Source organism: Passer domesticus, chromosome W (genome assembly GCF_036417665.1).
Source record: "Passer domesticus isolate bPasDom1 chromosome W, bPasDom1.hap1, whole genome shotgun sequence".
Classification (NCBI taxonomy): Eukaryota; Metazoa; Chordata; class Aves; order Passeriformes; family Passeridae; genus Passer; species Passer domesticus.
The window spans coordinates 42,977,427-43,049,515 of record NC_087511.1 but is presented as its reverse complement, the minus strand read 5'-3'; the positions used below and the strand labels follow the sequence as shown (position 1 = coordinate 43,049,515).

The window sequence follows — 72,089 nt, the reverse complement described above, 5'->3', positions numbered from 1 at the left end:
AGGAAGAAATTGGTTCTGTCCTGTGGCCATGTAAGAGAAAAGTCCAGCCAAAGCCACTCCAATAATGTCCTCCATCTAGGGTGCTTCTCATCTGCTGACATTTCTTCACCTACTCAAGCCTTCTTCTCATTTGCCCATCCTCCGTCCCCTCTCAATTCTCAGCTGGGGAGGATCAGTGGTTTTTACAGCTTCCATTGTCTCAGCACCAAAGGGGTTAAAACCTCAGCCGCCGTCTGCTGTTGGCTGGGCACTTTGCCTCCCCCCCCTTCTTCTCCTGGCCATGGTGCCAGCATGAGATATCAAATTTCAAGCCAGCACAGAGTCTCTATCACTCTCTCCCGGGGAAGGCTGCCCAGACATCCCAGGTCTCCTCCACCCCTGCACTTTGCAGGGGCTCGGCCCTCCCTTCCCACAGGCCGCATGGCCTGCCCCTCCCCCACCCAGACGCAGCTGGGCAGGGGACAGGTCAGATTCGACTCACCGACTGGACTCAAAAGAGAAAGTCCCTCTGGGAATCCTCTGCTTTTAACCCCTGTGTGTTCTCAGAGGCATATCCAGGTCCTCAGTGGCCACACCAGGTGCCAATTTTCAAATCTGGCCACTGATTGGTTTGACCACAACTTTCCCAGAAACTCACTTCCTGGTCTAACCATGACACACTGTTTTGATTTTCTTCTTAAATATGTCATCACAGAGGTGTTACCAGACTCTCTAATTGGGCCAGCAGCATGTCTATTTTCAGAGACATCAGAGATTGGCTCTGTCAGACATGGTGGAAGCTTCTAGCAGCTTCTTATAGAAGCCACATTTGTGGACCTGCCCTGCTACAAAAAAACATGCCATGCAAAATCAACACAAAACTGCTCACTTGAAGACTCTAATCAGAAATCGAGGTTGGATGCAAGAGCTGTAATGAGAGATGCAGGACTCCAGACGGCTCTTCAAAATGCAGTTTATTGTATCCAAGATGTTACAGCAGTCCAGGGTCATGGGTGACTGTTTCTCTTTACCAACAACTAGAAAGTCTTGTCTTTTTTGTGAGGTTCTAGTAACTCCTGTTGAAATATAATCATAGCCATTATCTTTTAAAAAGGTTGTTGGTTTGGAGGTTGTCGAGGTGCACCAGGACCCAGGGGGTAATAAGTCTGGGTTGCTCCTTGGGATTTGGCTGGAAATGAAGTGTAGTGCTTCAGAGTCGGGGTATTCATAAATCTTACCCCGGGTGGTGTGTTCTCGGGTATGTGTGATGCCACTACTTGTGTTGCCGCATGGTGGCACTGTGTGCTCATTTTGAATTTTTTTTGGAATCTGGTTTCCATCAACATCATATTTTGAGCTGCACTGTTTAACAAAGTACCTTCCTTTTCTACATTGCAGTCAAAGGTCTGATGTCTGTGCAGCTCTTTTTGCCTCTGGACAATTTCTCATTATGTGGCCAGTTTTTTACAGAAATAGCATGGCCCTGGGACCACAGAAGCTTGCATAACAGCACCAGTATTGCTCTGTTGTTGAGAATGTAAATGAAGACCAGCCACAATTTCCGTAAGTTTTTGGTCTCATGCTTCTATTTGTGCTGCCTGGGCTGTAAGAACTCTTTCAACGTTTTCTCCTATGTTGCTGTTCAATTGGGGGGGCTCCCCAGGGAGTCCCCAGAGGGGCCCCTAAGCTGAGTGTTCGCTGGTAACAGCCAGCAGGCAAGGAGACTCCATACGGCTTCTGAGGGTGCTAATTAAATGAGGGTTTATTTGGGGTCCCACCCCCAGGAGCAGCATGGTTTCTGAGGGAGAAGGGGGCAAGGGGGAGGGAGGGGGAGAGAGGGAGAGCTTAGGGAGAAAAGGGGCCAAGACCGCCTCGTCTCCCTCGCACAGCTTAATAGGGAGATTCAAAGTGGGCACGGAATAAGACTTGGGCCAATGGGATTACAGATACATGATACTTCAGGGGAGGATCGCAGGCTTGGAATAAACCGCACATTTTCGAGGGGTGAAACAGAGCATACCATTTAACTAAAATGTAACACCACACTCCTAGAGTCTTTTCAAGCTCATTTGCCTGGATAGCTGCCACCTGCTGAGGGCTCCCAATCTTATTACAGGCATCTATAATTTCAGGCACCATGGGTTTATCTTTTCCAAGGGCTTTGATAGCTCATTTGCATTATTCAGTGGCATTATTTTCAATAATATAATGTACCATAACTGGATGAGCAATATCATCACTGCATTGCCTCTCGGCTGCCTGAAGCACTTGATCTACAAACGTGGTAAAAGGCTCAGATGGGACTTGGCTAATTAGATTATAAACTTTTTCAAAATTCCCTGTGGGCTGTATTTGTAAAAAGGCTCTGAGAGCCATTTTCTTAATGTCATCAAATACTACTCTGGGTAGAGTCAATTGATCTTCGTTCCTGTCATCAGGGTGTTCCCCAGTGAGCTTGGATATAGTAAGGGTACAAAGATCTGCATCAGTGCTCTGCCTGTAAGTTGACAATATGTCTGCAAGCATTCTTTTCCATTTGAGTTCCCAGAGCATATACTGTGAGTCTGTGAGAATCATGCTAGCAAAATTTTTACAGTCATTTGGTGTAAGGGTATGCCCCTCCAGGGTGCTTTCCAGTAATTGTTTAAAGTATGGTGAGCATATCCCACTATCTCTCACGGCTCTTCTGATTTATTTTATTTCGTGAGAGGGGATGCGAACCCACGTTCTAGGACTGCCAGGCTGCTGTCCAAAAATCACAATCATAGCTAAAAGACCAAGATTTACATCTTTGCAGATCTGACGTCTTATCTCCTGCCAGTCTGTTAATTGAAAATGATCCACCCCCCTCGGGGAATTTTCCAAGCTAGGAAGCAGTGCCGGACGATATCCAGGGCTTGGCTTTTCTTTCAGGGTTAAAAGATCTCCATTCCCGGGGCAGTCCCTGGGGTTATTTGGAAACAATTCTTGTTGGCTTTTGGGGTTTCCTGGTTTTGGATTAAAGGAATTCCCCTCTGTCTCCAAGGTATCGATAGTTTTGTCAGCCTCTCCTACTGCATTGACAGTTGCTGTAATCTTCTCCCCCTCCCCCCCTTTCCTTGCGGCTTGAGAGGCTGGCCAGGACTGCTCTGAGGGACATGGCTTCGAGGGTTCCGGTGGAATGGGGGTGGGGGAGGGGCATGGCAGCAGGGGATTCGCGCCAAAGATTTCCAGAAGGACTTGGCAAGCAGGGAGAAGTTCCGCTACTGTTTTGTCATGCTGAGAAATAGCATTATACAATTAAACCCCTACAGAGTCCCAAAAGTCTCTGGTATAGACAGCTTTAGAGTCAGCATTTGGGACATGAGTCCATTTTAAAAGCTTTTTGAGCTCTTGCTTAGGCAAGGTTTTTGGACTTGATTCAATTAAAGATTTTAAATGCTGATACACATTCCTCTGATTTGCAGATATATTCTGCCCCTTGATTACCCGGCACACACCTGCTGTCCTCCACAGCAGCAGATGCTGAAGTTGAGCTCCAGTCCACATACTGTCCAGCAGCAAGGATGTCCAGGCTCCGATCACCATTCTTTCAAAGTGCTAAATCTGCTTCCCTTTTAAGTTCACAGGGAGGTCTCATAGTGCCAAAAGTCCGAGTTTGCCAACTAAAATGTTGGGTGCCAAATGTAAGAGCCATAATGAGGGATGTGAGACTCCAGGTGGCTCTTCATAATGCAGTTTATTGTATCCAAGATGTTACCGCAGTCCAGGGTCATGGGTGACAGAGCCTGTGCCTACAGCTATCAGCTCCAGCTGCAGACAAGCCTGAAGACCCTTTAATTTAGGTTACAATGCATTATATACTTTGCTGAGCATCTTAATACGTAAGAAGCAATTTATACCTTTACTTTTACCTATAGCCTATCATAACTACTATAATTACTGTTATAGGTAAAAATTGATCCAGCCAATTCAATCAAAAATAAAAATTAAATTTATTTGCAACAGATATACAGTCCCAACCGCCAATAATCACAAAGTAGTGCTGACCCCGGGATCGGAGCTAGGTGAACTATGATCTGGCCTCTATCACACCGAATCCCCCTGTTCACCACCGAGGCCTGTCAGAGTTCTATTTTTATACTCTTTTTCTTGCCCATGGTGGAGTCCCTTTGTCCCCTCCTGGAGTTCTTCATATTCATGTAGTGTCTGTTCTCTGTCCTGTGCTGGACAAAGCCTCGTCCAGGAATTGATGTGTATCTGTCTCCAGTTCCCGGAATCCTTCATTCAGATGTATGTCCTTGATGGTCCTGTCTATCTGAGGTGGACATCTACATGGGCCATCATTGCTGGGGTTTTCTAGTTCATGCCATCAGGAGTGCACATCTCTTGTGGGGGATAGGTTTTCTTTGTATGTTAATGATGCACCTCCTCCTCGGCTGAGAGTTGTGGCTTTTGTCATCCTGTGTGGCAATCTCCCTCTCCCCTGTGCTGGCATGATCTTAAGGCTTTATTTTATATTACATTAATAATCTTACATTTCCAGCACAAATTACCACCTTATTCATAACAACCCCCCTCTCTTTTTCTTAATCCATTAATTTGTGCTGTTTTTCTAAAAATGTTTATGCATACTTATTTTTAGCCCTTTTCCCTTTTTATTTCCCATGTGCGTGACTCTACCTATTTTGTTCTCAAAAAAAAACACAAGGCATAAGTAAAACATTATTCAGTCTCACTTTCATTTTCCTATGCCTCCCTGGGTACCTCCTGATACATTTTATATTCAATCTCGTTTCCTTTTACTTGTTTTTCAAATTTGTCCAAGGCGTCTGCTGCCCACTTGTGTGGATCTCCTTCTTCTAGTTTCATGATTTTAGGGACCGGGTTAGCCCTCCCTGTGGCACATTCAGTGTCCATGGGCATGGCTGCTATTTTCATGCCTTGTACAACTGAATGTATTAGTCTAATAAAATATGGTAAGAGGCAGGGTAAGAATATGATTCCTGCTACTGAACAGAGGACGAAGAAGATTAATTTTTTTCCACCATGCTCCATCAAACAATTATCCCACCAAGATGCATTTAAGATAGAATTCCATTTCTGGACTGGGACATGAGCTACCCTCTTTATTTCCGCTGCCAAATCCCTAATGGTCTCTCTGTAGTCATCTATTTCAATACAGCATTCCGACTCGTTAAATTTCCTGCAGACTCCCCCTTCCTCTGCTAATAAGTAGTCTAGAGCTATCCTGTTTTGGTACACAAATGCCCTCATTTGGGAGTGCTGTTTAGATAGTAACTCCAGTGTGTCTGAAGTATGATTTGAAACTATTTCCACTACTGATTGGAGTCTTATTAACCGGTTTAGTAAGTATATTGGGGTTCTGTAACCCCAACTTTCATCTTGGGCCCAGGTTGCTGGTTCATAATATTCTATAATTCATTCCATGGGCCACTCTTCCCCTCCCCATGTTTGGCTTCCCTCAAAAATAGGAAATTTCTTCTTTACCTCCCTCTTTTGTCTGTTCAGAGTTTCATTCAAAGGAGCTCCTAGTGAGCTGCTTTCTGACCAAGGTAAAGTAAAGAACACAGGTCTTATTATTCCTAAAGTACAGGAACCTCTCCATTTTGAGGCAATTCACTATAAGACTTTTTCCCACAGATCCAGTATAAACCGTTAGGAGCCTTCCATTTACTGGCAGTACTCCCTGGTTCGTTCCAGTAACCTTTCAATCCTTCCAGAGATTGGTAAGCATTAGCTCCAGAGTCTTTATTCCAGCATAGTCCAATTTTATGACTCCACTCACAATCATTTCCCTTTCCCAGGCTCCAATACCCCGCTGGGGGCTCTGATTGCCAGGTTTTACTTTTAGCATTTGAATTTACCGCTAGAGTGGAGATACAAGGGGTATATCCAACTACTTCGGTATAGTGCCTCCCCGGCTAATACAGATTGTTCCAATTACTTGTTGGTCCAAAACCCAACCCTCCGGTCGTTGTATTAGTCCGGATATTTTAGTGTTATCCCATTTAAGAAGCTGCTCTAGAGCTAAACTCTCACCTTTCCAAGGCCATTTCTCCGCCAATTTCAGTCCTCCACAAATGCAACAATTAGGCAATCTTAATTCCATCGTGATTTCCTGCATGAAATCTATAAAAATATTTTTGTCTGAAGCAGGCAACCCCAGATCGTTGTACTGTTTCTCCAATTGATCATATTGCTTACTTGGGGTCCACAACCTTTCTTGCTCCACCCTCTTTTTCCTCATCTCTGCCTCCTATCTTTTTAACTCTTCGGCCACTTGTTGTATTTTACTCTCTGAGTCCAATCCCTCTTTGTTCCAGGAGAAACAAAAGGTCATGTCATACTGTACACATGTTCGGTCATCATGATCTTCAAGAAGGTCGATGATAACTGGTTCCTTTTTAAGTGGCGACTTATTCCCGTATTTTAAGTTCTTCCCCACCCACTATGTTTTTCCCCCCATTATACACATTTACAGTAAGTTATTACCATAAAACAGTTTGTTCACCTGGAAATACCCGAAAAACACCGATTCCATCCTTCCCCCCAGTCCATACAGTACGATTGCATCTGTTACAAATAGGGATAGGTGCTTGTCTCATCTCTCTTTTGCATCGGGCGTGCTCTGACTCTCCAATCCTAGAGGCTGCCTCTTTCAAGTAGCAAATCTCCTTTCCATTTACTTTGCATATCCCATATTGGATGCCGTTGAAGAGACAGTACCTACCTTTTCCACCTCCATTGCAGTTTCCCAAGGCTGGGTGGGTCGAAGCCTCCGCTTCGCCCCATCCATCCGGGATGGTTTGCATGCACGGTCCACACTTGTTACTGGAGACTCATTCTCCCAAGCTGAGTGGGTGTGCGCTAATCCTGAGGCACATGACTAGACTCATGCATGTCAGGACTTCCCCTAGTTTCATTCCTCTGACTCTGCCTATGCCCACTGGGGTGCCTCCAGCGGCGGGGAAAACCATCTTGGCAGCAGGAATATCCTTCACAGGTATCGTACCTGGCTCAAGCCGCGTATCTCCTTTTAAAAGTGCCCCACCTGGATAACTTGACTGCGATGGCACTGCAAGGTATTTTGTTTAGTCTCTGGCACTCGACTGCTAAGATTTTTGCTCTGGATCTCAGTTTTCCCCTTACCCCCTTTTGAAATAACCGAAACCACACTAGTGAATCCGTCTCAATTACCTCTGAATCTGTGAGGAGAGTTAAGATTATGTTAGTCAGACGTACTTCTCGGTCCAAGCACTTATCGCATAGACCCCTTGGCCATGCTACTCCTTCGCAGTGTACCACCCACACCTCGTGTCATGGTTTGACCCTGGCACAATGCCAGGGCCCCCATGAAGGGTATATTTCTAAAATGGTTGCTGTGAGATGTGACCCGAGAACAGAACAAAACAGGCTCCCATTCGGGGATGGAGGGAAAAACACAACACTTTATTCATACAAATCTAGAAAGGAACACATACAAAGCTAAGAATGAAAACCTTCCAAATACATTCCTCCTCCCTCCTCCCTTTTCTCCACAGATCTACCACTCAAATCAACTCTCAAATCCATCAGGGAAAGAGAGGAGTCCTCCCTTGCCTCATAGGCTTCCCCCGGAAGCACAATTAAAACCTCCTGTGCTTCCGTGTCACTCATGGCCCCACCCAGAGAACATCGGCCCTCGTGACTTCTCCCCCCCCATGTCCAGTGCTCTCACCACTGGACATGGGCCAGGACTGCTTCTAGGGCTCCCAGTTTAAAGATGCTCCACCCACTTCCAGAAACAGCAGTCTCTCAACTTCGGGACACCAGTCCCCCCCAAATTTCACCCCCTGGGGCCGAGGGGCCTCGTGAACAGAGATCTTCCTCCCCACGGAGACAGAGGGCCTCCCACACCCTCTTCAGCCGTCTCTGTTCACGCTGCTGCTTCACTCTTGACTCCTGGGTGTTGCCTCCCCCTAAAATACAGTCTCTGGGTCACAGGGAAAAACACGTGTCTGTCCATGGCTATACAAGAAAGAGTCCAGCCCAAGGCCACTCCATCATCTCTTCTACCCAGGATTCTTCTCTCCTCTTCCAGCTTTCCTCACGCTTGCCCATTTCATCTCCCATCTCTCTCTCACCTCATTCTGATTCAGGAGGATTCAGTATTTGTAAGGTTTCTATTAGTCTACAAAGGGGTTAAAATCTTCACTTCTGCCTGTCCAGGACTCCCACAGCTGCCAGGCACCTCTCTCGCTGCATCCCCCGCTTCTGGCCAGCTGAGCTGCCAGCACAATTTCTGTCTCTCTCTCCGGGGGGGGGGGGCTGTCCAGACATCTCAAGTCTCATCAACCCCTGCATGTTCTCCTCCACCTCTGCACCTTTTGGGGCCCTGGCCTCCTCCCTGTCATGGCCTCCCCCTCCCCCACCCAGACGCAGCTGGGCAGGGGAGAGGTCAGACTTCACTCACCAATGCTGGATTCCCAAAGAGGAAGTTCTCTGGGAATTTCCTGCTTTTAACCCCTGTGTGTTCTCAGAGGCGTATCCAAACCTCAGTGGCCAGCATTAGATGCCAATTTTGAATTTGGCCACTGATTGGCCCGACTTAGACCTTTCCAGAAACACATTTCCAGGCCAAACCACGACACCTCGTTACAATATTCACACTTGAATTGAGCAAATGGGTAGCAATTACAGCCTGGCTCTGAGCATTTAATTCGGTCGTTCTCGGTCACTTACTTGTCTGATGCAGAGTTAATTTCAGGTCCCTGGGTGGAGAAGTGACTTTCTACTCAGGCTCCTCTTCTCACGGTTTGACCCTCTTTACTCACGAAGCTTGGGGCCAGCCTTTTTCTGCCATTTGCGCTGCTGTATCTGTGGTTAGAAGAACAAGAAATGGCCCTTCCCAGTGTGGAGAGAGGGGAACATCTCTCCAAGCCTTTATGAGTACTTTATCCCTGGGTTGAATTTGGTGTACCGCAAACCCCAGGCGAGTGTTTTGCATTAAAATTCCCTGCTTCCTCAGTTCCTGTAGGTTTTTACCTATGGTTATCAGGTAAGGTCGTATTTGACCATCATCTACTCTCGGGTGTCCTATAGGCATTCCGTGTTCATAGGGCATCCCGTATGATATTCCAAAAGGTGATAGTCCTGTTTCAGAATGAGGCCGTGTCCTGATATTTAATAGAGCCAAGGGAAGGCACTTTATCTAGGACATCTTGGTTTCCAAAATTAATTTGGATAGTTGGGATTTCAAAGTCTGGTTCATTCTTTCCACCTGCCCTGAACTCTGGGGATGCCATGGGGTGTTATATTCCCAGAGGATTCCTAAAGCCTCAGCTAATTGTTTGATAATTCTCAAGGTAAAATGTGTGCCATGGTCTGAATCTGTATACTTTACCAAACTGTACTGAGGTATGATTTCTTCTAGTAGGTGCCTTGACACTACTTGCTCTGTGTCCCTGGAGCTTGGGAAAGCTTCCACCCAGTGTGTCAGATTATCTACCATTACTACAAGTCATCTCTATCTTCCTATCTTTGGCATATCGGTGAAATCCACCTGAGTCCTTTCAAATGGTCGGTATGCCACTGGGTGGCTACCTGATGCCACTTGTCTCACCCTTGCCAGATTAACCCTTTGACATATCATACATCCTTGTACTTCTTCTTTAGCTAGTTCGTAAATTCCTTTGCAACCAAAAAACTTTAAAAACTGCTCAGCTAGTGCTTGTGCTCCCCAGTGGGTTTTCGAGTGAAGCCTCTTTAAAATTTTTCTAGTATACTCTTTAGATAGCAATTCCCTCCCATCTGGCAATTTCCACTTACGTTCCTCTAGTTTTCCCCCGATCTTCTCGTACCCCTCAATTTCTTTCTGAGAGGGTCGTGGGGGAAATTCTCATACCTCCCCCCTTTTGACTTCTGGGGTGCTTACCTGCAGCAATGCCGCATTGCTAGCCTCCTTATCAGCTAAGTTGTTTCCTCGGGTCTGAAACTGTACTCCCGCCTGGTGCCCTTTTACATGAACGACCGCAATTGCTTTGGGTTCCATTATAGCCCCCAAAATTTGTTTTATTATCCCTTCATACATCAACCCTTTCCCTTTGGTGTTAATCAGCCCCTTTTCTTCCCATATCTTCCCGAATGTGTGAACTACTCCAAAGGCATACTTCGAGTCCGTGAAAATGGTTCCCTTTTTCTCTTTTAGCATCTGCAAAGCCCTCAGTACTGCACGTAGTTCACAGGCCTGGGCTGACCAACTAGTGTTCAAGGGCCCCGATTCCACGGTTTCCCCCGTCTTTCCATCTACCAGTGCATATCCCGATTTCCTTTTCCCCTCTATGATTCAGGCTGACCCGTCTACAAACCATTTTCCCCCCTTCTTCCAGTTCCTTCTCTTCCAGGTCTGGTCTAATTTTGGTTTGTAATTCCACTATCTCAGCACAGTCATGGGCAGGTTCCCCCAGAATTTCCCCAAACAGGAACTGTGCTGGATTTTGTGCTGTGATCATTTTTAGTTCTAAATTGTGAGTGGATCAAGATAGCTTCATATTTAAGAAGCCAGGCGTCTGTGAGCCACTTTTCAGCCTTTTGCTGCAAAATGCTCCTCATGTTATAAGGAGAAAAAACAACCAAGGGTGCTCCAAAGGTTATTTTCTTAGCCTCTTCTACCAAAACAGCCACACCCACGATAGCTTGCAGACATGTAGGCCACCCTCTGCTGACAGGTTCTAATAACTTTGATACATACCCCACAGGTTTCTTTGACCCGGCCCACTCCTGAGTCAATACTCTGTGGGCTGTATGGTTACTCACGTCCATGAATAGCTGAAATGGTCCGTTCACATCTGGGAGACTCAACACTGGAGCTGTCATAAGCATTTCTTTCAGCTCTTTGAATCTCTCCTCATCTTTCCTGGTCCACTTTGGTTTATTCATGGTGAGCTTTCCATAAAGAAATTTTACCTTTTCACTATATCCCTCAATCCACTGTCTACAAAACCCAAAAAGCCCTAGTACCTGCCTTACTTCCCTCTTTGATTGGGGAGGGGGTAAGGCGACAATTCCGGCTACTCTATCTGGGTTTAATTTCTTCTTAGCTTTGGTGAGCCAGTGCCCCAAGTACTTGACTTCAGGTTCAGTGAATTGTAATTTAGATTTTGAGACTTTCAAACCCTTGTCTCCCAAAAAGTTGAGGAGGGTTATAGTGCTTACCCTTACCAGTTCTTCTTGGGGACCCGCCACCAGCAAATCATCAACATATTGTAGTAGTTTGGTCCCTTTAACGAGAACAAACTCACTCAATACCTGCTCGAGAGCCTGGCCGAAGAGGTTTGGTGAATCTATAAACCCCTGAGGCAGGGAAGTCCACCTTAGTTGTTGTTTATGATTAGTGTTGGGGTCCTCCCATTGAAATGCAAAATAATCCCGACTTTCCCTTGCCAGTGGGCAAGTCCAAAAGGCGTCTTTTAAATCTATTACGCTGTACCAGGTATCCTCTGGAGAACTGTTATTTAATAACATATAGGGGTTTGAAACTGTGGGAAACAGTGTTTTAGTCCTTTGATTAACCGCCCTTAAATCTTGTACCAACCTGTAACTCCCATCTGGTTTTCATACAGCTAGGACAGGAGTGTTGTGCCTGGACATACAAGGTTCCAGTGTGCCCTTTTGAATTAAATCCTCAATTATTGGTTTCAGCCCTCTCCTTCCTTCCATCAGTATGGGGTACTGTTCGATCCGGAGGGGATCTTCGCGTCTCTCAATTTCAATATGGATTGGTTCCATTTCTAATTTCCTTGCTTCTCCCTTTGAATGCCAGACCTTAGGATTGATTTTTCCCTCATCCTCCATGGTTAATTGGTACAAACTTACCATAAGCTGTGAATCCTGAGCGATCAGGCTAATTCCTAGATCCACCATCAAATCCTGTCCCAGCAAATTGGAATCTGCTTCTTCCACTAATAGGATATTTCCCACACAAAACTTAGTTTCTGATTCAATTTCCACACGCTGTATAACTGGTACCTTAAAGGGTTCTCCTTTTGCTCCAATGACCATCATGGAATCTTTGCTTTTAGAACATCCACTAGGTAATTGTTGCACCGTGCTCCACTTGGCTCCTGAATCCACCAAGAATACCAATTCTTGCTTATGGGGTCCTATTTTTAATTTTATCAAGGGCTCTCTAGGTGTTATGGACCCCAAATTAAAAAGCTCCTGACACCTCTAGTGTTCCTGAAAGATCTTTTCATCCCTCAGCCTTTTCTTACATTCCCTCTTAAAATGACCTCTTTGCTTGCAGTAATAGCATTCCAGTCCCTCCCCCTGCCTATTTGTGGGTTTCCTTTGGGGTTGCTTAGGTTTCCCTTGAGGCTTGTGTTCCTGACTAGTCTTACCTGTGTTTGCATCCTTCTCTTGCTTCTGGGCGTCCCTTACTGCCATCACCAAGACCTTTGCCTGTGCCTTTTGCTTTTCATCCTCCCTTCTCATATAAACCCTCTGTGCTTCCCTTAGCAATTCCTGCAGAGTTCTTTCCTGACAATTTTCCATCTTTTCTAGCTTCCGCCATATATCCTCCCATGATTTGGCTACAAACTGGGTTTTTAGCAAGATTGCCCCCACCGGGGAGTCCGGATCTGTCCCAGAGTACATCTGGAGACTTTTCCTTAACCTCTCCAGCCACTTGGTGGGAGTTTCATTCCTCCCTTGGCATTCTCCTAATGCCTTGCTCAGATTTTGTCCTTTTGGAACCGTCCCCCTGATACCCTGTATAACCATATTCCTTAATTTTATCATTTTATGTCTATCTTCCACCGTCTGCGCATTACAAGAAGGTGTTTGGTTAGGCCATTTATCCTCCCCACTCCCCCCTTGAGGGTTTTTATGCTCCCAGTCCTTTATTGCCGCTGACCTAATCATCTCCCTTTCCTCTGCATTAAACAGTGACCTTAGGATGGCACTGATATCATCATAGGAGTATATGCTGTTCCCCAGAAATTCATCCAGCCTCTCTGCCACCCCCAGCTGATCTTCCTTTATCTTCCCCATTTCCTTCTTGAATGCTCGTACATCCCCGGAGTTTATCGGCACGTTAACATATCCAATGACTCCCGGAGCTGTTGGAACCTCCCTTAATGGAAAAAGACTTTGTTGACCATCCTCGTCCTCACTATCCTCAAAGTTTACCTTCCGAGTCTGCTGTCTTTTTCTACTAGCAGGCGGGGATCCCGTGGGAACAGCGTGCCTTGTGTTTTCTACTTGTTGTGAGGGAGGAGGGGACAGGGACGGTTCTTGCAAATGTTGCACTGCCAAAGCCAATCCTTGTACAGGTAAGGCTTCCGCTGGCGGTGCTTGGGGTACTGCAGGTTGGTGTGCAGGATTTATTGGTGTGGGGAGAGGGAGAAGGTTTTGTGGCGTCGGGTAAGGCAGTGGGAGATTGTCTAAAGGTTCCCACTCTTCCCCAGGGTTTGTCTGATTTCTGTAGGTCCTAACTGGGAATAGTCCCCTACTGGCATATTCCCATAGTCGGGCATATTCTCTTTCCTCACTGGCTGTCCATGTCTCCTCAGAAACTAACTCATCCAAGGCTCGGCATATTTCCTTTTCGAAGGTGCCGAACATAGGCCAGAATAAATATTTCTTAACCTCCGCATTCGCCCATTTCTCCATGCAATAGTAAATCATTCTTTCCCTCGACCTCCTCCACCTTGTCGGGCACTTGTCCCAGTGTTCTAATATCCACCCCAATGGACTGTTCCTAGGTATGTTCGGCAAATAGTACTTTTCTCCTTTTTCTGTCTTACCCTGGGTTTTCCCTAAGATTTTACTCTTTCTTTTTCCCATCCCGCTAGGTTTAGCAAATTCCTTTTACGTACCTTTTCGTTGTAATGGAGGAATCAAAAAAATTTCGCTAATTCCCCTGGTCTTCCAAGGGGACCTTTCAATCACACAGTGAACCGGTCTGTGGATTTTTGCCTGTAAATGAGCTCTCATACTTACCTTTTCCTGGATCCAAGGGAGTTACCAATTCCCTAATGTCAGAGGTCTTTCCTACCCATTTCTGATCCTGCCCCTGATCGATGCCCTCCCCTTTCCTGATTTTCCTGGGTTTTCAGGGTTTTGGTGTGTGTGCAAAAACAAGTTTCTCAACCGTTTCCCCCTTGACCAACCACTTTCGTCATGGAAGAGTGGAACTGCGATCTTGGGGTCCACACTCGCTTCGTGACAGTGTCACGTCTCACACACACGCTCAATCACACCCCACTCAACCACGCGATACTTACGGTCCTTTTTCCCACGTGGATTCTTGGTGCATGTCATTTTTATGAGTGAAAAAATTTCGTGTTGTGGTTTGGCACGGAAGTGTGTTGCTGGAAAGGTCTAGGTCAGGCCAATCAGTGGCCAGATCTGAAAATGGCAGCTGTGCTGGCCACTGAGATTTGTATACGCCTCTGAGAACACACAGGGGTTAAAAGCAGAGCATTCCCAGAGGAACTTCCTCTTTGATCCGGCAGCAGGTAAGCTGGTCTGACCTCCTCCCCCTGCCCAGCTGTGTCTGGGTGGGGGAGGGGGAGGCCATGCGGCCTGAGGGAAGGGAGGCCAGAGGCTCCTGCAAGAGGAGGGGTGGAGGAGAACATGAGACGGTTTGGGCATCCCCCCTGGAAGAGAATGGCAGAGACTGTGCTGGCTTGGAATGTGATATCTCATGCCGGCACCGGCACCGGGCCAGGAGGAGAAGCGGGGGGGAGGGGGGCAAGGTGCCCAGCCACTGGGAGACCGGGCTGAGCTTTTAACCCTTTTAGTGTTGAAACAATGGAAGCTGTAAAAACACTGATCTTCCCCAGCTGATAGTTTAGAGGGGACAGAGGATGGGAAAGAAGAAAAGGTTCAAGTAGGTGAAGAAAATACCAGCAGATGAAAGTGCCCCAGATGGAAGAGATGATTGGAGTGGCATTGGCTGGACTTTTCTCTTACATAGCCATGGGCAAAACCAATTTCTTCTGATAATGCAGAGACTACAGCCTTGGGGGAGGCAGTTGGCTGTGGGCCAGGAATGATAAGGCCTCGAGGAGAAGTAGAGAGAACAGAGACTGAGGGGGAGGGTGTAGTAGAGCTCTCTGCCTTCAGCGAAAAATCTCTGTTCCCGAGACCCAGGCCCCAGGGGAGTAAAAATATGGGGGGGACAGACGTCCCAAATGGTATGAGGCGGCCATTTCTTGGAACTGGGTGACAAAACATTCTTAAAAAGACCCAAGGAGCAGTCTAGATCCGTGGACTGTGGTGAGAGCACAAAACATGGAAGGAAGATGGTCACCACAGCAGATTTTCTTTGGGTGGCTGCCGCGTGTGACGCAGAAGCACAGGAGGTTCCACTGTGTTTCCAGAGGAAGCCCATGGTGTAAGAGGGAGACTTCTCTCTCTTGATGAACTGGGGGGGGAAGCTTGTGTGAAAGAGGGTATTAGACTGAAAATCAATGTGTTAGAGGGGATTTGAATGTTAGAGAACTGGGGGGAGGAGGAGTGTTTTGGGAGTTCTATTGTGGATTGTTGTGTGTGGTTTTTTTCTTTTTCCCTTATGTTTCTGTGTTGTAGATTACTAAAGTGTTGTGTTTTCCCTCCATCCCCAATTAGGAACCTGCTTTGTTCTGTTTCCGGGTCACATCTCACAGCAACCATTTTAGAAATATACCCTTCATGGAGGCCCTGGCATTGTGCCAGGGTCAAACCATGACAGAGGTCTCGGAGGTTCCACTCTGATTTTGAGAGCTCTGGGCCCGTTTTTATACTTTTGATTGTGGCTTTGGCTTTCTAGTTTGTGGCTCTGATTGGTTCCGTCGGGTTTCCCAATCCCGCCCAGCCTCTGAAATCAGCGGGGCACCGCCCGGGCTGAGAGAAGGGTCCCTGGAATCCGGGATCAGATCACGTTGGGAAAGGTCACCAAGATTGCTACAGGCAAAAATTGATCCAGCCAATTCAATCAAAAATAAAAATTAAATTTATTTGCAACAGATATACAGTCCCAACCGCCAATAATCACAAAGTAGTGCTGACCCCGGGATCGGAGCTAGGTGAACTATGATCTGGCCTCTATCACACCGAATCCCCCTGTTCACCACCGAGGCCTGTCAGAGTTCTATTTTTATACTTTTTTTCTTGCCCATGGTGGAGTCCCTTTGTCCCCTCCTGGAGTTCTTCATATTCATGTAGTGTCTGTTCTCTGTCCTGTGCTGGACAAAGCCTCGTCCAGGAATTGATGTGTATCTGTCTCCAGTTCCCGGAATCCTTCATTCAGATGTATGTCCTTGATGGTCCTGTCTATCTGAGGTGGACATCTACATGGGCCATCATCGCTGGGCATTCTTTAGTTCATGCCATCAGGAGTGCCCATCTCCTGTGGGGGATAGGTTTTCTTTGTATATTAATGATGCACCTGCTCCTCGGCTGCGAGTTGTGGCTTTCATCATCCTATGTGGCAATCTCCCTCTCTCTCTTGCTGGCGTGATTTTGAAGGCTTTATTTTATATTACATTAATAATCTTACATTTCCAGCACGAATTACCACCTTATTCATAATATTACCATATTCATGTTACTATTCTCCAATCACAAAAAGTTATTATGTTACAGTTTAAGCTAGAAGCTGTTTTTCAGTTTTCTTGCAATGGAATATTCTGAGATCTTTTTTCTACTTGTAACATTGGCAGACTTGTTTGCCTGTGGAATCTTTTTGCTTGGTAAAAACATCTTTTTGAGGTGGGTTTACCCTTTGTTCTAAGCCATAAAACCCCCTTCTAACTAACGTACCCTTTGCCTTCTTAGTTATCCAGTAAGATGGGCTCAGCAATTCTTTGCTTCTATATCAAAACTTGCTTTCATTTCTATTCCTTCTTCAGATTCTACATTCAGAAATCTTTCTGCCAAGCATACATATCTGTGAGACTTTCTTGTCAAACTTTCATCCATCCCAACAAAAGGGGAGGCAGAATGAGACATCCAGTAGTTAAATGAAGAGTGCCTGAAGGATGGATTCTGCTTTGAGTACTACTTGCAGAGTAGAGTGCTGCTCGTCATGGAAATGATACAGTCCCATCTCCTCAGCTGCAAGGGCTGCATGCCAGAATAAAGCTGTTAAGAGGAGTAATCAACTCTGCAGGTGTGGAGTTGCAGAGCTCTGGCTAGGCAGGTGTAATTAGGTAGTGTAAACAACTTATCTGTTCTTTGACCATTATTCTTCAGTTGCTAGTGTATGAGATGTATCCTGCTCATGGGTCTACCCACCTTTGCCAAAGCTGAGGACTGAAAATCATGAGTTTGGCATTCAAATTGTATCCTACTATGTAGTGGGTTGACCTTGGCTAGATGACAGGTGCCCACCAAACCACTCTTTCTTTTTCCCACTGGGAAAGGGGAGAGAAAAATAAGATGGAAAAGAACTGGCAGGTTGAGATAAGTCAGTTTACTAAAGTAAGCAAAATCAAAAGTTTGTGCACACATAGGCAAAGGGGAAAACAAAAAAATCTCCACATAGGCAAGCAATGTTCACCACCTCCCAGGAAGCAGGGCTTCAGCACGTAGAGCAGTTGGTCCAGAAAGCAAACACTGTAAATAACAAATGCTCCCCCCCCTTCCTCCTTCTTCCCTTAGCTTTTATATCTGAGCTGGTGTCATACGGTATGGAATATCCCTTTGGTTAATTTGGGTCAGCTGGCCTGGTTGTGTCCCCTCCCAGGGGACCCACTCCCAGCCCCTTGATGGGGGGGAAAAAATGTTGAGAGAGAACACTGATGCTGTTCTAGCACTGCTCAGCAGTAGCCAAAACACTGGTGTGTTTTCAACACCTTTCCTGCTACCAATGCAAAGCACAGCACTGTGGAGACTGCTAAGGAAAAATGAACTCTATTTCAGTCAGACCCAATACAATCTCCACCCCTTATTCCATACCATTTGTGTCATACTCAAATCCTACATACTTTATATATTTTCTAATTGTTCAATTTTATTTATTTCTCATTACTGGAATCCCTTCTTACCCACACCTATAACTTAAACTACATCCTCAAACCATCTCTATACCAAATATACATTTTCATTAATGACTATCCCCCCATCCTTTCACAGAGAGTGGCCTCAGTACAGGGTGAGAAACTGCTGGTTTTCATTGGGATAGGCAAGGCACCCTTCTATCAGATGACACATCAGTTTGGCAGAGTTGATTGCTGTGGCAGCAGCTCTCTGGTCACAGAGAGCAACAGATGACTTTCTCAGGCATTGTCCTGGGAAAGGCTGTCAGAAGATCAGAGAAAAGAATGAGAAACAAGTCTTATCTTAACTTGCTGCACCTAGTATTGTGAACATGTGGAATGTGTTATGGAGATTTGTTTACCAAAGGGTGGCTTCCTAATTAGCCAATGGCGATGTTGTTTTAATTAAAGGCCCACTCAAGTACACCTGTATTACAACTGTCTATAAAAGAACAATGGGTTTCTTAATAAAGATTATTATTAATCAACCTTCTGTAAATCATGAAGTCTATACTAATTATTACCTGGCTGGTGGCCCCTTACAACGACAGATTGCCTGTTCAGGTATGAAGTCCAAGGTAATGGGAGGTGATAACCACCCTAGGAACTTGCCCAATTCCTTCTACACACCCTGCCACCCAGGAACTGGATGCCTCAGGGCATATTTCAATATCTCCTCACCTAAAGTTTGTTTTCTCTTATATCAGGATGACACCAGATGCCACATGCCCCATACTGTGCCAACAGTATTAGCTAATATTATTAACAGTATGTCTTGGTTTGAGACAAATTAGGAGGAAACATCTGGAAAGGATGTCCTCTCTGCTGCAAAGGCAGGTTTTGGCATTCCCTTCCCCCAGGGATTCAAAATTAATTTCTTGGAGGAAAGTGAAAAAACATGTTTATTTAACAATCAGACTGCATGCAGGCACAGGAAAAAGAATGAATAAAGTTAGATAATAAAACCTTCTCGTTGTGGAGAAAGCTGGTGGATTTTAAAGTCCTGCTCAGCTTTTTCCAAGGTCTGGAGCTGGGATGCGGTGTCCCTTCAGCCTCCCCCGCCAGGCTGTGGTGTGGGGCTCCCAGTGATGTTCAGGTGTTTTGGACCAGAGCAAAGCTGAACAGCTCCAGAATAAGAAGCCACAGTCCCAGGAAAAACTTCTTGCCTCAGCTAACAGAAAAGAAGCTAGCTAAAAGCAAAGAATGCAACTCTCCATGTCTCTCCTGAGAAAGATCCAGGGGAATACCTGTGCTTGAATACAGACTGCTGAAAGAATTCCACAAGCTCCCTCCTTCTCTTGGACCCAGGTTAAAGTTACAGGACCCATGTCTGGGAATAAAGCAGATGATAGGGGATACAGTATAATGCAGTCACCCCAAGACACTGTATTAAACAGCTTACATAAGGATGAGCTAAGACCATGAGAGACTGCATTATTCAATGGATTAATATACGCTCAGGCCAGGTGGGAATGCCCATGTACCTCCCCTGAGGGGAGGTGGCAGTTTGACACAGTCACTTACAGCAGACTCTGGGTCTGTTGCATCACTTTGCATCACATGCAGTCCTGTGGTACAATGATGGAGAAGGAAGACTTGCTCACCATATGATGATCGACAAGTCTCGTCTTTATTCCCGAATCGCCAATTATTATACACCTTTTAATTAGCTCATGCATAGTGCAAAATCCCAGCTCACCATTGGCTAACTAGCTATCAGCTAACTACGTGCTGTTTTTAGTATAACTATTCCACTTTCCCAGGCTATTTGCTCCACCACCTGTGTCTGTGCATTACTTCATCCGTGGGCCAAGGACACAGTTTAATTGGGATAGCAACTCCCTTCATCCCTTATCTTGGTCAAATTAATCTCACTGTGAGCTTTAGCTCGGAGCTAGCTTGTTACAAAGCTCTCAACATTTCCCCCGTTTTCTTTTTGGGCCAGAAGTGTTGTTTTCTAAGCCCTTTCTATCATCTGACTCACTATTCTTTGTATGCAATTAAGCAAGCATGGTAATACAAGCATTAGCAATACTATTACACAATATCTCTATAGCATATTGATACAGAATGATCTGATAAATTCATACAACACATACTCTCAAATTCTTCACAACCATGGCCTTGAGCTAATAATAAGAAACCGATTGCTGCTCTATTCTGCAATACTGCATGATTTACACTTTGTACATCTTGAGACAGCATGTCCAATACCTGGGAGGTGGCGTTCAGTTCGTCTTTGGCCCAGCAGCCTAATTGCTTGGCCAAATTCATGGCCTTATTCACTGCCCCTCCAGGTAAAAGTGTGGCTACTACTACCTGTTTCAGCTCGCTCCAGAATGTGGGTTGCCCTATTTGGCAGTCCCTCTGGAGCGAAGAGAACAGGACTTAAGTTGCTTGATGCAGTCGTCTAGTGCCTCCTCAACCCCACAGTCTTTTTTAATCGGTCCAACAATGGATGTCTGTGTGAGGGGCACAAGCTTTCGACAGCGCGAAGCTATTATGTGAGTACGCACTTGCTTTTCTACTTGCTCACACAAGGTCTTAAGTTGCCAAGTAACATATGCCAAGATAATTTGCTACGGGGCTTCATATAAGCCTAACGATCCTCCCAAATCAAGCTCTGTAAAATCCCTTAGTGCTCGCTGCCATGAGTTCTGCAAGTTCCAGGAGAATCGGCAGCTTGGGCACCAGTTTTGCCGAACGGTCGATTGCTCCAACCAAAACACCTTATTACAGCCTCCACAGTCTAGCGCGATCTATGCAGCGCATTTATTGTCCCCACAGTCCAGGCATGGCTGTGATTGAGGAGCTTTTACTTCTACCGTAAGGTCCTGACACCACTCTATCCAATCGTCAGGAAGATGAACGCAGACACGTCGCGCGTCATTAGAGTAGGGCTGGAGGCGTTGCAAATAGGGTCGCAATATCAGCGTCAGTTTGTTGTGCACCCTCTCTTTGTCCTCCGGTGACAAGGCCGCGACGGTCCTGAACATCTGGTACAGCTCGAGTCCACTTCGCGGGGATCCACAAGGGTCCTGTTGGAGAGGAAACACAAAGATATCCCCTCCCCCAGTATAGTACCCTGGCAGCTACTCCTGCTACATAAAGGGAGTCAGTCACAATATTCAAAGGACCTTTTAAATTCATCATTGCCTATACTACAGCTAAAAGTTCCAATGTCTGTAGACTGTCCCTGGCATCTGCATCTAACAAATGTTGTCGCCACTGTCCTTGCTGTTTCCATGTCACGGCTGCTCTCCTGGACTTTTTACCAGCGTCCGTAAAGGCTGTGATAGCCCCCCTTAATGGTGACAGACTCCGAATGGGCTTTGTTATCCAGTCCCATTCTGTCATCCACTGGAGGGGACTAGGATGCAGTTTCCCAGTCTCCACGACAGCTCCAGCTCCTAAAAGGGCTTCCTGGAGCTCCCCAGAGTTCACTAAATACTAGTCAAGTGTGTCCTTTTTGATGGGCAATCGTATCGTGGAAGGCTCCTCTCCTGTAACTTGGATTGCCCTAAAACGTCCTTTCTTTATGAGGGATGCAATCATTTCAATTTTCAGTCTCACAGTTCTCTGTTGCTGTAGCGGTGGAGAGAGCCACTCCAATACCCTGAGCTCCCCCGTTTTTTTTCAAGCTGAGACAGGGCACCTGTTAAAACACAAACAAATCCCACATCCCTGCAGGACTGAAGAATCTTTTCAAAATCCTGGAGGTGAAAAGTGGGTCCTGGCTTCATCTTGCAATGTTACATAAAGAAATGTTAAGATAAGAGTAATGATAAGAGTAATTAGGAATTAATTTAGATAATACACACAATTAACAACACATATAAGATCAGAAAATTACTAAACACTACAACACTGAACTCTTATCCCAGAGTCTGCGACGGCTGATAAACCTTAAAATGACAGAGAATTGGAGAAATCATGTCCGGATTCATGTTTCTCCAAATCACCTCTGAAAATGGCTCAGCTGTCATAGATGGTCAAATCGCCAAGTCAAAAGGACTTGAATACTATTTGATGCAGAAAACATCTGGGTTGGTTGTCAGTCACTCCATCCAAATAGAGTTAGAACTTGGCCAGAGCTCAAACTCTAATTGGTGAGTGTCACTTAAAATACTTTTTAAACAGGACTTTTAAAAACAACTGTTGTAAACAAGAAACCTTAGGGTTACAAACCAATCAAACCAGCAAATAATTTAATCCTTCTGAAGTTTCTGTCAAAACAGAGATTTTCCAAACACAGCAAACTTCTTGAATTCTCTGCTGGAGTATTCCTGTAATAATAATTAAAAGAACTACAAAACTGGTAATTTGGCTAAAAACCTTCAGAAACATCTAAATAGTTAGGAAATAAAAAGACAGGATCCTGAAGAGACATGTGTCTTGCAGGTGATCACACAAAAAAAAATAGAAAAACACATGAAAGCTGGCTGTAAATACTACAACAATACCTTAATAATAATTCTTATCACAAAAATCTGAAAACTCCTTAACAAGAAGTGCTTGAAGGGGTTAAGACAACTTTCCCAAAGTATTCATCTAGTATTAACAACAATCACTATCTATCAGCATTACTTACAAAAACTAAAAATAACAAAGATTATAAACTTAATATAAATAATTCTTAAAACTTTGAATCTTGGATAGATATTTTAAAACAAACTGAGAAAGATGACAGATAATCTTAAACACAAATAATTTCACTTAAAATAAGGACAGTACAAAAACAATTAGCACATTTATATCCATTTATCTAATGCCATCTCTTAATGAATAGAAGAGAGCAAAGACCATAAAAACCATAGTATACAGAAACATCAGTTTAAATCTTCTTACACGTAGCCCAAACAGAAACTAGGAAGTTTACTTAGACTCTGCCCCCCTAAAAGGTTGTTCTCGCCTCAGGCAAGGGAAAGGTAATAAAGGCATCAAACATAAAGCCATCAAACCTAAATACTCAATCACTTTTAAAAGCAAAAACATTTACAAAAAAAAACCTGGTAAACTAATTGTAAAGTCTGTGGAACAGTTGGGTGAAATGCCTTGTATAACATCTGCTGTATGATGCACTGTGTGAATTTTCAGAAGTTTTCTATCCCGATCTTGAAGGAAATTCCTGACCTGTTTTTTCTCAGACACTTGTTTGAATTGCTGCGATGGGCTGGCTGCTGTGGTTGCTAGGCAGCTGTGACAGGGCGGTGCTTTGAGGAATGTCTGCCCGCGCCCGTCTCCGCCTGCTCCGGCAGAGCCTCAGTCTGCGCTATCCCGGGGGTGCGGAAAGGAACGCCCTCGCCCGGACCCGCGCAGCCCCGATCTCCTTTGGGCTCCGCTCGGCCTGGATCTCCGCTCGGGCTGGTTCCCCCTGGCTCTGCGCCAGCAAGCGCAGCCAGCGGGAGCATGTCCCACACCGCTGGTGCTTTTGTGCGCTTGCAAAAAGTGAAAAAGCCCTCCTAGCTCCAGCTTTCGGGTTTTGAGTTATTGGTGTGCGTCCGCCGCCGCTACCATTGGCACTGCGCTTATCGCTGCCGTGTATTCGTCTCGCTTTGGCTGGCCCGGTCCCGGCAATCTGTGCGCTTTCCCTACGGACAGCTGCCGTACGAGTTTTTGTCACCATGCGTGTCACTGGACCCGCGGTGCGCGTAACCGCCGCCGGCACCGAGCACGCCGCCGCCGCAGCGCTCGGTCCGCCGCACCGCTGGCACCGCCGCCACCATACGCGTTTTCGCCGCCGCGTCTGCCCCGGGCTCTCCCGCGGCGCGCGTAACCGCCCTCCTGGTCCCGAACTTACGCCACTCTGTTAACTTATGTAGTGCACAAGGATCTTGAGAAACTCCTTGTGCACACCGGCAAGCTAACAACTGTGGGAGCTCTTTCTGCAAGTCTATGTCCTTAATCTGCTGCTTTTTAAAAAAGCAAATAAATAAATCATATGCTGCTTGCCTTTCCATTTCTAATCAGCGCTGTTGCAAGGCTTACAGACTTCGGCAGCACGTAGGCTAGGACCACCTATATGGCTCCTAGGGCCGCGAACGCAGTGGTTCGTTTGCCGTCCCCCCCCCCTTGCTTCAGAGAGACCCACTCCTACTTCCCCATCCGTGGCAGCCGTGTCCGTCCGTAGTCGTCTTACGGTCGACGTCGGGGTCAGCCATTTGATGGAGAAGGAAGACTTGCTCACCATATGATGATCGACAAGTCTCGTCTTTATTCCCGAATCGCCAATTATTATACACCTTTTAATTAGCTCATGCATAGTGCAAAATCCCAGCTCACCATTGGCTAACTAGCTATCAGCTAACTACGTGCTGTTTTTAGTATAACTATTCCACTTTCCCAGGCTATTTGCTCCACCACCTGTGTCTGTGCATTACTTCATCCGTGGGCCAAGGACACAGTTTAATTGGGATAGCAACTCCCTTCATCCCTTATCTTGGTCAAATTAATCTCACTGTGAGCTTTAGCTCGGAGCTAGCTTGTTACAAAGCTCTCAACAGTACAAGGCCTCAGGAATGAGTCTGAGGAGCACTTCAGGGGGTCTTTGGTGGATTGTATCACCCCCTCATCTGCCTCTGTCACAATCTGTCCAAAGGACGAGATCCGTGATGGTTCTTTTCACTGATCTCAGGGTGCAAAAACTGACACGACAAGGGGGTTTTGTAGTGATAATCAAAAACAAATGTACCTTTATTGAATGACCACAGCAAAATGCGTTAGGGAGACGGGGAATGAAGAAAAGGGAAAGAATAAGGAAAAAGAGGGGAGGAAAAGAAAGGAGGGGTATAGCTACCAGATGTGTGGATGACAAAGCCCTTTGAAGTCCATTTGACGAAGGCTGTTGCATGCACGTCAGGGGAGATCTCAAAAGCCCCTAGCTAACCCAGGGGGTTTTATTATTGAAAATTGCAAAGGGGGGGAGAACAGATACAATAGTCCATGATCTCAGCAGTGGGCGAGAGCCGTTGTCTTCTCGGTCCAGTGGTCACTTGCAAGCTGGCTTTGGTCACCTGGCCTGCCCACACACACCTTCCCCCCCCCCTTCCCGCAGTAGGGATTTCAGTCTCAGTCCTTGGGGAGGAAGGGGGAGCTTTTTCATATAGGGGTCTGATGTCTCAGTCCTTGGGGGAGAAAGACTTCTCTTATCTCAGTCCATCTGTCACAGTGGTTGATGTATGCTAAAAAGAAGAGTTTTTCATGATGACCACCCAAAAGGTCATTCCAGAGAGAAAGTCCAGCCAAGTTAGGAGGTCGGGGAAATTCCAGAATCAGCGTTGCTGAGTGATGCAGGTGAAGGAGGGCACAGTGTCCCTTTCCTTATTCATTGAGTGCAGCTTCCCATGGGGTGAGCAAACAAACCTGTAGACAATAGTTTGGCTTGGTGGACCAGTCGGACCCGGATTTCAGAACAGGATCTTTTCCTTTCCCCGGTGGTCTCGATTTTTGTCTTTTCACAATGATCGGGAGGCAAATAATGAGGGAAATTTTGGACAGACACAGCTTCCCACGTGAATGTCCTGTGGATGTGGCCTATGGGGTTGGGGGTTTCACAGCTGGGCTGGTTTGTATAAGGGAGGAGGGGTGCTCAGTGTCTCTAACCAGAGGTTGATTTTCTGATGCCTTTGGCTTTCTTGTGGATGCATTCTTTTCCCTTACCCTTGTTTACTTTTCCCTAGACCTGAGATGATTGAACAATCGTGTCCCCTTTATCTTATCTAGGTGGCTTAACTCACAGTCCAAATTACAGCCAGGCATCTTCAAGGAGGGGTGGGCTTCTGTGGTTTTAGCTTCTTTATACAGTTTTTGCTCTAATGGGCAAAACTCCTTCATAACAATGTTTAAGGCATGAACCATTTCAGTCTCTGACAATAAGCATTCACATCAATCTTGGGCAGGGACAGGGAGGTGTATTCCCTCATCATCTCCAGAAAATAACTCCCCCAGCATAATGAGGCCAAAACCTCATTCGACCCATTTACATGACCCAAGGAGGGGCCATGTAAAATAGTTCCTGGAATATGTAAACTAGTTTATGGAAAAATATGGATATGCATGAGGGTCTATGAATATGCAACTGGCTGATGTAATCGAAAAGGTATGTAAAGGGGTATCCCCAAAGGTGATGGTGTGCTCTTGGTTAAGTGCCAAGACACACCTGGCACTGTAATCTTTGCTTTACTGTCTTTGTCTCCTATTGTCCTTTATTAAACTTTTTAAATTTTCACATGAGAGTGAATGTGTTTTTCACACTATCAAACTCCAGTGCCAGTGCTGCTGGTTTCCTTTTGAACCCATGCTTCATCCCAAGGACATGGGCACCATTTTCTGAAAGAGGGCATGCATCATGGCCACTATGTGCTGTGTGGCTCACATGCAGGAGGTTGCTGCGCAGGATCGCTGGGAGGAGGAGGAACAACAAGTCATTCATTGCCTGAGGGCTGTTTATGCTTTTGGCTTTTTTTCTCAGGCTGGAGAAACCATGTGTCACTTGCCTGCAACATCTGCAGCTTCACTGCAGCTGCATGTTTTAATTGTCTCACTCCACAATTTCTAGAAATCTCTGTTTTCCCAGAACATGTCAGGTCCATGTGCACAGCTATGGCCGGGCTATTACCCTCAGGGCAGAAGTCCAGCGGGAAATGCTGGCCGGCCAGGATAGCTCAGCGGGGGGGTGGCTCAGGCAACCTGGGCAAGCTATAGTGATTTGCAGGCAGCTCTTTAGTGATTTCAGCTCTTTCAGCTTGCCAGGTGCCGCCGCAGCAGACTCAGAGAGAGAGGGAGAAGCGCTGTATGGGTTCCGCAGGGTTCTTTTATTCGGGTCTCCGCGAAGGGTCCAGTGACAGCTCTCCTCTCTCGAACCGGGCAGAATTAGGGGGTTTTATACCTTACAGGGGTATTGAAAACTGTCCAATAGTAAGGGTCAGGGGAAAGTGACCTTACAGGGAGATAGCAAGGTCCAAAAGATGGAAGAGAGTGGCTTCTAAAGCCTTAGTCATGCTGACTTTGGCATTTCCTAGCTCTTAGGCTTCTGATCGCCAAGGAGGCCGTGCAGGCCCTGTGCCTGCTACAACTCCACTTTCTGTATTTAGAAAAAAGGCGTTCCCTATGGTTCTTTTAAAACAGTGGACACGGCATGAGAACATAAGCAACACGATGACAATTACAAGAAAAATCCACAACATTCCCTTAACCAAAGATGCAACCCATCCCGTTAATCCCCATTGACCGAAGAGGTCATTGACCCAGTCTGGGGTCTTTTCTACTTTTAAGTCCTTCACAAGTCCCTTCAGTTTCTGGATGTTGGCGTGGATGGATTCCGAGCGTGAAGAGAGATTGAAGCAGCACATCCCTTCGAAGTCCTCGCAGCCATGTCCGTGGGCAAGCAGCAGGAAATCAATAGCTGCTTGATTTTGGAGGGAGGCATGTCTTGTGGTTTCTTCTTCCTTTAACAGATCGCTCAGGGCAGCAGAAGTAGCGTTAGCTTGCTTACTGAGCCAGCACCCAAGGTGATTTATTTCACCCAGGGCCTTAGCTGCAGCTACCCATGGTAGGAATATAGAGACTGCTATCTTTTTAGGTTTGTTCCAATCGTATAATTTGGGATCGCAATTTTCATCAAATGCCGTCTAGGACCTTTTGTGGCGTTTTAACTCGCTCTCTTTTTTCCAATTGTGTAACAAGGTGATATTTGGAGTAAGGGTAGAAAGTTTTCCTAGGGTACAGGGACCTCCCTGGAGTTGTGAGGGGATCCCAGCCCATACTCTGTCACCACAGATGAGAAACGTTCCCTTGGGTAGAACTTTGGGATGGAGAGAGGACACAGAGATCATACGAGCAGTGTAATTACACCAATCGTGAGGGTTGTAAGCTTTGTTAATTGGCGATATGTCTTTTCGGTATGTGTTTTTGTTCAGGTCAATTTCAGGCAAATTATTCTTTGGACGTCTAAGGTAAAATTTGACACAGAATGTGGCCTTAGAGGACCCCAATAGATCCAATTCTTGAGGTTCCTCAAGAGCATTGGGCAGTATTTTTGTCTACTCGTCCCAAGTTTCTACCTGGTGGGGTCGCTTACCTGTGGTGCGGAGAAGCTCTGAATTATAGGCGGGCCAGTCATCGGCTACGAAAGGAATTCCTACTAGACATGTGGAAAGTGGGTTATCAACGCTCCCCATGGATAAGCACATGTTATCCTGTTTTAATGTCCTTGCTAAGGTTACCCAGACATTATGGCTCGGCTGTGGGCCGATCCAACCGATGGCACATGGCACGGTGAGGAACATCCAGGCAGCAGTGAGGACAGCGCCAACGGAGATATTTTTCATCTTTGGGCAGGAATGGGGCTTCTGATAGGGAATATAAGCAAAATTTGTTATTTTTATGGTAGGAGGGGAGGGTTAGGGTTCCTTTCTTGTTCCTTTCCTCTGTTCCTTCCATCCCCCCTTTTATTTTTAGTTTTTTACTGGGTTTTTTTTGGTTTTTCTATGGTGCTAAGGGTGGGGGAGTAGGTAAAAGGTTAGAGGCTTTTGATAAGGGTTGATAAAAGGGATAATAAGGTTTTTTTGGGTAAAAAGGGTAATAACATCTAATTCAGAGAACAGTTTTGTTTTCAGGCTGTGCCTGGCCTAGGGCTTGATGCCGCAGAATGTTGTTCAGCTTCCTGTTTTGTCTGCTGCTATGTGATGGGACGGTCGTCTCCTCCACCTGTGGATGTTTGGCGACGTCTTCGTCTCCAGGCCGAGCTGGTCTGGTTTTGAGGAGGTTTTGTGTTTGACTCAGGAGGACTCTTGTCACTGCTTGTCGAAGTGGTATTTGCAGTGCCTAGGTATGGTTTTATGTTTTTTCCTGGGTACCATCTTGGACCAGATGGTAGCAGAACACACGCATATCCTCTTCCCCAGGTAATGAGTTCAAAAGGTCCAGAGACTTTATGTGTTTCTGGGTCCTTCACTAGCACAGGTGGTTTCTCCGTGAGCTTTGCTTGGGTGGTATTTGCAAAGTGGCGAAGTATTGGTGGATCAGGCTCTGCGGTTGTACAGTTCAGGAAGTTGATGACATAGAGAGCCTTGCAAACTCTTTCAACTGGAGAAATGATTTTTGTTCCTCTCTGTTGCTGAATGAGGACTCTTTTGAGAGTTTGATGTGTCCTTTCCACGATGGATTGTCCTGTGGGGTTTGCAGGTATACCTGTCTTGTGTTGTATTCCCCACTCACTGAAGAACTCTTTTAACTTACGAGAGGTATAGGCAGGTCCATTGTCTGTTTTGATCTCCTTTGGTACTCCCAGGGTAGCAAAGGCGAGGAGAAAATGTTTTATGGTGTGCTGTGCAGTTTCTCCTGGATGTGTTGATGCAAATACTGCTCCTGAGAATGTATCAACCGATACATGCACGTACTTTGACCTTCCAAAAGGTGCAAAGTGGGTTACATCTGTCTCCCACAGCTGGCAGCTGTTTAAACCTCGGGGATTGACTCCCGTCCCCACAGATGGTATCTGGTAGTTTTGACAGTTCGGGCATGTGGCAACAATAGCTTTTGCCTGATCTTTTGAAAGCTTGAATATTCTGATAAGGGCAGGCACATTTTGATGAAAAAATGAGTGTGACAGCTTTGCCTGGGCAAAGATGTTAGGGACATTAGCAGACTCTATTGCCATGGCTAAGGTGTCTGCTTTCCTGTTCCCTTTTGTAATTAAACCTGGGAGGTCAGTGTGTGACCTCACATGCATTATATAGTAAGGTTGTTTTCTGTGGGAAATTAAGCGTGTTAATGTGGAAATCAATTGGTATAACTTTGGGTTGGGAACCTCTTTGAGAAGAGCATGTTCTGCTCTCATAGCTATGCCAGCAACATAAGCTGATTCTGTGACCAGATTAAAAGGTTCGTCTTTGAATTTCTCAAAGGCTCTGACAACAGCTGCTAACTCTGCAATCTGTGGAGATCCCTCCACTATTTTTATGTCAGATTCCCAATTTTGGGTCTTAGGTTCCCTCCATGTCATTACCGACTTGTGGGATGACCCTGAGCCATCTGTAAAGATGGTTAGAGCTTTGAGAGGTGTCCTACTTTGGACTAATTTTGGGGTCAGATGAAATGTTACATCACAATTAAAAAGCTTATGTTTTGGGATATGTACTGAAATTTGGCCTGTATAGCTATCTAAGGCATACTGGAGACTTTCATTGGTCTGGAGCAAATGTTCCAGGTCCCCAGTGGTCATTGGCAAATAAATGCATGTGAACTCACACCCTGCAAGGGAACGGAGGCGAGTTCTAGCCTTTTTTATTAAATGTGCCATAATTTCTTGGAAGGTGGTAATTGTCTTTGTGGGTTGGTTATTTGTAAAGATCCATTCCAAGATTAGTAAAGGGTCTCAAAGTTGAGTGTCCCATTGGAAAATCAGACCATAGAACCTAGGTGCTTTTCCCATAATGAGAAACTGGAAAGGCAGACTGGGCTCGAAGCGATGGGCTTTGTGTGAAGACAGGGCTTCTTGGACCTTGGTGATGGCATCTCGGGCCTCTGGTGTTAGAGTGCATGGAGACTCCAGATTCTCCTTGCCCCGAAGAAGGTTGAACAGTGGAGCGAGGTCCTCTGTTGTAATTCCTAGCAATGGACGTACCCAGTTGATGGATCCGCACAGACTGTGTAAGTCTCTCAGGGTTTTTGGGTCGTCTCGGATGGTGAGCTGCTGGGGTACGATGGTCCTTTCCCAGATCTGGAGTCCAAGGTAAGTCCATGGATTGGTGTACTGTATTTTGTCCTCACGGATCTCGAATCCTGCCTTTTCTATGGTTTCAATAGTCCTTTTAACTGCTTTGTCCAAGTACCTTTTTTTCTGGTGCACAGACCAGGATATCGTCCATATAGTGATGGATGATCGCATCTGGGAATAGGTTCCGAACAGGACACAGAATGCGAGCAACATACCACTGGCATAGAGTGGGGCTGCATTGAAGTCCTTGAGGAAGAAAACGCCAATGATATCTCTTGAGTGGAGCCTCTCTGTTAAGAGAGGGGACAGATAAGGCAAACCGTGGAGCGTCCTGGGGATGCAGCGGGATGCTGAAGAAACAGTCTTTAATATCAATGATAGCAAGTGTCCAGTCTCTAGGCAGCATCGATGGTGAGGGCAGGCCAGGCTGGAGGGGACCCATGTCCTCGATGACCTCGTTGATTTTGCGAAGATCATGGAGGAGCCTCCACCTGTCCGTTCCAGGCTTTTGTAGTATAAAGACTGGAGAATTCCAAGGGCTGGTGTTCTCTACGATGTGGCCTTTGGCGAGCTGTTCATCCACAAGGGCGTGTAGTGCGCGCAGTTTGACTTTAGAGAGGGGCCACTGCTCGATCCAGATCGGGTCATGGCATTTCCAGGTGAGACGAGGAGTGTCTGGCAGTGCGCGCTCCTCAGTGGCCCCAATTAGAAATCTGGACTGGGAATACGTAGGGAGGCACCCCACTGACATAAAATGTCCCGTCCATACAAGGTGATGGGGGCCCTTAACATGAATGAGCGGATGGTTACCAACTTGCCTTCAGGCCCTTCGACGAGGATGTTGTTCTTGCTCCGCATGGAAACTGTAGCTCCACCGATCCCTGTAATCATGCCTGCCACAGGTTGTAGTTCCCAGGGTGCTGGCCATTCAGAGCGGGCGATGATGGTCATGTCTGCACCGGTGTCCAGCATCCCTGGTAGGTGGACCTTTTGTCCTCTGCAGGTAAGACCGCACTCGATGACAGGCTTACTTGGTCCCACAACTTGTATCCACATTGCTGTGGGGTTGAGAGGAAGCTGTTCCCTGTGATTCTTAGGGAGTAGAAAGGCCTGTGCAAATGGGGTACCCTTTGGAAGAAAGTAAGTCTGTGCAGTACACCTGGACAAAGATTTCTTGTCCCGGGTGCACTGTTTGTACTTCTGGAACAACAAATATTTCCTTTGGGCTATGGAGAGAATCACCTATAATTAGGATGTTAGAAGGACCACCTTTTGGCCCACGTTTGCCTGTGGGAACACGATAAACATTGTCATTTTTAAAGTCAATGGACAGTGCAGTTAACAGGTGGCGGCGCGTTCCCCTTGGTATCGCTCCATGTGTTGGATCCTCCTCATGTGGTCTGGAATCTCCTGGGATGGTACGTGACTGGGTCTGGATGGCCTTTGATTTGGTGTCTTTGCGTGGGGCCCCACCACGCTCTGCTGGAAGTTTCCAGGTCGCTGCTGATAGTACTGCTGATTCTGGGGCCTTTGGTAGAAATTGCGAGGGTACCTGGGAGGTGACCTCTCTGGACAGTCCTTTATAAAATGTCCAAAATCTCCGCAGTGGTAGCAGCGGACCTGATCTTTAGAAGCTATTACTGCATATGCACTAGAAACTCCTTCTGCAACACCCTTAATAACTGCTTGGGCCACTGTATCTTCAGTGGACCAGTGGCGTGTGCAGCTTTCCAGCATTTGCTCTATGGTAGGTTCTGTGTCTAAGGGTAAGGCTCTCAGAATTGCTTTACATTTTTCATTTGAATTATTCATGGCAAGTTTACACAACAGTTCTTTTCTTGCCTCTGTGCTCTCTATCTGTTTTTCCAGAGCATCCTTAATTCTATCCACAAATTTGATAAAGCTTTCATCTATTCCTTGTTTAATAGTAGAAAAGTATTGGGTACGGGTAAAGACATCAGGGGTAAGGAGTAAGGAGGTTTTTGCTGCTATAGCCACGTCTTGTAGTGTTGCCTTAGGTAAAGTATCAGCTTGGTCAGAGGGTTTCTGCAAATCCCCTTCACCAGCCAGCTGTTCGAGTGTAAAGTTTGACTTATCAGCATCTGCAGCGTAGTTATCTGATAATGTTTTTAATTGCTTTTTCCAATGCCTTTCCCAAAGCATGTACTCGGCGGGAGAAAGGAGGCACTGGGCAATATTTTTAATATCGTGGGGTACCAAAACATGTGCTGAGAACGTAGCATCTAGGAAATTTCTAAAAATATGTGAACTTCTACCATGTTCTTTGGCTGTATTTCTTAATTGCACAAGTTCTTTATTTGTAATAGGTTCCCATGTCTTTCTAGTAGTAGCACCTTCTCTTTTTCCCTTCTTATAATCTACTGGAAAGGCAGTGATTCTCTGAGCTAATTGTCAGTCCCTTGCCTGCGTGGCTTCCATTTTTATTTTTGCCCACGGATCAATATAGTCTATTTCCAAATCAGAATCGCTGTCACTGCTGTCATCAGATGACGAGAAGTGAGAGCTATCAGGCCTTGCCTTATGTTTTTTATGGCAGGCTGGAGCAACATTTGGCAGAGGTGCATGTGGCTGGATAGGGTATAAGGCAGCACATGGCAGAACGTGGCTACAGGGAGGCTGCAGGGCTGGGGTGGCCGTGCAATGCGTGATACAGCATGCACAGGAATGGGGGGCGTGGGGAGGGGGGGCAGAACTGAAGGAAGTCTGGGGGGTCCGGACCGGGGGTCCATGAGGGTGGGTGTGTGCCTGGGTGTGGGGTCAGGGGATCAGCGCGGGAGAGGAGGAGGCGGCGGGACTGGAAGAGGGTGCTGCGGATACGCAGGCAGGAACGATTCCGGCGGCGGGCAAAGGCGCGATGGTGGTGGGGGGCGTGGATACGCAGGCGGGCTGATCCCCTGCCGCAGCAGGGATGATGCCGGGGGCAGGGAAAGACGCGATGGTGGCAGCGGGGGCGAGGGCAGGAGGGGCGGGAGAGGGAGTGGGGGGGGGCCGCGGCAGGGACAGGAAAGAGGGCAGAGGGAGTGGGGGGGGGCCCGGCAGGGACAGGAGGGACGGTAGAGGGAGTGGGAGGGGCCCCGGCAGGGTCGGGGGGAGCAGCGGGAGGAGTGGCCTTTGGGTCAGTCTCGGTGGGAACCGGCGCAGATGCTTTCGGAGATAACACAGAGCAAGGAGGCACGCAGGATGTATCTCCCGAGGGGCAGGCGGGGGGGAGGAGGGGGTGGGGAGGGGCCGTGGGCGCAGCGGGGTTGGGGGGTGCGGCGCAAAGGTAGTGGTGGATGGCAGGACGCTAGGACCCAGAGGAGTACTGGATTCCAGGGTGGAGGGAGTGTTATCTCCTCGATTAGCATTGGAAAGAGGGACGTTTGTTGAGTCAGATAAGAACTTCCCGTTTCGTTCGACAGAAGTTAGCCCTGAAGTTACTATCTTTTTGTTAGTTTTTTCTACAGCTTTAGTGATAGCGTGAAATATAGGTAAAAACCGGGTTACAGAAAAGTCTTGGTTAGTTTGAAACTTATATATCGTGGTCCCAATTGTATCCCAAAAGGAGTCTAAGGTAATAGTCTGTGTATTAGTGTCTGGGAAGTGGCAGAGAATCCACTTTATAAATTTTTTCAGGTTAGTTTTTGAAAGGTTACCTTTTGTCCTGGCCTGTAAAATAAGCATGTATTCTATTTTTCCCATCTGTTGGGGCTTAGGCAGTTTTTCTTATCTCTTGCAAGAACAATGACACTGCCAGGAAGATAATCTCCTGCTAATGGGCTATTGAATTACTCACTGTGGCTGGTAAGATTAGTTACATCATCCCATTGGGAGATGCTCCACCCAGAGGGAGGAGCCAAGCATCCCTGCCACCATAAAACAAGCATTTCCGAGACCACAGACAGCCTTCTTCGCTGGATTTCCCAGAGGAATCAGGAACCAAGGCCCAGCTGCTCCTTCGCCGCATTTTCAGAAAGGATCTACACCCTTCTGCAGATCGCCGCTCCAGGAGGAGCAGCCACCATCTGGCTGGACTACTATCAACACCCTGACTTCTCAGGGTGTCAGGTTTTTCTCACTCTGCCAGTGGTTTTTTGCTTGTGCTAAATTACATTGTTATTTAGTCTTTTTTTTCTTCCTAGTAAAAAAACTGTTATTCCCATTCCCATATCTTTGCCTGAGAGCCCTTTTAATTCTGAAATTGTGATAATTCGGAAGGAGGGGGTTTACCTTTCCATTTCACAGAAGGCTTTTTGCCTTCCTTCACAGACTCCTGTCTTTTCAAACCAAGACACCATTAGAAAAAGAAAAGTTGTTAGAAGATAGTATTTCTAGGATTAGTGAATATAAATCTCTCTCGTTCTGGGATCGCTTAAATGTACTAAACTTTGATCCCATGTTCCCAGTCCCCGCCAGCAGAAAAAAGAGAAAAAAAAGAAAAAAACCAAAAAAAAAGGGCCTGAGGAAAAGTATTTTGCGCGCAAGAAAGGCTGTGTTAAACTTACACTTCTTCAGCCAGTTGTGGGTCAAAGTTCTGCTGGGGGTCGTCTGCTTGTCAGCCTCCACGGACACTCGCGTGCCCAGGTGTCGTTGTTGCAGGTCGGCTGACCTCCTTTTCAGAAGAGTCCTTCTAAAACGAAGAGCTTCTTCTTCCAGGATTTCTGGCGCGGAGGCAGTGACAATTTCAAGAAGAAATGCTGCTCCTCTGAGATGCCAGGTCCGGCATTCAGTTCCTCAGCCAGAATATTGCGGCAGTTCAGATGTCGGTCCAGGGGCCCCTCGCTGTTCGGGCGTCAGCTATGGCCGGGCTATTACCCTCAGGGCAGAAGTCCAGCGGGGAATGCCGGCTGGCCAGGATAGCTCAGCAGGGGGGGCTCAGGCAACCTGGGCAAGCTATAGTGATTTGCAGGCAGCTCTTTAGTGATTTCAGCTCTTTCAGCTTGCCAGGTGCCGCCGCAGCAGACGCAGAGAGAGAGGGAGAAGCACTGTATGGGTTCCGCAGGGTTCTTTTATTCGGGTCTCCGCAAAGGGTCCAGTGACAGCTCTTCTCTGCCGAACCAGGCAGAATTAGGGGGTTTTATACCCTACAGGGGTTTTGAAAACTGTCCAATAGTAAGGGTCAGGGGAAAGTGACCTATGGGCTTACAGGGAGATAGCAAGGTCCGAAAGACGGAAGAGAGGGGCTTCTAAAGCCTTAGTCATGCTGACTTTGGCATTTCCTAGCTCTCAGGCTTCTGATCGCCAAGGAGGACGTGCAGGCCCTGTGCCTGCTACACACAGCAGCTGAACTATACACAGGATTTTAGAATCCCTGGTTACTCCTCAGATGATGGACCAGAACACCTTCATTGTTATTGCCAATAACCAGAAAAGTCACATGCCCATTTTTATATGCTCATGAAGGATATCTCAACATCAGTTTGCCAATAACATGTATGCTTAGTGGTCACTAGATAATGCACCATAGGCTTGGGAGTTTTTAGCCCTTTTCAAATCCCTCTGAAGTTGCTCAGAACTGGGGACATCTAATTTCCTAGGTCAAAATCATCTTATGTTGACAGCCTCCTTATCCCAAAACTTCTGTAGCAAACATCCTGAACAGGGATCTAATTGCGAAAAGTGCATATTATATGGCTCTACGCATGTATTTAATATATGTATTATGTTGTATTGATTAGTAGTGCTGTATTAACATTTTAATAGTATGGTAAATGTAGTTTTGTAGTTAAAATGTAGCTTTTGTAGTTAAAATAGAAACTATGTATGTAGGATATTTTTTAAAGAAAGGAATGAGGTACTCACACCAAAATAGCAGCCACAGACACCTAAATCTTTCAGAGAAAAATAATTTATTGCTCCCTTATCAGAAGAAACTAACTTCTTCCTGCCTCGCTGTCCTGGGTTGGGGAAAATCTGGGAGAAAACCTCCAAAGGGGGCCCCCCCAGAAAGCAAACCCACACAGCCCCTCCCCCCTACCAGTTCAGGCAGGGTTCCTCGGAGACAAGTGGAAAGAACCTGTTTATTTAACAGGCAAAACACCCCCAGCACACAAAATGAACAATACCGGATGACAACACTCTTTCACCAATCTGAAAAGTATGACAAATTCAGAAAGTCTTTCCTGGGAGTAGTCACTCTGTTGTTGCTCCCTCCGGCGCTGGGGATAGCTACTGCAGCCACAAGATTCAAACTCTCGGTGTTTCCCAGGTCCCAGTCTGGAGCAGGTTTAAATGATTCCAAAAAGGGAAAGGAAAAAAGTCCAGGGAAAATTTTGGACTGCTTAGCTAAACTAACTAACAAGCAGAAGCGCAAAGCAGGAGCACAGCAGAAGCAAGAGCAAAGCTAGCAGCAAAAAGCAAAGCCAAAAAGCAAAAGCCGCACTATGTACTGCCCAGTCTCTCTGTCCCGCCAGCTGTCGGGGAGCAGGCTGATAACAAACCAAAACAAACCTTGCTCTTCAGAGCCAGTCTTGAAGGCACAGAACATAATATCCAGCATTAACAGAACACACAATTGGGGATACAAACATCATAACCTCACCCTAGGACACTCGCTCAGCCCTGAAGATGCCGTCAGGATAAAGAGGAAGAAGTTGACACTGACCGGACAGAATCCTTTGTTTGAATGGAATTTATGCATCATGTATGAAGTATATGAATATGCAACAGGCTATTGCTTTTAAGGGTTAATCCTCTGTTAACGGGGGTCCTTTTTTGGGCTTATTTTGACCAGGAAAAGGTACCCGGACCGTAACTCTTTGTTTTTATTGTCTCGTATTATCCTAAATCCTAATTGTCCAAATTTTTATTACTATTTTTAGAACCATTTTATTACTATTAAACTTTTAAAATTTAAAAAAAATAAGTTCTTGGCATTTTTCACATAATGTAACACCACTGGTAGAAACTTAATTGCAAGAGAGTGTTTGCATGTGAAAAACACTTTCACTCTCCTGTGAAAATTTGAAAATTTTAATAAAGGACAATAGGAGACAAGGACCATAGAGCAAAGGTTATTACGGCCGGATGCATCTTGTCACTCAGCCAAGACCACACTGTTACCTTTGGGGATACCCCTTAAATACTTTTCCCATTACATCAGCTCTTTGCATATTCATAGACCCTTATGCATATCCATAAACTAGTTTACATATCCCAGGAACTATTTTACATGGCCCCTCCTTGGGTCTGCCTTTTTAGAGCATGCGTGTTTCTTGGCTGTGGTTTTGGCTCCTTCTCCTTATCACTTCCAGTTTGGGCCTTGGTCCACACTGTTTTCAGATGGAGAGTGCTGATAGTTGGCATATCTGTAGCAGGTGTTCTCATCCTATGTTCATTGGATGTTATCCCATCCAAGCAGGCATTTTACACAAGCATAGCTATTTCACGACTATGTCTAAGCCTATTTAATAACATAAATAAAAACTATATTTTTATAACATATAAAATCCATTTTAATATTTGCAAAAAGCCAATATTATAATATGTATCTATAACATGCATAAATACAAGACACTTAGTAGTTGTTTTCTATTCTTTTCTTGGTTACACATTTAAGTCTCCCATCATTTATTTGGCATTCAGAACTGTGTCATTACAGTTTGCTTAGAACAGTTCTCTGCAGTACTAGCTGTACAAAATCACTTGTACAGTTTGAGCCAGAGCTTTAAAAAAAAAAGCTCCTAAATGTAACAGAAGAAAACAAATTACTAGAAAAAGTCAGTTAATGAGAGCAAAAGAAAAAAATTGTTTCTGCTTTAAGAGACTTCTCAAAAAGCTACAGCTGTAGCAAACATAATTTCTTCAGCAGAAGGAGGCACAGCAAGAAAAAAACCACAAAACTTTCTTTTGCTCTGCAACAGTGTTCAACAGTGTTATGAATTGAGTGAAAGCATTAGACAAGTCCTGCCCTAGGTTCAAATTTTTTAGCAGCAGCTTAAATTCAGGTTACCCGCACCTAAACCACCCTGGCTCACAAGTTGTTAAAAATGGCAAATCTGGTTTATTATGAGTTATTTATTGAATATACAGGAGATGAACAAACAAAATACTTTAAACAGAGTTACTTACTACACAGGTTGAAACAAAGAACTACTAGTAGATTTACATAAAACAATGTACAACATAAAAGTACCTATATTATAGCTAGCAAAAAAATAGTATAGATTAGGAGTCAATGTAACTTGCCACCAAATTGATGATGGAGTACACAGAGCCCTTTCACTCAACTTCTGGAAGAGTAACCATGAAGTAGCATCTCAGCTTCAGGGAAAAGCCCTACACGTTTCCAGGGAATGTGCAGAAGACTTCTGCTTTGTGCAAGTTTTGTGTAGCTTTTATAGTTTGTAAAGTGAAGTGTCTTTCATTTAGAAATTCAAGGATTATGTCCATTCAATCTGGTCTCAAGGCAAGATGTTTATTGTCAACTGGAACTACCACCTACATGGCACCAGAGATAACTCACTACCAGACAGATGTCAGGACTGGGTTATTGCACCAATTAGCAGATTCATGTGAGGAGGATGTCCTGAGGTATTGCACCAGCTGATAGGCAGTACAGATAAGACAGTCTTCAGCATAAATCTGCCCTTGCTGTAACCTTTGTGGCTTGAAGAGCTCCTGTCAGAAGATTTGAAATCATATTGAAAATACCTTTCACCAACATTGCAAATAGCAGATTATTAAAATGGAAAGAGAGTAAAGCAAATCTTGAACCTGCCAAGTGCGCCTCACACACTTGATGCTCTGCATATGATTTTAAGCACACAGTTTGTGGGGAAATTTAGGCAAATAAATCTTTGCAGATTCTGGCTTCATAGGGAAGTGGACCTATGGGTTTTCCTCTTTTTGCTAGCATCTTCAGAGATTATTTTGCATTCCTCTTGTTTACAACAATGAGCTTAATCGCTGTTGTTGAACTTCAACTTCTGTGAAGGATTATTTTTTAGGAAAAAGGAATTCTCACCAGGAGGCTGAGTTGCACCATTCGTCAGTTGAAAGGGAATATTTGTACTCTCCAAAATTACCTGAAAGGAGGTTGTAGCCAGGTGGGGATCAGCCTCTTCTCCCAGGCAACCAGCAACAGGATGAGAAGACTGTTGGTTTGAAAAGACAGGTGTCTACTAAGGAAGGCAGGAAACTCCCCTGAAATGGAAAATGTAAACCCCCTCCCTCCAAATTGTTAAAATTTTTCAAATTAAGGCACTCTCAGGCAAAGATATGGGAGCAGGAACAACAGTTCTTTATTGGGGAAGAAAATTAAAAAAATAATAATTAAATAAACAATGCAGTAATACAAAACAACACTGACAGAGTCAGAATATGACCTGACACTGTTGGTCAGGGTGTTGGTAGCAGTCCAATTGGAATGGTGGCTGCAGTCTTCTTGGAGTGACAGATGTAGTTCTGTTGAAGCAGTGATCCTGTAGAAGGGTGTAGTCTTCCTCTGAAGATCCAGTGGTGGTGTAGATGGGCCTGATCTTCCTCTGTAATTCCAGTAGGAAAGGCTGCCTGTGGTCTTCCAAATCTCTGATTATATCCAGATAGGAATGCTTGTCTCCTCCCTCTGAGCAGAGGTTCCCACAGTGGGATGATGTCATTTTATCCGTCATGAAGTGAGACTCAATGGCCCATTAACAGAAGATATCTCCCTGGAGGGAGGATTAGGTTGTAGAAGAGATAAAGAAAACTGTCCAATTAACAGAAGATAACTGCCTCACCTCTAACAGATAGGAATAGAATACACACCCTAATTTCCAACTTAAGACAAGGACATAGCCTCAAGCTGCACCAGGGGAGGTTTATGTTGGACATTAGGAAGAATTTTGTTACTGAAAAAGTGATTAGATATTGGAATGGGCTGTGCAGGGAGGTGGTAGAGTCACCAGCCCTGGAGGTATTTAAGACAGACTGGATGTGGCACTTAGTGCCATGGTCTAGTTGTGATGGTGGTGTTTGGTCTTAGGTTGGAGTCAGTGATCTCAGAGGTCTTTTCCAACCTAATTGATTCTGTGATTTTTCTTGTTCTTTAAATTAAAAATCAGTAGAATATGTTTCCTTAGCAATTTTGCATTTATAGAAATATTTTCCTTTTTTTTTTTTTTTACAGTGGGAACACCAAACAAACCTTGTTTGCAATGCATGAATCTAAATGCAAATTTGGCTCAAATATAAGACTCTATAAAGGTTTCTAACCCTTACAAGAACATTGGTTAAGAAGAGTTGTCACTCACTGTACAAAATAAAGTGCTGCAACCAGGGATTATGAATGGACTGATAAATGAATTTTATTTATTTATTTTCTGCTACCTTCCAGGTTTATGACAGACCACAAAAACATTCTGCTCGGTATTATGATCCAGGTGTCCAACAAGATTTCACCAGTGACACCTTAAAATCAAAGCACCAGCAGAAAAGTAGCAACCAGCACCATCTTGACTGGTCAGCAAGCTCTGATACTGGATCCACTTCTCAAAGTTGCTTTGTTAACAGAGAACCCAATAGAGAAGCAGTTAGTGCCACCAAGGTCTCCACTATGGAGCCAGGAGTTTCCTTCAGCAAATCCCAGGCAAAAAAGTCCTGCGCCAGCAGCACATGGGGGCAGCTGTCAGCCATTAGTAAAGAGCTTGCCATTGGCAGTGCAGTCCCATCACCCAACATCATCAGCAGGGCTGCCCAGCTGAGCAGTGCCTCCAAGTGCAATGGGCTTTTGCCTCTTGTAGATCAAGAGGGAGGTGTGCAGCTGGAAGCCCCCAATCAGCCCACCAGGAGTACAAAGAAATCCTGCAAAAACATCTTGCTTAGTCAAGCCATCCAAACCACAGGTATCAAATGGGTAAAGAGTGCTCAGAAAGCATTTGACAGCAAATCCCATGAGAGCATGGAAGGAAAAAAGGAGTTTTATTCAATGGACAGTGTGATGGATATATCACCCTCAAATCAGAATCCCATTTCTGCTAGCAGCTGTGAAAGTGACACCAGTCACATAAAAATTACTATCCCAATAAAGTCTCCGACAACAGACACTTGTGGCCACAAAAGGAAAAAAACGCAGTCCACAAAATCTTTCATAGAGAAAACTATCCAGGAGAAAAGCCTGCCTTCTGAACTTGCTATGAGCAGTGAAGTAGCAAACAGGACTAGCTCTCAGCCAGAGGGGAGTAAAAAAGATCTTCAAACCACAAAGACAGGAAAAGTGATTGAAAATGAGTACTCCTTAGTAGCTACTTATGGCTGGGTATTACCCTCAGGGCAGAAGCCCAGCAGGGAATGCCGGCCGGCCAGGATAGCTCAGCGGAGGGCCAGGATAGCTCAGCGGGGGGCTCAGGCAACCCAGGCAGGCTATAGTGCTTTGCAGCTCTTTCAGCCTTTTAGTGATTTCAGCTCTTTTAGCTTGCCTGGTGCCGTTGGTACCGCCGTCCCAGCAGACGCAGAGAGAGAGGGAGAAGCGCTGTATGGGTTCCGCAGGGTTCTTTTATTGGGGTCTCCGCGAAGGGTCCAGTGACAGCTCTCCTCTCTCGAACCGGGCAGAGTGAGGGGTTTTTATACCTTACAGGGGTATTGAAAACTGTCCAATAGTAAGGGTCAAGGGAAAAGTGACCTATGGATATACAGGGAGATAGCAAGGTCCGAAAGATGGAAGAGAGTGGCTTCTAAAGCCTTAGTCATGCTGACTTTGGCATTTCCTAGCTCTTAGGCTTCTGATCGCCAAGGAGGCCGTGCAGGCCCTGTGCCTGCTACAACTCCACTTTCTGTATTTAGAAAAAAGGCGTTTCCTATGGTTCTTTTAAAACAGTGGACAAGGCATGACAACATGACTAGCACGATGACAATTACAAGAAAAATCCACAACATTCCCTTAACCAAAGATGCAACCCATCCCGTTAATCCCCATTGACCGAAGAGGTCATTGACCCAGTCTGGGGTCTTTTCTACTTTTAAGTCCTTCACAAGTCCCTTCAGTTTCTGGATGTTGGCGTGGATGGATTCCGAGCGTGAAGAGAGATTGAAGCAGCACATCCCTTCGAAGTCTTCTCAGCCATGTCCGTGGGCAAGCAGCAGGAAGTCAATCGCTGCTTGATTTTGGAGGGAGGCATGTCTTGAGGTTTCTTCATCCTTTAAGAGATCGCTCAGGGCAGCAGAAGTAGCGTTAGCTTGCTTACTGAGCCAGCACCCAAGGTGATTTATTTCACCCAGAGCCTTAGCTGCAGCTACCCATGGTAAGAATATAGAGACCGCTATCTTTTTAGGTTTGTTCCAATCTTATACTTTGGGATCGCAATTTTCATCAAATGCCGTCTAGGACCTTTTGTGGCGTTTTAACTCGCTCTCTTTTTTCCAATTGTGCAACAAGGTGATATTTGGAGTAAGGGTAGAAAGTTTTCCTAGGGTACAGGGACCTCCCTGGAGTTGTGAGGGGATCCCAGCCCATACTCTGTCACCACAGATGAGAAACGTTCCCTTGGGTAGAACTTTGGGATGGAGAGAGGACACAGAGATCATACGAGCAGTGTAATTACACCAATCGTGAGGGTTGCAGGCTTTGTTAATTGGTGATATATCTTTTCGGTATGTGTTTTTGTTCAGGTCAATTTCAGGCAAATTATTCTTTGGACGTCTAAAGTAAAATTTGACACAGAATGTGGCCTTAGAGGACCCCAATAGATCCAATTCTTGAGGTTCCTCAAGAGCATTGGGCAGTATTTTTGTCCACTCGTCCCAAGTTTCTACCTGGTGGGGTCTCTTACCTGTGGTGCGGAGAAGCTCTGAATTATAGGCGGGCCAGTCATCGGCTACGAAAGGAATTCCTACTAGACATGTGGAAAGTGGGTTATCAACGCTCCCCATGGATAAGCACATGTTATCCTGTTTTAATGTCCTTGCTAAGGTTACCCAGACATTATGGCTCGGCTGTGGGCCGATCCAACCGATGGCACATGGCACGGTGAGGAACATCCAGGCAGCAGTGAGGACAGCGCCAACGGAGATATTTTTCATCTTTGGGCAGGAATGGGGCTTCTGATAGGGAATATAAGCAAAATTTGTTATTTTTATGGTAGGAGGGGAGGGTTAGGGTTCCTTTCTTGTTCCTTTCCTCTGTTCCTTCCATCCCCCCTTTTATTTTTAGTTTTTTACTGGGTTTTTTTTGTTTTTTCTATGGTGCTAAGGGTGGGGGAGTAGGTAAAAGGTTAGAGGCTTTTGGTAAGGGGTTATAAAAGGGATAATAGGGTTTTAGGGTAAAAAGGGTAATAACATCTAATTCAGAGAACAGTTTTGTTTTCAGGCTGTGCCTGGCCTAGGGCTTGATGCCTCAGAATGTTGTTCAGCTTTCTCTTTCGCCTGCTGCTATGTGATGGCACAGTCGTCTCCTCCACCTGTGGATGTTTGGCGCCGTCTTCGTCTCCAGGCCGAGCTGGTCTGGTTTTGAGGAGGTCTTGTGTTTGACTCAGGAGGATTCTTGTCACTGCTTGTCGAAGTGGTATTTGCAGTGCCTAGGTATGGTTTTATGTTTTTTCCTGGGTACCATCTTGGACCAGATGGTAGTAGAACACACCCATATCCTCTTCCCCAGGTAATGAGTTCAAAAGGTCCCGAGACTTTATGTGTTTCTGGGTCCTTCACCAGCACCGGTGGTTTCTCCGTGAGCTTTGCTTGGGTGGTATTTGCAAAGTGGCGAAGTATTGGTGGATCAGGCTCTGGGGGTGTACAGTTCAGGAAGTTGATGACATAGAGAGCCTTGCAAACTCTTTCAACTGGAGAAATGATTTTTGTTCCTCTCTGTTGCTGAATGAGGACTCTTTTGAGAGTTTGATGTGTCCTTTCCACGATGGATTGTCCTGTGGGGTTTGCAGGTATACCTGTCTTGTGTTGTATTCCCCACTCACTGAAGAACTCTTTTAACTTACGAGAGGTATAGGCAGGTCCATTGTCTGTTTTGATCTCCTTTGGTACTCCCAGGGTAGCAAAGGAGAGGAGAAAATGTTTTATGGTGTGCTGTGCAGTTTCTCCTGGATGTGTTGATGCAAATACTGCTCCTGAGAACGTATCGACCGATACATGCACGTACTTTGACCTTCCAAAAGGTGCAAAGTGGGTTACATCTGTCTGCCACAGCTGGCAGCTGTTTAAACCTCGGGGATTGACTCCCGTCCCCACAGATGGTATCTGGTAGTTTTGACAGTTCGGGCATGTGGCAACAATAGCTTTTGCCTGATCTTTTGAAAGCTTGAACATTCTGATAAGGGCAGGTACATTTTGATGAAAAATGAGTGTGACAACTTTGCCTGGGCAAAGATGTCAGGGACATTAGCAGTCTCTATTGCCATGGCTAAGGTGTCTGCTTTCTTGTTCCCTTCTGTAATGAAACCTGGGAGATCAGTGTGTGACCTCACATGCATTATATAGTAAGGTCGTTTTCTGTGGGAAATTAAGCGTGTTAGTGTAGAAATCAATTGGTATAACTGTGGATTGGAAACCTCTTTGAGAAGAGCATGTTCTGCTCTCATAGCTATGCCAGCAACATAAGCTGAATCTGTGACCAGATTAAAAGGTTCGTCTTTGAATTTCTCAAAGGCTCTGACAACAGCTGCTAACTCTGCAATCTGTGGAGATCCCTCCACTATTTTTATGTCAGATTCCCAATTTTGGGTCTTAGGGTCCCTCCATGTCATTACCGACTTGTGGGATGACCCTGAGCCATCTGTAAAGATGGTTAGAGCTTTGAGAGGTGTCCTACTTTGGACTAATTTTGGGGTCAGATGAAATGTTACATCACGATTAAAAAGCTTATGTGTTGGGATATGTACTGAAATTTGGCCTGTATAGCTATCTAAGGCGTACTGGAGACTTTCATTGGTCTGGAGCAAATGTTCCAGGTCCCCAGTGGTCATTGGCAAATATATGCATGTGAACTCACACCCTGCAAGGGAACGGAGGCGAGTTCTAGCCTTTTTTATTAAATGTGCCATAATTTCTTGGAAGGTGGTAATTGTCTTTGTGGGTTGGTTATTTGTAAAGATCCATTCCAAGATTAGTAGAGGGTCTCGAAGTTGAGTGTCCCATTGGAAAATCAGACCATAGAACCTAGGTGCTTTTCCCAGAATGACGAACTGGAAAGGCAGGCTGGGCTCAAAGCGATGGGATTTGCGTGAAGACAGGGCTTCTTGGACCTTGGTGATGGCATCTTGGGCCTCTGGTGTCAGAGTGCATGGAGAGTCCAGATTCAACTTGCCCCGAAGAAGGTTGAACAGTGGAGCGAGGTCCTCTGTTGTAATTCCTAGCAGTGGACGTACCCAGTTGATGGATCCACACAGACTGTGAAAGTCTCTCAGGGTTTTTGGGTCGTCTCAGATGGCGAGCTGCTGGGGTACGATGGTCCTTTCCCGGATCTGGAGTCCAAGGTAAGTCTATGGATTGGTGTACTGTATTTTGTCCTCACGGATCTCAAATCCTGCCTTTTCTATGGTTTCAATAGTCCTTTTAAGTGCTTTGTCCAAGTACCTTTTTTTCTGGTGCACAGACCAGGATATCGTCCATATAGTGATGGATGATCGCATCTGGGAATAGGTTCCGAACAGGAGACAGGATGTGAGCAACATACCACTGGCATATACTTGGAATGCATCTAAGTCCTTGAGGAAGGTAACGCCAATGATATCTCTTGAGTGGAGCCTCTCTGTTAAGAGAGGGGACGGAGAGGGCAAACCGTGGAGCGTCCTGGGGATGCAGCGGGATGCTGAAGAAACAGTCTTTAATATCAATGATAGCAAGTGTCCAGTCTCTAGGCAGCATCGATGGTGAGGGCAGGCCAGGCTGGAGGGGACCCATGTCCTCGATGACCTCGTTGATTTTTCGAAGATCGTGGAGGAGCTTCCACCTGTCTGTTCCAGGCTTTTGTAGTACGAAAACTGGAGAATTCCAAGGGCTGGTGGTCTCTACGATGTGGCCTTTGGGGAGCTGTTCATCCACAAGGGCGTGTAGTGCGCGCAGTTTGACTTTAGAGAGGGGCCACTGCTCGATCCAGATCGGGTCACGGCATTTCCAGGTGAGACGAGGAGTGTCTGGCAGTGCGCGCTCCTCAGTGGCCCCAATTAGAAATCTGGACTGGGAATACGTAGGGAGGCACCCCACTGACATAAAATGTCCCGTCCATACAAGGTGATGGGGGCCCTTACCACGAATGGGCGGATGGTTGCCAACTTGCCTTCAGGCCCTTCGACGAGGATGTTGTTCTTGCTCCGCATGGAAACTGTAGCTCCACCGATCCCTGTGATCATGCCTGCCACAGGTTGTAGTTCCCAGGGTGCTGGCCATTCAGAGCAGGCGATGATGGTCATGTCTGCACCGGTGTCCAGCATCCCTGGTAGGTGGACCTTTTGTCCTCTGCAGGTAAGACCGCACTCGATGACAGGCTTACTCGGTCCCACAACTTGTATCCACATTGCTGTGGGGTTGAGAGGAAGCTGTTCCCTGTGTTCTTAGGGAGTAGAAAGGCCTGTGCAAATGGGGTACCCTTTGGAAGAAAATATGGTATGTCTGTGCAGTACACCTGGACAAAGATTTCTTGTCCCGGGTGCACTGTTTGTACTTCTGGAACAACAAATATTTCCTTTGGGCTATGGAGAGAATCACCTATAATTAGGATGTTAGAAGGACTTCCTTTTGGCCCACGTTTGCCTGTGGGAACATGATAAACATTGTCATTTTTAAAGTCAATGGACAGTGCAGTTACCAGCTGCCGGCGCGTTCCCTTTGGTATCGCTCCGTGTGTTAGATCCTCCTCATGTGGTCTGGAATCTCCTGGAATGGTGCGTGACTGGGTCTGGGTGGCCTTTGATTTGGTGTCCTTGCGTGGGGCCCCACCACGCTCCGATGGAAGTTTCCCGGACGCGGCTGATAGTGCTGCTGATTCTGGGGCCTTTGGTAGAAATTGCGAGGGTACCTGGGAGGTGACCTCTCTGGACAGTCCTTTATAAAATGTCCAAAATCTCCGCAGTGGTAGCAGCGGACCTGATCTTTAGAAGCTATTACTGCATATGCACTAGAAACTCCTTCTGCAACACCCTTAGTAACTGCTTGGGCCACTGTATCTTCAGTGGACAAGTGGCGTGTGCAGCTTTCCAGCATTTGCTCTATGGTAGGTTCTGTGTCTAAGGGTAAGGCTCTCAGAATTGCTTTACATTTTTCATTTGAATTATTCATGGCAAGTTTACACAACAGTTCTTTTCTTGCCTCTGTGCTCTCTATCTGTTTTTCCAGAGCATCCTTAATTCTATCCACAAATTTGATAAAGCTTTCATCTATTCCTTGTTTAATAGTAGAAAAGTATTGGGTACGGGTAAAGACATCAGGGGTAAGGAGTAAGGAGGTTTTTGCTGCTATAGCCACGTCTTGTAGTGTTGCCTTAGGTAAAGTATCAGCTTGGTCAGAGGGTTTCTGCAAATCCCCTTCACCAGCCAGCTGTTCGAGTGTAAAGTTTGACTTATCAGCATCTGCAGCGTAGTTATCTGATAATGTTTTTAATTGCTTTTTCCAATGCCTTTCCCAAAGCATGTACTCGGCGGGAGAAAGGAGGCACTGGGCAATATTTTTAATATCGTGGGGTACCAAAACATGTGCTGAGAACGTAGCCTCTAGGAAATTTCTAAAAATATGTGAACTTCTACCATGTTCTTTGGCTGTATTTCTTAACTGTACGAGTTCTTTATTTGTAATAGGTTCCCATGTCTTTCTAGTAGTAGCACCTTCTCTTTTTCCCTTCTTATAATCTACTGGAAAGGCAGTGATTCTCTGAGCTAATTGTCAGTCCCTTGCCTGCGTGGCTTCCATTTTTATTTTTGCCCACGGATCAATATAGTCTATTTCCAAATCAGAATCGCTGTCACTGCTGTCATCAGATGACGAGAAGTGAGAGCTATCAGGCCTTGCCTTATGTTTTTTATGGCAGGATGGAGCAACATTTGGCAGAGGTGCATGTGGCTGGATAGGGTATAAGGCAGCACATGGCAGAACGTGGCTACAGGGAGGCTGCAGGGCTGGGGTGGCCGTGCAATGCGTGATACAGCATGCACAGGAATGGGGGGCGTGGGGAGGGGGGGCAGAACTGAAGGAAGTCTGGGGGGTCCCGACCGGGGGCGGCAGAGGGTGGGTGTGTGCCTGGGTGTGGGGGCAGGGGGGGTGCGATATGGAGGAAGCGGCGGGGCTGGAAGAGGGTGCGGCAGATACAGGGAGGCTTGTGTGTGGGGCGGATACGCGGGTAGGCACGATTCCGGGGGCAGGCGAAAGCGTGATGGTGGGGGGGGGCGCGGATAGGCAGGCGGGCTGATCCCCTGCCGCAGCAGGGATGATGCCGGGGGCAGGGAAAGACGCGATGGTAGCGGAGGGGGGCGAGGGTGGGGGAGGGAGTGGGGGCGGGCGCGGCAGGGACAGGAGGGACGGCAAAGGGGGTGGGGGCGGCCCCAGCAGGGTCGGGGGGAGCAGGGGGAGGGGTGGGGTTTGGGTCAGTCCCGGCAGGAACTGGCGCAGGTGCTCTCGGAGATAACACAGAGCAAGGAGGCGCGCAGGGTGTAGCTCCCGAGGGGCAGGCGGGGGGGAAGAGGGGGTGGGCAGGCGGCATGGGCGCAGCGGGGTTGGGGGGTTGCGGCGCAGACGGCAGGACGCTTGGACCCAGAGGAGTACTGGAATCCAGGGTGGAGGGAGTGTTATCTCCTCGATTAGCATTGGAAATAGGCGCTTCTGTTAAGTCAGATAAGAACTTCCCGTTTCGTTCGACAGAAGTTAGCCCTGAAGTTACTATCTTTTTGTTAGTTTTTTCTACAGCTTTAGTGATAGCGTGAAATATAGGTAAAAACCGGGTTACAGAAAAGTCTTGGTTAGTTTGAAACTTATATATCGTGGTCCCAATTGTATCCCAAAAGGAGTCTAAGGTAATAGTCTGTGTATTAGTGTCTGGGAAGTGGCAGAGAATCCACTTTATAAATTTTTTCAGGTTAGTTTTGGTTAGTTTTTGAAAGGTTACCTTTAGAAAAAGAAAAGTTGTTAGAAGATAGGATTTCTAGGATTAGGGAATATAAATCTCTCTCATTCTGGGATCGCTTAAACGTACTAAGCTTTGATCCCATGTTTTCGTCCCCGCCAGCAGAAAAAAGAGAAAAAAAGGAAAAAAACCAAAAAAAAAGGACCCAAGGAAAAATATTTTGCGCGCAAGAAAGGCTGTGTTAAACTTACACTTCTTCAGCCTGTTGTGGGTCAAAGTTCTGCTGGGGGTCGTCTGCTCATCAGCCTCCACGGACACTCGCGTGCCCAGGTGTCGGGGTGCGGGTCGGCTGACCTCCTGTCCAGAAGAGTCCTTTTATAACGAAGAGCTTCTCCTTCCAGGATTTCTGGCGAGCGGAGGCAGTGACAATTTCACGAAGAAATGCTGCTCCTCTGAGATGCCAGGTCCGGCATTCAGTTCCGCGGCCAGGATATCACGGCGGTTCAGATGTCGGCCCAGGGGCCCCTCGCTGTTCGGGCGTCCGCTATGTTCCGTGCGCCAGCTATGGCTGGGTATTACCCTCAGGGCAGAAGCCCAGCGGGGAATGCCGGCCGGCCAGGATAGCTCAGCGGGGGGCTCAGGCAACCTGGGCAGGCTATAGTGATTTGCAGCTCTTTCAGCCTTTTAGTGATTTCAGCTCTTTTAGCTTGCCTGGTGCCGTCGGTACCGCCGTCCCAGCAGATGCAGAGAGAGAGGGAGAAGCGCTGTATGGGTTCTGCAGGGTTCTTTTATTGGGGTCTCCGCGAAGGGTCCAGTGACAGCTCTCCTCTCTCGAACCGGGCAGAGTGAGGGGTTTTTATACCTTACAGGGGTATTGAAAACTGTCCAATAGTAAGGGTCAAGGGAAAAGTGACCTATGGATATACAGGGAGATAAACAGGGTCCGGAAAGGCGGAAGAGAGGGGCTTCTAAAGCCTTAGTCATGCTGACTTTGGTATTTCCTAGCTCAGGCTTCCGATCGCCAAGGCCTTGCAGGCCCTGTGCCTGCTACAGCTACTGACAGTGGTGTGTTCACTGACAAAGCCTCCCCCAGCTGTGCCACCAGACTCAGAAAATGTGTATCTGTGACATCCATTCTCATACCCACCGATCTTCCCACAGCCAGCAAATTATCTGAGGTCCAGCACCCCAAACATACAGCTAAGTGGCGATGGACCTGTAGCCAACCTAAATCTATCCTTCAGGAGACCTCCATGACAACATCTGAGAAGCTGATTGTGGAGCCTCCTTTAGCCTATCCAATCACACCATCCAGCCCTCTTTATACCAATACAGACAGTCTTACTGCGATAACACCTGGCAAGATAAAAAGAGGACGACCAAAGAAACAGCCTTTGCTCACTGTTGAAACCATTCATGAGGGAACCTCCACCAGCCCAGTAAGTCCAATCAATCATGAATTTCCAGGAACAAAGAAAAGGAAGAGAAGGAATCTACCCAAGTTGGCCCAGATAGTTCCAGGAGAGGACAAGCCCATCAGTGAACTCAAGTTTCACAAAAGGGTCGTGAAGCTTGGGGTCTTAGATAAGAAGACCATCAAGACCATTAATAAAATGAAAACCCTCAAGAGGAAAAACATTCTCAATCAGATCTTGTCCTCCTGCTCCAGCTGTATAGCTCTGAAAGCAAAAGTCCAGACCCTGTTTAGTGTTGGGCCAACCACCATTGATGCTAGACTAGGGAAGCAGATCAATGTCAGCAAGAGGGGGACTATCTACATTGGTAAAAAACGGGGCAGAAAGCCAAGGGCAGAGCTGCAACCTCAGACAGAAGAACCTAAGGCAGCCATCAAGCACTCAAGGCCTGTTTCCAGCCAGCCAGAAAACCCAACAGTGCCTTCCAACCTGCAGTCACTTGTGGCATCATCACCAGCAGCTATTCATCCGCTTTCAACACAGTTAATGGGGATTAATGACAACCTCAGCCCTGCAAGTACTGAAACTAATTTTTCACAGTTAAAAACTATGCCAAATCTTCAACCTATCAGTGCTCTTCCTCCATAAACCCAGAAAGGAATGCACAATAAAACTTGGAAGCTGTCTCCACCCTGGTTAATGGCTAATTCACCTTTTAACCTCTTTGAAATAGATTCTCTGAAAGAAGTCATGCTGTCGCCAGTGAGCGAGTCTCACAGTGAGGAAACCATACCAAGCGACAGTGGGATAGGTACAGACAACAACAGTACCTCTGACCAAGGCGAGAAAAGCTCAGAATCCCACCAGAGATACTCCTTTGATTTCTGCACCCTGGGCAATCCAGAGGCTATCCCATCTGACACCAGCATAAAGAACAGGCATGGTCAGCAGCAGAAACATCTCATTGTGGATAGCTTTCTCTTTCATGAGGGTATTAAAAAGCTGAAGCACAGGAGGAAAAGGAAAAGCCTGCAGAACACAGATGACCTCCAGTTTCTGGCAGACCTTGATGAACTCATCAATAAGTTTCAAGTGTTCAGGATTTCTCATAAAAGTTATATATTTTATCATGAAAATCCATATACCAGCCTCTTCAGGATTAATTTTGGTCACTACTACCCTGTGCCATATATCCAGTATGACCCATTGCTCTATCTTCTCAGGACCTCTGATATAAAGTCTAAGAAGAAGTGTGGTAGACCTGCCAAAACCAATGACGCCATGACAAAGGTGCCTTTTTTACAAGGGTTCAGTTACCCTATTCCCAGTGGGAGTTACTATGCACCTTATGGAATGCCTTACACATCAATGCCTATGATGAATCTTGGTTACTATGGTCAGAATCCAGCTCCTCTGTACCTGTCTCACACACTTGGAGCAGCTTCCCCATTTATGAGACCTATTGTGCCCCCACACCAATTCCATGCAAGCTCTCATATGAAGATGTCCACCACTGCCAAACATAAAGCAAAACATGGAGTGCAGCTACAGGCCCCTATGGGAATGGGCCTTGGAAACATGCAATCCTCTTTGGCTCCTCCAAAAGTTGGAGGAACAAGCCTTTCAAGTGGCCGACTTCACAAAAGGAAACACAAACATAAGCACAAGCATAAGGATGAGCAGATATTGTGGACACATGAAGATCTGAGTGGTCTCTTTGCTAGCAAGTCCACTGGCTTCTTCAGCCATGCAATCAATGAAAGGCTAAGCAGCTCAGATAAAGACTTCTCCTTGCTCAACAAGAAAAGAAAACACAAGGAGAAGCAGAAGCACCAGCATTGTGAAACCAGACACAAAGGCTCAAAGAGTAACTTTGAAGCAGATACACTGTCTATGTTATCACTTTCTGATGCCCAGCAGTGGACACAGAGTAAAGATAATAGCAACTGAAGCAATGATCCCGTTGACTCTTGCACAAAGAGATACTCTGGTAATACTGAGAGTAATGGAAGGTCAGAGTCCCCAGGCATGTTTGGTGAAACGAATTCCTCAAGTGAGAAGCAGGACAAGGATGCAAGTGGGAATAAAAGAAGCTTTGAAGGGTTTGGAACTTTCAGGGGAAAGGACATTCAGCCCTTCAGGACAAATAGGAAGAACAGAAGTACTTATGATTTTTCAGCTTCTTCAGGTAAACTCTGCTTTATTCTATTTTACCTTACTGCATTTAAATTTTAATGCCAAAGAGGGACTTGCCATCTACACCAAATATATTTATCGGTCAATAACTTCTCTGGCTTTTTGTAATTGACTGCCAGTCTGCATCCAGACTCTGGGGAGATCAACAAGAAAGTTGTACATGCCTTAAACCAAAACCTTTAAAAATCTTTCAGTTGTTACACTACATTTTTTTGAATATTTGTCCTGCCTTCACCTATCTCTCATAGTTTGTTGAGCTTCCTCAAAAAATCTCACCATTACATTCTGCAACAGCATCAATTATAATACCTGTTGGCAAGGTAGCTATCCCTCATTGGTGTCTACTCTCATGGGGTGGTAGTTGTTGCCCAGCCTTTGGGAGAACAGCCACAGTACAGAGGGAAGAATCTCTGCTCTGGCTCACAAAGCATACAAAAGCCATGTGTTGATGAGAAGGACCAGATGCATGGGAAGTTGTGGAGCTGGGTCTGTGTCCCATGACTGCTGTGGTGTACTGCTGATCCACAGGGATCCATCATGGTGATGGTTGTGTTGAATATATAGAGATATTTGGTACAATACCAGTGTAAATCTGTCACTTCCAGTTGGCAGGTGTCATGTAAAGTAATTATCCTGAGCACTGAGTGGCTAGGGGAAGGGACTAGTGCAATGGAAGCAATAAACCCTCACCAACTGATTCTGAAGAGTTTTAGGTCTCATGACTTGGATATATAAGCTGCACAGATGAAGAAGGAAGAAACTCCTTTCAGATGCTAAGGACATCTCCTGCAGAGGGGCAAAAAAAGGAATCTGAATCTTGTCTGAGAGACTGAATTGTACTTTACAAAAGGGAGCTGCTTTTGTGATGACACAGAGGCAGGTGTTTTGCTGCAATATAAATGAATTTAGCTTGGAAGCAAGCCCAGAGCTCCTGCACTATCAGGTATTTATCACAAAGCAGATTTCACACTAGGTTCTAGAAAAGGGTGAGTTTTACTGAACCAACCAGTGGTGGATGACATTGTGATGTACTAAAAAAAGAGCTTCAAAAAAACCCATAATTCATAGCCTCCAAAATGAAAAGAGAATCAGCTGAGAATTTGTATAACTTGCCAAAGTAAGGCTGCAAAGCTTTTTTTTTTAACTTGTAACTGAGTTCCAAAGACTGCACAGGCTTAAGCCACCTAGACATTTCCATTTCCTTCACCGAGACCAGTACCTGGACTATAGCAATGAAAAACAGTCTAAAATGAGAGCTTACCCAATTAAAACATTCCCATTCATGATATTGTATTATATCAGACCAATTGTGACACCCAGAAATGATACACAGAAACATATTGGAAAAGAGACTGAATTCAGTCACTGGTTGTAGCAGGGTTACTACATGCATGACAAATAACAAAAATATTCTCCAGCAAATGCTCCAGTGTCTATTGATTTAAGGAGCTTGTGTCCTAGAAGGCAAGGGTTAAAAGTCTTGAAAAATTTTAACAAGGCTATTTATCAGTCTTTAGTGGAAGTTTATGATTTCACAGTTTGATAACAGTTGGATTTGTAGCCTTTTTGCTTTTTGAACAGATGTTTGCTAAACCTTGACTTCCAATTTAATATATTTCACATAGATGCAACAAATTGGCAAAGTTCTCAATACTGCTGAACGTAAAAGAGTTTCCAAAGTAGAGATATGATCCCCACCAGGCTTGCTTGGAAATATAATTAGTTTTAAAAGGCCATTTCATGTTATTTTCCTTCGGTTTATTGTCCATGCTGATAAAAACATAAGATGGTGTGGTAGAACTTGCAATAGGAGCTCTGTCAGATTTGCTGTTTAAACTTTTAAAACTTTTTAAAATACTTTTTAAACCATGACACTGTCTAAGATCTCAGAGCAGCTTTTTATCCTCTCTGCCTTTGACCTTCACTGGAATTCCCAACATAGGTCCTCACTTGAGTCTAGCCATAACTGCTGACCAGTTCTCACTGAGGGGGGAATTAAACTTTTCCATTATAATCTTGACGTTCCTTCTGCTAATTCACCTTACATTTCCCTGTGATGGCTAAATCTTTTTTTTTTCATTTAGGATGACCCCGAGAGTCCTTTTTTCCCAGCCCGATGGTCGAAGAAAGAGTTGGAATTCTTCGGCTCTGGTTCACAAGGTTGTTTATTGTCTATTATCTAAAATATTTTTCTCAGACCCGCAGAGGTCTGCTCTGCAGGTCTGTCAAGGGCACACACTGCCCGCCCCTGGGCTGGTGTCTACATTTTATACTATGAATTACGTGTACTTTATTTATCATTATTTTCCAATACCTATCACCTATGTTAGACTGTCTGCTTCTATTCTAAACCAATCCAAATGTGTCAACATCACCCAGAAGATGGAGGCTAGGAAGAAGAAGGAAGAAGAGGACAACACCCAGATCCCTCCATCTTGCCTCCTAGACCCCCTATAGTAAAATCCCCAAAATTCCACTTTTCACCTGGTGATTAATTCATTATAACTCTACTTGAACTTCTGTGACTTGTGATTCTTCATACAAGGTTGGTAATTTGCTCCATGGGTTAAGATCAAAATCCCAAGTGTCTTTGGCTTCCTGCCAGGACTCCCCAGCCCCCTGCCAGGGGCACGTTCCATCCAGGGCACCCAGAGGGGTGTCCTGGGTTCCGACAGCTAAACAGTGATTGACTAATCAGAAAATAAAAGGTAAAAGAAAAAAAAGTCCTATAAGATCATATAGCTCTCTCCCAGGAAACCACTTCCATAGCTTAATTACTCTTCTCATTTGGTATTTGTCATCTTTCACAATATAAAAATTATATATAACAGAGATAAGAGGAGACACCCTAAATGTTTAGATGAAAGCTGAAAATAGATTTATATCATAATTTCAGTATTATCTTTACTGAGTGGACATTTTGGTATGCTCAGTAATACCATTTGTAACTTCATTGTATGTTGCTGGAGATTAAATATGGAGCAAACCCACTTACATTCAGTGGAGATATCTGTGATACAAGGGTCAAGAGAACCATTTAGTGCTCTTAGGCATTCAGGAATTGCAGTTTGTTTCAATGTAGTGTTCTGGTGCAGGTGCCATTGAATTGTTGCTATTTTTAAATTTTCATTTGTGTTGTAACAACATTTAGCTATTTCTGAAAATTCAGTGTTCTCTGCTGCTATGTAGTGGTCATGCATATGACAGAAAACAGTCCTGTCATATAACCTTAAAGCCTATGCATGATTTTACAGTCTAGAGATATCAAGATGTCAAGGGAAGAGTTTTCCCTCTTACTTTCTGGAGGAGCTGGTTGCAGCCTGTTACAAATGGAGTGAGAGCTTAGACAAGTCCTGCCCTTGACTCAGATTTCTGGCAGTAGCTCTGTTTGAGGTGGCCTACACCCCAGATGGTTCTCACTCACAAGTTCTTAAGAATGGCTGATTTGGTCTATTATAAAATGAATTATTTATTGAATAGACACAAGATTACGAGACAAAATATTTTAAACAGACTTATTTACTTACTACACAGAATAAACAAAAATAACTATTAGTAGATGAAAATACAGAGCACAATAAAAGGTACCTATATTACAGCTAGTGAATAAACAGTATAGGTTAGGAGTAAATGTAGCTTACCACCAAACTGATGATGGAGTACAAATAGAGCCCTTTAACTCAATTCCCAGGAAAGTAACCACAAAGATTCATCCAAACGTTGATGAGAAGCCCTACACATTTTCATAATGTGTGCAAAAGACTTCTACTTTGTGAAAGTTTTGTGTAGCTTTTATAGTTTTTTAAGTGAAGTGACTGTCAGTCAGAAATTTCATCTCATCTCCCTACATCTTGTTCTCAAGGCAAGATGTTTACTGTCAGCTAGGGATTGCACCCCACTGGCACCATAGATAACTCACTATGACAGATGTCCAGCCTGGGTTATCTGAAAAATGCATGTGAGGGGGAGAATGCCCAGAGCTATCACACCAGCTGATAGACTGAAAAGATGAGAAAGAGTGGAAATTATCCAGAGTAGAAATCCATTTCAATTTAGGTAAAATGTACATCTTTGAATTAAGTCTGTAGCTTGCAAACATAGCTGTTTGATCTGACTGCCTATTCTCGCAAAAAACCCTATGCTCGAAGAAACTGCTTCAGCCAAAGGACAGAGATAAGGGGAGAGGACCCTTGAACTTTGAAACAGATGAAGAGACTGTGGGAGACAGGGCAGGGTGATCCAGGAGTTCTTTCTGTACTTTCTGATAAAAAACTAGCTGCAAGGGTAACTAGCTGCAAGGGTAACTAGCTGCAAGTGTAACCGAAATCAGTAAAATGAGTATGTATGAACCTATTGTGAAATTCCATGCATATGGATTAGTAAGGGAGATTAAAAAGGAACTGGAGTTCCCAGAGGTACTGTATATCTTTGAAGGGGATCAATCCCCACATGCGTCCAAGGCTGTAATAAACATACCAGCTTTACAACTTTTACAAAGTTGTGGAGTGTGCTTTTCTTTTCTGCAATTCACAGATAAGCTCTTCTGTGGTAGGGGGGAAAGTCCTGCCTCACAGTCCTCCCACAAGAAACCTGTACCAAGAGTGAAGTGTTCCATTGAGGGAATGCCACCAACTACCTTGGTTGGCCACAGCAAAAGTCCATTCCTTGTACTGCACCAACTTGGACTATCACTGGCCATTCATTAGTGAGTCCTATGAGCTTTGTCTTATTTTACATCTCTTAGGGCCTCTTGGGGTTAAATACGCAAAGTTACTGCATATGGCTTTTACCTAGCCCTGTGTCATGCATGCAAACATGCAAGTCACATTTATGAAATGCACAAATGTATGTGTACTTTTAAAAGTTATTTTCCAACATCTTTATCTTAAAAGTGCTCTTGTTCCTTGTCCTGGGTTACAATGTGGGGTATAACCAAAGTATGTGTTCTACCACCATCTACATCACCTTCTGATGAACTGTTAAGGGTGGAGTAGTGTCTCTTTATCTTCACAAATGACAACTTCCTCCAGGGTAGCACCAACAGAGTTACACCCACCCTGAGGGGGCCATCTCTGTTAATGGGCCGTAATGGCTCAGCAGCATAATGGGCAGCTGTAAGGACCCAGGCCAGTAAGAACTCCCCAAAATATCCTATGACTCCTAGGATTACATCACTCCACTGTGAAACTGCTCGCCCTGTGGAGGTACCACCTGAACACCACCTTATATAATCTCGAGGTTTGGGGACTTGGGACACCACCACCACCACTGGACATCCAGAGGAGGACCCAAATTTCCACAGGACCACTGCTCTCAACAAGACCACAACCATCACTTGAACAGCACTGCAACCACTGCTTAATTGGATTGTGACCACCACCCCTGGCCAACAGGGGCTAGGTTGTACTCTGCCTTTGTAGTTTTAAGCCAGTTTTTTCTGTATCATTGCATTTACTATAATATTTGTATTATCTGACTTAAAATCTCTTGCAAGGTATTTGTGTGGGGGTTAATTTGTCCCACTGGTTTACCTTCAAACCAGCACATTCCTCTTAAAAGCCTTACATTGGGTGATTAGACCTTCCAAAGGGAGAGTTGAAGGAATACTGGAAGAAGGGAGAAGTGACAATCAAATGAATGAACAGCATTATTCTGATGTCAGTACAAACACATACATAAATAGCCATGCTCTGTTGAGAAGTATCATTTATCCAGATGAGATTTCTTTCCTGACAAAATTCCCTTCCATATCTCAGTTTCCTTCTGGAATGGGCCATTGCCACGCAGCACTGAATAAATCTCTGGTTCATTTGCTCTCAGAAGGCCAAATGCATTAGTACAATTTAAAACAGGAGTTGCTATAGGCAAAACCAAATATGGTGAAATATTGGCAAAGTCACCATGAGTTTTGTTTTGGTTTGAGGGGGATGTTGTTTGGAGTTTCTTTTAAGAAACAGCATATGCAGTTCTGGACTCTGAAAAACGCCATTCACTTGTGTTAAAATTTTAGAAGTTCAATAGTAATAAAAATAATAATAGAAATAATAATAAAAATTAGGACAAGAAGAATTTGGACAATCAAAGTTAGGACAATAAAAGACAATAAAAAGCAAAGAATTACGGACGTCCAGGTGCTTTTCCTCTCTGCCACAAAAGCACATTTTGCTAACAAAGGATTAACCCTTAAAAGCAATAGCCTATTGCATATTCATAAATCTCATACATGTTTCAAACATTCCTTTCAAACTAGGATGTTTCTGCTCAATTTTAGCTTCCCCCCATATCTTGTAAATTCTTCTCTTGGGATCTTGGTGTCTTGTTGCTGTTATCTCTATGCGAAGAATTTCTTGATTATCTTATCCATTCCTTGAGCTAGTTACAAAATGTATCTTATATCACATAGTTTCTATTTTAATATTATGCTATAGCCTAAAAACTATATTTACCACACTACTTAAAAAATATTAATACAGCACTACTTAAAAGAGATTAATACAGCATAACTTTCCAACATAACACATATAGTATTCATTTTAATATTTGCAAAGAGCCAATCATATAATATGCATTTTTCACATGGACTATTAGTCACAAAACCTTAATCACCCACAGTTTTAGAATCATAGAATCCTAGAATGGTTTGGATTAGAAAGGACCTTAAAGATCATCTAGTTCCAACCCCTCTGCCATGGGCAGGGACACCTTTCACTAGACCAGGTTGCTTACAGCCCCATCAAACCCGGCCTTGAGCACTGCCAGGGATGGGGTATCCACAACTTCTCTGGGCAATGTGTGCCAGTGCTTTACCACCCACACAGTCAAAAATTTCTTCCCAATATCTAATCTAAACCTGCGCTTCTTCAGCTTAAGGCCATTTCCCCTTGTCCTATCACTACACACCTATGGTTGTGTTTGAGGGTCCCAGGACGAGGTAAGAGAAGAGAATCTTGACTCCATGTTTCAGAAGGCTGATTTAATATAATATGATATTATATTATATTAAAATACTATATGAAAACTATACTAAAAAGAATAGAAAGAAAGGATCCATCAAAAGGCTGGAAAGGAATACAAAGGAATGGAATAACAAAATCTTGTGACTGCTCACAGCCTCAACACAGGTGGCTGTCATTGGTCATCAAGTAAAAACAATTTCACATGCTGGGTAAACAATTCTCCAAATCACATTCCAAAGCAGCAAAACACGGAGAAGCTGAAGTTTCTCAGGAGAAAAGATCCTGGCAAAAGGATTTTTCATAACATATGTCTGTGACTCACACCCTTGTGAAAAGTCCCCCTCCAGCCTTCTTGTATGCCCCCTTTTGTTACCGGAAGGTGCTCTAAGGTCTTGCCAAAGCCTTCTCTTCTCCAGGCTGAACAACCCCAACTCTCTCAGCCTGTCTTCATAGGAGAGGTGTCTGGTCAATGCTTTGTGTGAGGAGACATGAATCTTGACTCCATGTTTCAGAAGGCTGGTTTATTATATTATGATATATATTATATTAAAATGATATACTAAAACTATACTAAAAGAATAGTTAGAAAAGGATTCATCAGAAGGCTGGAAATAATTGTTCACCTGTAGAACATCAAATTCTATCATATCACTAAAACAATTTTACAATATAAGAAAATGCAAAAAACTCATGCAAAGAAAGTTCATTGTTTCAAGTCCAAACAGCTGAATTTCAGGAGAACATCCATGGACTGAAGATGTTCCTCTTTGACATCTCTGGAAGTTCCTTTTAGTCCTGAAACAGGCTTGTAGAATCCTGAAACAAAGAACTGCTAAAGAAAATAATCAAGAATTACTAAAATTCCATTGACAGTTATCAAACAATTCAGAGAAAACTTCTGGAATGCTCTGGCCACAGCCATTAATTGAACAACTTGGGCTGAGGCTAATTCCTGGCTTTTCAATGCTTTTGAGCTGCTAGCTCTTTCCACTTTTCTTTTTTTTTTTTTTTTTCTTTTTTTGAAAGAAGAGCGGCAGCAGCTGAGGGCCTCTAGGACCCCACGGTGGCCCTGGTCTGGGTGGGTGGACAAGAGAACCCAGACCCGGCCCACAGAACAGTGGCCCAGGTCCAGGAAGGGAGATCAAAGCTCCTAAACCAGACAGTGGGCGGGGCGGTGGCCCCGGCGAGGGAAACGAGCCAAACGGCCCAGACCTGGCCTGTGAGGCAGGCTCTGTGTTCTCACAACCTGGTAGGACCATGCTGCCAATGTCTTGAGAGCAGAAGTGACCAAACGCTTCCTCCCCACAGAAGCACACCGGCAGCTGGGGAAGAGAAGCTTTCCCGAGAATTTTCATCTCGGATCTGGGGATGTTCTGTCCCCAGAGCAATGCTCGCTTTGCACTGTTTCTCTCACTCCTGCAATTCAAATGGCAGTGTTCCTGCTTTCTGCCCCTCGGCATCACCCCGACCCACTTCAGGCTCGGGACCAGAGGCAGAAGCTTCAGGAACCACCTCCCCCACACCACTGGGGTGCACGGGGGACGGCAGGCACCCCAACCCCCAGGGAGAATCCCCTGACCACACGCAAATGGACCCGCGAAAAACGCTACGTTTGAAAGCAGACAGCCGGGCTGCGCCCGCATTCAGCTGTCGAGCCATGCCCCCTCCACTGCAGGACAGGCTGTCCGCAGGGTCTGATGTGAAGGACGGAGCTCCGGAAGGCAGCGGGACAGCCGGAGGGGGCTGGTGAGGGTGGCGCAGGTGCTGGGATCGGCTCTTGAGACAGTGCCACGGGCTCAGTGCCGTTCTCAGCTTCGTCTTGCAGTTGAATTGGGTCGGCGGGAGGCGACGGGATCGGCCCCCGCCGGCGCCACCTGCACCGTTGTGAATTCAGTTTCCGGCTGCGATGCAGAGGGAGCGGGCGGGGGGGGGGAGGGGGGGGGGGCGGCACGGCTGCAGGGTCGGCCCCCAGGGCATCCTCAGGCGGGCAGACAACCGCAGAGACACACCCCCTCTCTGAGACAGGCTCAAGTTGATCGTAGCTGCAGTCAATCGTGTTGCCTAGCAACACGGGCTGGAAACGGCGCTGGCAGGGAGGAGCCGCCGGCCCAGGAGGCGGGGGGGCTGCAGGCTCCCCATCCCCCAGGGGAGAAAGAGCGGGGGGGAAAAAAACGGCTCCATCTGAGCAGGCTCCAAAGGCACAGAAAAAACTTTTCCTCAGCTGTGGGCAACGCGGGGGGGCTGGGAGCCAGCAAGACAGGCTCCTCTCCTGCTGTGTCTGGTGGGAAGGGCACATGCCCTCTGCACTCAGCGACGAACTCCACAGCAAGCTCTCTCAGTTTCAAAACACGGAAGAGGGCTAAGAACGCCGAGTAAATCTTTGGCAGTCCAAGACCCCGGTCACATGTCCACTCAAAAACAGACTCCATGAAATGCCAGATATCTAAATCAAGGGAGTATATCAAATCTGTAAAAAAATCCGTGGAATTTTGTGCATCTGAAAAACTCATAGAAATGTCTCTCCATCATATTAATTCTGTCCTCGTGCCCCCACTTTGGCCAGAGGTTAATAACTCTCCTCTGACACAGAAAACGGAACCTGAGTTTCCGTAGGTATCTTTTCCCAGATTTCAAACAACATTCTGCGAAGGGCAGCATTTTCGGGAAGGGAAGGGTTAACAGTACCTTGAGACAGTGTCCTTGTGGCTTCAGCAGCTGCGCAGCTCTTCTGCTCTTCGGTCTCTGGACATGATGTCTGGGAAACTTCAGAAGGTTCTTTTGTCTTCAGCCTTGGCTGTGAACTCTGCCCATGTTCAGGGTCCTGGTTCTTGAGCCCCAGGCTGGAATCTGTGGTCACTTGTGGGGTGACCATCAATGCCACATGCTCAGGGGTCACCAAATCTGGTCGATGCTTTGTGTGAGGAGACGTGAATCTTGACTCCATGTTTCAGAAGTCTGGTTTATTATATTATGATATACAGTATATTAAAATTATATACTAAAACTATACTAAAAGAATAGAGAGAAAAGGATTCATCAGAAGGCTAGAAAGAACAGGAATTGAATGGTAACAAAAGCTCATGACTCTCAGAGTCCGATGCAGCTGCATCCTTGATTGGTTATTAAGTAGAAACAACCAACATGCACCAATCACAGATGCACCTGTTTCATTCCACAGCAGCAGGTAGCTATTGTTTACATTTCTTTCCTGAGGCTCCTCAGCTCCTCAGGAGAAAAATCCTAGCAAAGGATTTTTCATAAAATATCATGGCTACAGAGTTGTTCCAGCCTTCTGATCATCTTCATGGTGTCCTCTGAACTCTCTCCAACAGGTCCATGCCCTTATGCTGAGGACTCCACAGCTGGATGCAGTATTACAAGTGGGGGTCTCACAAGAGCAGAGTAGAAGGTGCAGAATCACCTCCCTAGTCCTGCTGGTCACGCTACTTTTGCCACATCCCAGGATTCAGTTTGTTTTCTGGGCTGCGAGTGCACATTGCCAGGTCATGTTGAGCTTCTCATCCACAAATACCCTCAAGTCTTTCTCCCCAAGGCTGCTCTCAATCCATTCTCTGCCAAGCCTGTACTTGTGCTTGGGATTGCCCTGACCCAGATGCAGGACCTTGTGCTTGGTTTTGTTGAACTTCATGAGGCTTGCAGAGTCCCACCTCTCAAACCTGTCAAGGTCCCTCTGGATGCCATCCCTTCCCTCCATTGTGCTGACTGTACCACACAGCTTGGTGTTGTTGGCAAATTCTCTGAAGGTGTACTCGATCCCACTATCCATGTTACCAAAAAAGATGTTAAAAAGTGCTGGTCCCAATACTGACCCCTGAGGAACACTTGTCACTGCTCTTCACTTGGACATCAAACTATTGACTGCAACTCTTCAAGTGCACCGATCCAGCTAATTCTTTATTCATAGAGTAGTCCATTTGTCAAATTGATGCATCTCCAGTTTAGAGACAAGGATGTCATACAGGACAGTGTCAAATGCTTTGCACAAGTCCAGGTACACAATGACTGTTGCCCTTCCATCACCTACCAGTGCTGTTACCCCATCTTACAAGGCCACTAAATTTGTCAGGCATGATTTGCTTTTAGTGAAGCCATGTTGGTTGTCACCAATCACCTCATTATTTTCCACATGCCTTGGCAAAATTTACAGGAGGATCTGCTCTATGACTTTTCCAAGCACTGAGGTGAGACTGAAAGGCCTGTAGTTCCCTGGGTCTTCCTTATTTCTTCCTTATTTCCCTTTTTAAAATGAGGATTATGTTTCCCTTTTTCCAGTCAGTGGGAACTTCACTGGACTGCCATGACTTTTCAAATATGATGCATAGTGGCTTAGCCACTTCCTAGCCCAGTTCCCTCAGGATTTGTGGATGTATCTCATCAGGTCCCATGGACTTGTGCATCTTCAGGTTCTTTATATGGTTTATATGGTCTCGAACCTGGTCTTCTCCCGCAGCGGGTGGTTTTCCATTTTCCCAATCCCTGCCTTCATCTTCTGCAGCTTGGGTGCTGTGGTTGGAGCACTTGCTGGTGAAGACGGAGGCAAAAACATCATTGAATGCCTCAGACTTCTCCATGTCCTGGGTAACCAAGTCTCCTATATCCTTCCTGAGAGGACTCACATTTTCCTAGTTTTTCTTTTATCACTGATCTACCTATAGAAGCTTTTTTTGTTACTTTCAATGTCCTTGGCCAGATTTGCTTCTGCCAGTGCTTTAGCTTTCCTAACCAGATCCCTGGCTGTTCAGACAATTTCTTTGTATTCTTTCCAGGCTACCTTTCCCTGCTTCCACCCTCTGTAAACTACCTGTTTGTGTTTAAGTTTGTCCAGGAGGTCCTTGTTCATCCATGCACTCCCTCCTAGTGTTCTTCCCTGATTTCCTCTTACTAAAGATGCATTGCGCTTGACTGTGGAGGAGACAGTCCTTGAATATCATCCAGCTTTCCCGGGCCCCTCTTTCCTTTGGGACTCTATCACATGGCACTCTACCAAGGAGATCCCTGAAGAGGCCAAAGTCTTCTCTCCTGAAGTCCAGAGTAGTAAGCTTGCTTCATGTCCTCCTTGTTGCCCTAAGGATCTCAAACTTTACCACTTCATGGTCACTGCAGCCCAGGCTGCCCTTGAGCTTCACATTTCCCACCAGCCCCTCCTTCTGGTGAGAACAAGGTCCTGCATAGCACCTATCCTCATTGGCTCCTCTATCACTCAGAGAAGGAAGTTGTCATCAACACATTCCAGTAATCTGGATTGCTTGTGCCCTGCTGTGTTGTCCCTCCAAGAGATGTCAAGATGGTTGAAGTCCCCCATAAAGACCAGGGCTTGTGAATGTGAGGCTGCTTCTATCTGTCTGTAGAGGGCCTTCATGATTGGGCAGCCTGTAACAGACCCCCACTATAAAATCACCTGTCCCTGTCTTCCCTGTAATCCTGACCCATAAACTCTCAGTTGGCTCCTCATCCATCCCCATGTGGAGCTCCATGCACTTCAGCTGGTCATTGATATAGAATGCAACACTACCTCATCTCCCCTGCCTGTCCTTCCTAAAGAGCCTGTATCCTTCCATTCCAACATTCCAGCCTTAGGAGTCATCCCACCACATTTCCATGATGCCAATAAAGTTGTAGCCCTGCAGGCATGTGCATATCTCTAATTCTTTCTGTTTATTCTCCATGATGTGTGCATTGGCATAGAGGCATTTAAACTGGGCCCCAAATGAAGCTGACTTTCTGTCTGGAGTGGCTGGAATTCCTTGGTGCTGTCCTTCAGGTGCTCTCCTGCTGACCTGTGGGACCTCTCCAGGCTCTGGGCATCTCTTGCTGGCTCTGGCCACTGGTATTAGTGGGATGGCATGTCATTCCACACCTTATCACTGTTAAAACTGATTATATCCTCCCCCTATCATATCTAGTTTAAAGCCCTATCAATTAGCCCTGCAAGCTTTTGACCAAAGACCCTCTTCTCCCATTGAGAAAGGTGAAACCCATCTGAATTCAGCAAGCCTGGTCCCATGTAGGCTATCGCATTATCAAAGAACCCAAAATTTTGGTGGTGACACCAGTCATGGAGCTATATATTAATAGACTGTGTCTGTCTGTTCCTTTCAATGTCCCAGCCTGCCACTGGAAGAATAGACAAAAAAATAACCTGCGCCCCTGATTCCCTCACCAACCATCCCAAGGCCTTGAAGTCTCTTTTGATTGCCTTTTGACTATACATTGTGACTTCACCACCACCCACATGGAAGACCAGCAGTGGGTAGTAGTCTGAAGGCCAAACTAGGCTAGGAAGTTTCCTGGTGGCATCCTTTACCCAGGCCTCAGGGAGGCAGCAGAATTCCCTGAGAGGAGGGTCCTTCTAGCATATTGGACCCTTTGTTCCCCTTAGAAGGGAATCACATAGCACTACAACCCTTCTTTTCTTCCTTGTGGAACTGGTCTTGATATGAGGTATAGGCCTTTCTGGCCTTGGCAAAACCTCTGGTGGAGAGGGACCTTTGTCCTCATCATCCATTGATTGTTGTTCCACATCCAGAGCCCCACACCTGTTGTACAGAGGCACCTGGGAGAGTGAGGTGGGCAAGGAGGGCTTTTGCCTGTTGCACAAGAAAAAGGATCTGTATTTCAGTAGCAGGTAAATGTCGCCCTGATTTTTTAAGATTTTCTAAGCCTTCTGATGTTTGCATTCGTGTAGCAAACTTTCTCACACACTTTCTGTAAACAACTTATTGTTTTGCATTCTTCTATGGAGGAGGAGAAACTTGATGGACTGTTGGTTTGTCCAGTGTCCTTGGAGAGGTGGCACTTTCACCCTCCAATCCACTGTCACCTTTGGAAATCTATAAATGTTGGAGTCAGAAAATAAACCCCCTTTTTCCTGCTTTGAGAGCAACAGCGTGTCTGCGTTGTGTTATCTCGTGTCCTATAGTGACAGGTAAACATATTTATTCTTCTGAATGTATATGGAAGATGTAGGCAAATAGGGTTAGACAACTGCCTTATTACCCAAAATTGTATAATACTTTCAGCATATACTATATATATAGTCCCAGAATCGCAACGTTTGTTCATTATTCTGCAGTGAACACATTTTTTCAATAATAGGGGAAGCAGTAGTCTAACACTGTTGGACCCACTGTTGTGGCCCCCTCACTACAAGAAAGACACTGAGGTGCTAGAGTGTGTCCAGAGAACATCAATGGAGTTGGTGAAGAGTCTAGAGCACAAGTCTTATGAGGAACAGCTGAGGGAACTGGGGTTGTTTAGTCTGGAGAAAAGAAGGCTGAAGGGAGACCTTATTACACTCTTTCAGTTACCTGAAAGGAGGTTGTAGACAGGTGGGGCCAGTCTCTTCTCCCAAGTAACAAGCAATAGGACAAGAGGAAATGGACTCAAGTTGTACCAGGGGAAGTTTAGATTGGATATTAGGAAAAAATTCTGCACTGTCGTCAAGCATTAGAACAGGCTGCCCAGGGAAGTGGTGGAATCACCATCCCTGGAAGTGTTCAAAAAACATGTAGATATGGTGCTTAGAGACATAGTTTAGTGATGGACATTACAGTGCTGGGTTTATGGTTGAATTCTATGAGGTCTTTTCCAACCTTAATGATTCTATGGACACTATGATGAACATTTTCTCATCTGACCAGCTTAGAGACATAAAATGAATGTCTATCCTGGCTGGGTTTTACATATATATTCATGGATGCAACTTTACACACTGGAACACAGGAGGAAAAGTAACAATCAGGTTATGAATGAAGTTCAAGAGATATAAATTCAAACATGTCTATATCACCTTGGTTTCTTCAGTAGTGGCATTTGACTCTACGCTACCCATGTTTCATATGGCATTATGCACACAGTTTGGAGACCTATCTTCCATATAGTTTTACCATGTGACTGCAGAAAAGTGACTACATTGCAGTAAGCCTCAGTGTCTGTCTGGGTAAAGGGGATAAAAGCAGTTTCCTGCTGTACAGATCCACAGTGAGCTCTGATACACATCGATGCCCAGTAAATGCAGCATGGGAGCAGTGGCAGTGCTTAAAGCAGATGGGAGAAGAGCCAGATGTGAACTTCGCTCACTGAGGATGTATGGAGCATGTCACCCTCCCTTTTCCCAGCTCTGCTTCTGCTGTGGTTTCCTCAGACACCCCAGGCTCCTACAGAGTTTCGAGCAGCTGCAAAAGTGTCAAGCAGGGGGTTGTTCCCTATTCCTGTGCCCTGTAGTGAGGGACAAGTGCTGTACAGTTACGGGGTGAGTGTTTGTACAATCTGGCCCATAAAAGTTGCCATTGTAGCTTTACAAAGTACCATTATTTTTAAATACAATTGCATTCATCAAAACAGCTGTTTGGGGCCTTGAAAACTTTTAGGAGTACAAATCAAAACTACTAAAAAGAGCTCCAAAACCGTTATCTGGCTCCCTTAGAATAAACTTCCTTCTTATTTTCCTCTAAGTCTTCTGCCAGACCTGGGGAAAGGAGACCAAGCTAGCATGACTGTTCACAGAATCACAGTCACAGAATTTTTAGGGTTGGAAGGGACCACTGGAGATCATCTAGTCCAACCCAAGGCAGGGTGTACTGATTTGAAAGCAAACCAGTGAGAGACTCCAAGTCAGAAATTACAACTTAATAGGAACATTGAAATAAATGCAATAGTACAAAAACACTGACAGAGTCAGAATACAGCCTGACACCCTGTCAGTCAGGGTGTTGGTAGCAGTCCGATTAAATGGTAGCTGCAATCCTCTTGGAGTGATAGATGTGGTTCTGTTGAAGAAGTGATCCTGTGGTGTGGTCTTCCTCTGAAGGTCCAGTGGTGGTCTAGAAGGGTCTGGTCTTCCTCTGGGATTCCAGTGGAAAAAGGCCGCTTGTGGTGTTCAAATATCGGATTATATCCAGGTAGGAATGCTTGGCTCCTCCCCCTGGGCGGAGAATTTTACAGTGGGATGATGTAATTTTATCAGTCATACAGTGAGACTCAATGGCCCATTAACAGAGGATATCTCCCTGGAGGGAGGATTGGTCATGGAAGAGATAAAGAACACTGCCCCACCTGGTGTTAACAGATGGTATTAGAATACATACTTTTGGTTACATCTTGCATTGTAACCTAAGACACAGTGTCACCTAGAGAAGGTGACATAGGAAAGCATTTAGGTGTGTTTTGAATATCTCCAGAGAGGGAGACTCTACGACCGCCCTGGGAAGCCTGTTCTAGTGCTCTGCCACCCTCAATGTAAAGAAGCTCTTCCTCATGTTGAGGTGAAACTTCTTGTGTTTTAGTTTATGGTTGTTGCTCTTCATCTTGTCAATGGGCATCACAAAAAATGGTCTGTCACCATCCTCTGGGCACCTACCTTGGAGATATTTATATGCATAAATGAGATCCCCTCTCAGTCTTCTCTTCTCTTCTCTTCTCTTCTCTTCTCTTCTCTTCTCTTCTCTTCTCTTCTCTTCTCTTCTCTTCTCTTCTCTTCTCTCTTCTCTTTTCTCTTCTCTTCTTCACAGGCCCAGCTTCCACAGTCTCTCCTCATAAGAGAAATGATCCAGACTCCTCATTGTCGGAACCCAGGACATCTCTCTGGATGCCCTGGATGTCTCAAAGCCCTGGCAGGGGCTTGGAGACCCTGGCAGGAAGCCAAAGACACCTGGAAATTCGACCTTAATTCATGGAGCAAATTGCCAACCTTATATGAAGAATTACAGGTCACAAAAGTTTAAGCAGCACAGTAGTAGGAATCACAGGGTGAAGGAAAAAACTTTGGAACCTTGTACAGGGGGGTTTGAAATTCTGTACATGGGGGTCAGGAGTCCCAAGATGGAGGGATTTGGGCGTGCCCTGTCCTTCTTCTTTCTTCTCCTTGGCATCCATGTTCAGGATGATGTTGGCATGTGTGGATTGGTTCATAGTGAAAGTGCACTTGCCAACAAGGGCAAAAAGTATTGGAAATTGAAGGTAAATATCTTATACGTAGTTTTTACTATAAAAGAGACAACCGCCCGGTGGGCGGGAGAGAGTGCCCTTGGCTGTCTTGCTGATCAGACCTCGGCTGGACAGACAGAAAAACTTTGTAGATAAGGAACAATAAACTCAACTGAAGACCAAAAGCAAGAGTCCAGACTCCTTCTTTGAAAGCGCGGCCTGCCCAGAACCACCTTTTCCTGTGCTGGGGCATAGACGAGTGACAGCCGACCCTGGCACCTCATTATTTTTGTAGCCTCTGCTGGACCATCTCTGGTAGCTCCTTGTCTTTCTTGAACTGTGGAGACCAGAATTGAACACAATACTCCAGATATGGCCTCACTAGGGCCAAGTAGAGGGATAGGATCACCTCCATTGACCTGCTGGCCACACTCTTCTCAATGCCCCCCAAGATACCCTTGGCCCTCCTGGCCACAAGGGCACACTGCCAGCTCATAGTCAACTTGTCATCCACCAAGACTCCCAGGTCCTTCTCAGCAGAGCTGTTCTCTAGTAGGTCAGCCCCCAACCTGTGCTGGTACTTGGGGTTATTCCTCCTCAGGTACAGGACCCTGCACTTGCCCTTGTGGAACCTCATTAGTTTTCTCTACACCCAAGACTCCAGCCTATCAAGATCCTGCTGAATCACAGCACAGCCTTCAGGTGTATCAGCCATTCCCCTCAGTTTCATATAATCACAAACTTGCTGAGTGTGTATCCTATCCCTTTGTCCAGACCATTGATAAACAAGTTGAATAAGGCTGGAGCCAGTATTGATCCCTAGGGAATGCCATTGACTACAGGCTTCCAACTATATTCTACTCCACTGATCATGGCCCTCTGAGCTCTGCCCTTCAGCCAGTTCTTGATCCACCTCACTGTCCATTCATCTAACCCACATTTCCTGAGCTTACCTACTAGTATGTTATGGGAGACAGTGTCAAAAGCATTGCTGAAGTCTGTTGCTCCATTCAGCCTACAGCATTTCTTAGAGGAACGAGCTGATGAGGGATAGCAAAAATTATGGGGAAAGTGAGTCAAAGCTTTCCTTGAAAGTGTTTTGATTAAGCTATTTGAAATACAGTGGGTTTTGCTGTTGTTTTAACGCTGCTGTTTGCTTTACTGTGTTGCTTTCAATGTTGGCAGTGACCAAGGAGAGAAGAAACAAAAGGGAAGTTGGAAAGGGAGATGGAGCTGGAATGTTTACCACCTAACCAAGCTTTTATTTCTTCTCTTAATGGTTGTACGTTTATTGCTCTGCCTGAGGCTCAGTAGAAAGTCTTTTGGACCAGTGATTAATTAATCAAATTAAATGTTGTGATCCCTTTGCTTTTACAGAGTATTGCAAGCCCCCCAGTGTCACTGTGAAGTCAGAAATGACACAGAGCCAATCAGAAAGTTAAATGGCATAAACATCCCATCTTTACTGAAACCACTTGCTTCTTTTATACACTGGTCCGATACAGGTGGACCTGATTGGCCATTTAATCAATACATTTCACCTGATTGGCTAATTAACAAGACACCCATTTGTAAACAATCTTATGAGAATAACAGGAAAACAGTTATTAGAAAAACACCACCTGCAGGTTGTTTTTAATAATTGGCTATCATTGTTTATCTCCAGCTCCCTCAAGCTTCCCAGGCCAATTCTGGGAAAACTTATCTAGCTTTCTCTCTCTCTGACCAGGCTGTCACATCAACACCCCAGCACTCTGCCTAATTTCTGCCTCTTAATTTACTCTCTGTCTAACAGTCAAGCAGTTCTTCCTTTGCAACTTGGTGGCTCCCAGCTATTTATTTTTGCTCTTTATGAAAAATGCCAGAATGTCTTGTTTGAAGTTTTTATTTAGACCACTGCTA

At 45.5% G+C, this 72,089-nt stretch overlaps 1 protein-coding gene across 1 annotated transcript; it reads left to right on the top strand.

The window, feature by feature from the left end:
- Positions 1-50,870: 50,870 nt before the first annotated feature.
- On the top strand, positions 50,871-53,260 carry LOC135289082 (SET-binding protein-like). The gene has a single exon (XM_064402434.1). The coding sequence runs from the start codon at positions 51,751-51,753 to the stop codon at positions 53,038-53,040; it is 1,290 nt and encodes a 429-aa protein (XP_064258504.1). The 5' UTR covers positions 50,871-51,750; the 3' UTR covers positions 53,041-53,260.
- Positions 53,261-72,089: the final 18,829 nt, after the last annotated feature.

Excerpts from the sequence above, each read along its gene's own strand:
- LOC135289082 (XM_064402434.1), top strand. The coding sequence starts at position 51,751 with ATGCACAATAAAACTTGGAAGCTGTCTCCACCCTGGTTAATGGCTAAT.